This window comes from Mustela erminea, chromosome 15 (genome assembly GCF_009829155.1).
Source record: "Mustela erminea isolate mMusErm1 chromosome 15, mMusErm1.Pri, whole genome shotgun sequence".
In the NCBI taxonomy this organism is placed as follows: domain Eukaryota; kingdom Metazoa; phylum Chordata; class Mammalia; order Carnivora; family Mustelidae; genus Mustela; species Mustela erminea.
The window spans coordinates 74,986,548-75,058,636 of NC_045628.1; the positions used below are offsets into that span (position 1 = coordinate 74,986,548).

The 72,089-nt window shown below is 44.1% G+C and overlaps 1 long non-coding RNA gene across 2 annotated transcripts; it reads right to left on the reverse strand.

Moving 5' to 3' along the window:
- Nucleotides 1-8,412: 8,412 nt before the first annotated feature.
- Nucleotides 8,413-36,312, reverse strand: LOC116574394. 2 transcript variants are annotated; one of them, XR_004279263.1, is made up of 4 exons: nt 35,968-36,312; nt 32,800-32,920; nt 11,023-11,114; nt 8,413-8,856 (listed from the first exon to the last, which is right to left on the reverse strand). It is a non-coding gene; the product is annotated as an uncharacterized LOC116574394 (long non-coding RNA). The 2 variants fall into 2 exon arrangements; XR_004279262.1 differs by having other exon boundaries at nt 32,790-32,920.
- Between the last annotated feature and the right edge of the window lie 35,777 nt (nt 36,313-72,089).

Consider the following 72,089-nt stretch of genomic DNA (forward strand, 5'->3'; position numbering starts at 1 on the left):
GTGAGTGCTTTTTCCAACAGTGAGAGTGGTAAACCTAGCTTCTGTAATCCTCAATCTATTCAATATTTGCCCAATCCTTCTCTATATAACCTATCTCCCGACCACACTGACCACTTTTTAGTCTTGACACTTCCTCAGCCTTGAACCCTAACACTTGTTCTTCAACCCCTGCCTTTTTGTCCTTGGCCATGCCATTCTCCAGGGGAAGAAAAAGGAAGGGAAAAGGAAGGGAGGAGACCAGAAGGGAGGGGAAGAAAGAAAGACCAATGGTAGTCACTAAAATGTCCCAGGTGATGCTATTGAGTAATTAGGACAAAGAAGCAAAGTAGGAGAGAACAGGTAAGATATTAAACTTCAATAGAAACACTTCACATCTGTAGAGAGATTTATAATTTACAAAGTTTTTTTGAATATTTTATCTTACTAAATTTTTGTAATTATCCTCTGAGGTTAGAAGTATACCCACCTGAGGAAACAAAGGAAACAGAGAATTGCTGTAAGTAGAATAATTCTGAAAGTTACCTAAAGAGAGAGTCAAACAACTTTGGGATCAGAAGATCTAGATTTAAGCCCATAATGTTTTCGATTATGCTTTAACGACATTTTCTTTAAATTGGGTGTGTGAAGCCTTTGTGAGTTGAGAAAAGAAAGATCTTTTTCAAAAAAGTAGAATCTTTATCAGATTTCTAAAAATCACATCAAAGAGGAAGTCATCTCTTCTATACAGTGTAAAGACCAAGTTCACTCCAGACACTGGTTAATGATGTAACAGGAGTGAGTGTCTAGGCAACATGCTTACCAGCAGACTGACCAACTTCAAATACAATAATTCATAGGTTACATGGAAGGGAAAACGTCCCACCCTTGATACAGTTGAATAGTAGGGCTTCAAACACACTGTAATATCAAATAGTTAGGACACACCATAGGAAAGCAAGTTCTATATATAGTTCTCACAGGAATGATGTGACTTGATTAATGCCCTCTAAGACTGTTGACTTCTGTTTCTGCCAAACAAATAAACTTCTTTTGGTTTTCTGGGTCACTTACCTCTTGACCATTCCAGGTCATATCCCTTAAGGTTAGAAGGTAAGTTAGAAAGAAAATCATTTTAGAAAATTGATGTTAGAAATAAAAAGGTACAAATATGGCTTATGTGTCACCAGCAAGTATTCTTGCCTTTGGTTCTCCTAATTTATAGACCTCATGAAGCCCTTTGGAAAACTCCAGCAGAAGTGTCCATTCTGAGTGCTGATTCCCTAAGGAGTCTTGCTGCAGCTACACATATTTTAAAATGGCATCTCCTATATTTATCTTTTATTTCATTGGATTAAAGACTCACTAATTAGGCCCCCTTAAAGATGCAAAGAATGAAGCTAAAATATGGACATTTTAGGAAGATAAGTAACTCTGTGAAAATGGAATTACAATTTAATAAAAACAATGTCTATACCCAGCCTATGCTATCCTTATCTTAAGCAATATTACAGAGCAAAACTCTAGCAAAACAAAAAGTATTTGGACAGTCTTATCAATTTTTTAAATTAATTTTTATTTTGAGATAATTATAGATTCACAGAGTTATAAGAAACAAGACAGAGAAATTCCATTTATTCTTCACTCAATTCCCCCAATAGAAACATCTTGCAAAACTATATGACAGTTAGTACGATATTATAAGCAGTATATTGACATTAATACAGTCAAGATATAGAACAGTTCCATTACCACAAGGATCCCTGGTGTTGTTTTTTTATAGCTACACCCACTTCCCATTCCCTCCAACCTTCCAACCCCTAGAAACCACCAATCCATTCTCCATTTCTATAATTTTGTCACTGCAAGAATGTTATATAAATGGAATCATACAATCCATAAACTTTTAGAATTGGCTTTTTCACTCAATGTAATTCTCTGGATATTTATCTAGATACACAGTTGTGTGTATAAATAGTTCTTTTTTTATGTATAACTGAATAGTATTCTAGACACTTTGTCTGATCATCCACTCATTGAATGATATTTGGATTGATTCTAATTTGATGTTGTCATTGTTTTTTATTTTAGCCATTCTGATATGTATCTAGTAATATTTCACTGCAGTTTTAATTTGCACTTCCCTAATTATTGATGAGATAGATAGATTGATCAATCAATCTGTATCTCTTGGTAAGATATTTCCTCAGGTCTTTTGCTCATGTTCTAACTGGATTGTTTACTTCTTTATTATTGAGTTTGGAGTGTTTTTTTAATATATTCTAGATATTAGCCCTTTGACCGATATGTGATTTACAAATATTTTCTCACACTGTGTACTGTATCTTTTCATCCTCTGACAGCCTTTCAAAGAGCAAAAATTTTTAATTTTGGTGAAGTTTATCAATTTTTCCTTTTATGGATTGTGTTTTTGGTGTCAAGTCTAAAAAATCTTTGCCTAGCTTTAGACCACCAAAGAGTTCCTCTTTTTTTTTTTTTTAAGTTTTACAGTTTTACATTTTAGATTGAAGCCTACGATTTATTTTGAGCTAATATTTTGAACAATTTTTAATTGAATTTAAATTTATTTTAATTAAATTTAATTTTTAGATAAGTAATACATTCTTAAGTAGAATAAAATAAAATTTTATAAATTGAGAAGTTTCACATTTAACTATAACCTTGTTCACCGCTTCACTGCCTGTTTCCATAGAGCACTGTTTCTCATGTGTCCTTCCAGGTTTTTTAATGCAAAGATCAGCAATGCAAATGTGTCATCTTATTTGACCAGTTTGAATTAATTTTTGTATAAGGTGTAACATGTACGTTACTCTCTCATTCACTCATTCATTCATTAAGTTAGTTACTTGGTTACCAATGGATTTCCAGTTATTTCATTTGTTGAAAATGCTATCTTTTTACATTGAATTACTTGTGCATCTTTGTGAAAATCTAGTTGGACATATTTTGGTGAGTCTATTTATGAGTCGTCTATTCTGTTTTGTTTGATTTATGTGATTATCTCTTTGCTAAATATGTAGCGTCTTGAATATTATGTTTACAATAAGCCTTGAATTTGGGTAGATGATTCTTGCTCCTGTATTCTTCCTTTTCAAAATGGTCTCAGCTATTCTAATTCCTTTGCATGCCTTTATAAATCTTAGAAAACCCTCATTTATATCCATAAAAACTTTTGCTAGCCTTTTGAAAGGAATTGCATTAGACCTGTATGTCAATTTGAAGATAATTGATGTCTTTACTATGTTGAGTCTTCCAACCCATGAGCGTAATGTGTCTCTTGATTTATTTAGGTCTTCTTTGACTTCTTTCATCAGTGTGTGTAGGTTTCAGCATACAAACTCTAAAGATATTTAGTTCTATTTTTTAACTATTTCATATTTTGAGTGGTTACAAATGGTATTATATTTTGAAGTTTTGTGTGCATATATTCATCGCTAATGTGTAGAAATATAATTGATTCTTGTTAAGTCTGTCTTCAATCTTCCAACCTTACTGTGCTCAGTTATGAGTTCTAGGGAGTTTTTAAATGTATTTCTTGGAATTTTCTATGTAGACATTTATGCCACCTGCAAAAAGGGACAGTTTGCTTCTTCCTTTCTGATCTACATCTTTTTTTTTTCCTTTTTTTGGTGGGTGTTGATCTTATTGTACTGGCTAGAACTTCCAATACTACACTAAATGCATCCTGAATAAGAGAGATGAAAACAGACATCCTTTCCTTGCCTTGTTCCCAATCTTAGGGGGAAAACATTCTGTGTTTCCTTATTAATAAGTCTCTCATTGTCAAGTATAATGTTAGCTGTAGGTTTTCTTCAGATGTTCTTTAGCAAGTTGAGGAAGTTCCTCCTTACTACTATTTTTCTAAGGTCTTTTTAAAAAATGAATGGATACTGAATTTTATCAAATGCTTTATCTATAATGACTGATATTATTATGTGATTTTTATTTCCTAACCTGTTATTATGGTAGATTACACTGATTGATTTTTTTTAAATATTTTATTTATTTATTTGACAGAGAGAGAGATCACAAGTAGGCAAAGAGGCAGGCAGAGAGAGAGGAGGAAGCAGGCTCCCTGCTGAGCAGAGAGCCCGATGCGGGGCTCGATCCCAGGACCCCGGGACCATGACCCGAGCCGAAAGCAGAGGCTTTAACCCACTGAGCCACCCAGGCGCCCCCTGATTGATTTTTTTAATATCGAACCAGACAAGCACACTCTCCCTTGGTCATGGGATATAATTCTTTTAATGTATTACTGAGTTCTTTTGTTGCTGTTGTTTTTCTTTCTTTCTTTTTTTCTTTCTTTTTTGAAAGAGAGAGAGAGAAAGCACACATGTGCGAGTGGTGTAGGTAGAAGGACAGAGGGAAAGAGAGAATCCTGAGTAGACTCCATGTCCAGTGGAGCCCAATGCAGTGCCTGACCTCACAACCTTGAGATCATGACCCAAGCTGAAATCAACAGTAGGATCCTTAGCCACCAGACAACCTTGTATTAGTGAATTCTATTTGAAATATTTCAGCAAGGGTTTTTGCTTCTATATTCACCAAGAATATTGATCTATTGTTTTCTTTTTCAGTACTGTTTTTGTCTGGTTTTGGTATCAGAGTAATATTAGCTTGAAAAAGTTAATTGAGAAATCCTCCACCTTGTTCTATTTCTAGAAGATATTGTGTAGAATTGGGCCTAATTTAAGTGTTCAGTAGAATTCTCCAGTGAAAGCATATGGACCTTTATATTCTTTTGAGAGGAAATTTTAACCTATGAATTCAATTTTCTTAATAGTTATAAGGTTATGCAAATTATTTTATATTGCATGAGTTGTGACAGTTTGTCTTTTTCAAGGAACTGGTCCATTTCACCTAAGTTGTCAAATTTTGGTATCTTTAGAATTGTTTGTAGTATTCCCTTATCTTGATTTATGTAGGTCTTTTTAGGTCTTATCTTTTTGAAATCTGCAAGGTTTGTACCATTATCCCTTGTTTATTCCTGTTATTATTAATTTGCAAATTCTCTTGTTTTTCTTTATTATTCTTGCTACAGTTTCACCAATTTTATTGATCTTTTCAAAGAATTAACTTTTTGTTTTATCAATTTGTTCCATTACTTCTCTTTTTATAACATTGATTTCTACTTTTTATTGTTTTCTTTTTTCTGCCTGCTTTAGGTTTCTTTTACTCTTCTTTACCTAGATTCTTGAAATAGAAGTTTAGATTATTAATTTGAGACTTTCTTCTTTTCTAAAGTATGTATTTAGTGCCAAGTTTCCCTCTCAGTACTGCTTTATCTGTGTCCCACAAACTTTTATAAGTTTTATTTTCATTTCATTTAGTTCAATATATTTTTAAATTTTCTTTGAGGCTTCCTCTTTGACTCATGGATTATTTAAAAGGGTGTGGTTTAGTTTCCAAGTGTTTAGTGGTTTTTCTATCATCTTTCTGTTATTGACTTCTATTTGCATTGATTGAGGTCAAAGAACACACGCTGTATGATTTCACTTCTTTTATATTCGTTGAGATTTGTATTATGACCTAGAATATTGTCTATCTTGGTATATATTTTGTAAGCATTTTCAATAAATTGTATTGTGCTGATGTCGGGTGAAGTGTTTTATAAATGTCATCACCTATTGGCTGATGACGTTGTTAGTTCTTATACATCCCTGCTGATTCTCTGTCAAGTTGCTTTATCAGTTGTTACAAGAAAGGTATTGAAGTCTCTAACTATAATTGTGGATTTGTCTACTATGCGATTCAGGTCCATCAGTTACTACTTTGTATGTTTTGCAGCTCTGTTGTTTAGTGCATACACATTAAAGATTGTTATGTTTTCTTGGTGGATAAATGTTTTTTGTCATCATCTTCTTCTCTGTTTCTGAAATTTTTTTTTTGCTCTTAAGTCTACTTTGTATATTAGTATAGTCATTCCTGCTTTCTTTTGATTGTTTGCATAATATATCTTTTTTCTGTGTTTACTTTAACCTGCCTATATTGTTATATTTCAAGTAACTTAGAATAGATAGCATATGGTTGGGTCATGTGTATTAATCCACTCAGCCAATATCTGTCTTTTAATTGGTGTATTTAAACCCTTTACATTTAATGTAATCATTGATCTGTTGTTAGAGCTTAAATCTGCCAGTTACAATCTTTTCTAGAGCAATATTTTTATTTGCTGTTTTGTAAGTGTAGATATTTTTGTAGTTCTATGAAGGGATACATTCTAACTTGTATCAATCAGAGTTTTAGGAAGATTTCTTATGGTTAGGAAATTTATCTTAAGGAATTGGTTCATGTGATTATGGGGACTGGTAGGTGAGAAGTCTGTAATGCAGACCAGAAGACTGGAAATCAAGCAGGAATTAATGCTTTTGTCTTGAGACGGATTTCTTTTCCTTCAGGAAATGTTAGCTTTTGCTTTCAAGCCTTCAGCTGATTAGATGAGGTGCCACCCACATTATCAAGGGTAATCAACTTTACTTAAAGAGAACTAATTATAGATATTAACCATATCTACAAAGTACCTTTGCAACCAATACCTGGATTAGTGTTTGATTAAATAACTTGATACTATAGCCTAGCCAAATTGATACATAAAGTTAAAGATCACATGCTTTATTCCCCCTACACCTCCCTTTTTTTTCTACTTAGCTAAGTGTGAAAGTTTTTTTTTTTAATTTTATTTATTTATTTGACAGAGATCACAAATAGGCAGAGAGGCAGATAGAGAGGTGGGGGGGGGGGAAGCAGACTTCCTGCTGAGCAGAGAGCCTGATGTAGGATTCGATCCCAGAACCCTGGGATCATGACCTGAGCTGAAGGCAAAGGCTTTAACCCATGAGCCACACAGGTGCCCAGTGTGAAAGCTTTTTAAGAGATGAAATTACATCCTTGTTGGTTGTTTTTCTGTTAAACTAAAACATAACAAGCTATTGAATCATGGCAGTCCTTGACAGTCTTTGATGTGTTGACCTAATATTCCATAAACTGATGGGTTGGGGGCATTTGTTAAAACTTATAAGTGAAGCATAATTGAATGGTAATTTGGAATCTCAATCTTGCATTTGACATGTCTCAAGCATTTGAAATTACTTGTTTTTTTTTTTTCCCCATCCAAGCTTTTTTAATATAATTGCTTTTTTTAAGAAAACTGCTCCCTGATTTTGGCTCTCCTAGTCAAAATCAAATGCTATCTGTGATATCTTTTGTAGAAGTACAGTAATGCTTTTCCAACAACTTTATTAGTTTGCCATAACAAATTGGAGACTTGTAAGTATATGACATGCATCATACTGAAATTGTGAATTAGTGGGACCTTGGAGTAAACCACTTGTGAACATTTGAAAATGCTGGTTATTAGTAGCCTCTTTTTAAGGAAAATTTTCCTCCAAATTTAAGCTGGAAAACAAGGGAGGTAGTTGTTTGGAAAAGTATTACAACTCCATGGCTGGGGGATGCTAGTGCTGGGAGTATGAATGACGTGCATACTGTTCAAAAGATATTTATACTGACAAACAAACAAAAAACCCTCTCGATTATAAAAGAAGAAAATGCTCCTATAAGTTAATCATTTCATTGAGGGAGGGGAGCCCTTCCCATTGGAAGCATTTAAAGAATACAAGAAAAATAAGTGACTAAGTATAAAATGTAGGCTCTGAAAGTAAGGGAAGCTACAAGACTGTGTATAGGTGAGACGAGATTTGGGAAGCCTAAAGGTGAGAGAGAGACACAGGTCCTATTGCCAGAGACTCAGAGGAGGTGGAACCTGAGTGAGCGTTTGAAGAAAGGGTAGCAGGCTTTGTGTGGGCTGACAGTGGAAGTGATGAAGTTCTTGAACCTAGGTGGGGTTCGGTGGGGTGAGGTTCGGAGCCGACGGCTAAAGAAAGAATTCTTAAGACGTCTCTGGTGCAAAAAGGTGGTTTATTAGAGCACGGGGACAGGACCCGTGGGCAGGCAGAGATGCGGCCGCCCCGGGTTGTGAGGGTAGGCATGTTATATACCCTACTGTTGGGGGAAGGTGAGGGGAAGGGAGGTTTCAGTGGAGTTTTCATATGCTAAAGAGGGCCTACAAGGTGCCAGGATGTTCCAGGCCTGCCGGAGGCCTTGCCCTTGCTGCTGGATCAATGTTGTCTTTAGACCAGCCATTAACATTAAGATAGTTGGGAGACTTTTTGGCGGGGTGTCACAATCCTGCTATCAATCATCTTTGTTAGTGAGATTTAGGACATTTGTAAGCCAAGGGAGACTCCTGTCTAGCAGGATTGTGAGCTCTGCAAGTTAACTATTTGCTTATTGTTCATGGCAGTCAGGGCTGCCTGAGGGATGCTACACTTATGGAGGGGAAAGGGTGAAGAGGGGGTGCAAGGCGCCAGCTTTTGCTTTGTCCTCAGCCAGCCTCCTGCTCCCTCATCAGAAGGAAGGCATCTGAGCAGGGTTGACAGCACAGCGAAGGCAAGAAGGAAGAGTGGTGGGTGGGCAGTGAGGGGCTGTGGAGCAGAAGGTATGGATGGACAGAGAAACAGAGGCTGCTGGAAGAGAGGGACACCACCCAGGTGACCTGGTGTGGGACTCTGGGGAGGCCTGATCCCACCCCAGGTTCTTCCACCCACATTCCACCGGGCTGCAGGGTCGCTGTAGAGATGTGCTCCTCACCCAGTGAGAATTCTCCGTTCTTCCCAATATCCCAGTCAGACTGCAATAGTCCGTGCCGAAGAAGCATGGCTGATATCTCACCAGGGTAATTTCTAACAGAACTCTCAAGGCGTTCATGAATGGAGGTGGAGCCAGGACAAGACTGGGAAATTTCTATCTCCTGGAGTCAGCTCTTGCTCCACAGCCTTGGCAAGGCGAAGCACTGAGACCCTAGCATGGAGAGACAGCAACAGGCCAGGTGTGAGGAAGCAGCATGACCTATATGCAGTTAGAGCTAAGACTAGGGGTAGGAACCACTATTCGTGGAGTATTCTACTAGGAGCTAAGCTCCTGAGTGTAGGAGGGCTGCCATGAATACTGGTTGACTGAATGAATAGTGACCAATTCCGGGCAGGTGGACTGGAAGGCAAGCAATTTGCCCTAAACAACATTGTCACTCTACTACCTGGGCATGTGATTTTTTTTTTTTTTTTTTTTTTTAGGTTTAGCCCCTTTTGAGGATCTGATCAAGTTTATCAGTTTCCCAACAGAAAAAAATGTCCATTTGCAAATACAATCAATTTCAGAGGATTCAGAGCTTCCCTTTTCCCCCAGCGAACCACAGACTGTGAAACACTCCCAATCATCTTCAAGGAGCAGAAGGAACATTATGAGGAAGAAGGACTTTTCTCTACCAGTCCCCCAGGGAAATGCTGGGACGAGGAGATGGATCTGGGCTCTATATATATGCTCAGATGTCAATTGCTCCATCACATTTAGGGAAAGATAGATATCTGGCCTCCTTCCCTTCCCAAAGGGATAGAAGATTCCAGGGTGCTTCTGTTGTACCTGAGTTTTCGCATCTGAGAAACCACCAAGAAGCCAAAACCGATGCAATCACACGAGGGTTTCTTTAACAAGCTTAAGCTTGGGCCCAAGTATAGCAGGCACAGCGGAGTAGGGACTTGGACCCCGAGCTTAGTTAAGGCAGGGGTATTTATGGGTTCCTGTTACTAAAGCAGGGTGGGACTTCCTGTTACTAAAGCAGGGTGGGGGTCCTTAGAACTAAAGTAAAGTAGGGGAAAGTTCAACCCTTGGGCACAGGGGTCTGAGATGGCTGCCAGAGCTAAGATGGCTGTACTTATGCTAAGGCTAAACCTGAGGTGAGATGGCCTTAATTTTTCTCGGCCTCCACACTTCATCCTCCCACATCTCTTAGAAGTCTTCTAGGCTGTGCATGGAGCTGGGCCTGCATTGCCTGCCTGGCCCTCTGGCTCTAGTTGGAGCTACACACCTATCTGGCTTCCAGCCAGGCCAGAGTGGTTCATCAAAAGCTCTCTGCTTGCCTGGCAGCTCCATCCATCCTGGGCCAGGCTCAGCCCTAGCCCTCAGCCCCTCAACCTGGACCCATGGACCATGGCACTCTCTGCCAAACTCTCCACAGCCATCCCCACCTGAGGATGTGCTGCCTCAGAGCCCTTGGTTTACTTCTGAGGGGGTCAGTTCCCTGAAGAACCTACAGCTCACTATCCCATCTCTGAATATCCAACTACTGCCGTCCAAATTGGAGATTGCTTCTTTAACTTTCTTCCATTCCTTTCTCTTCTGGAAAAATCCAGTTCACTCCTCTATCAGTCAGGGTTCTCCAGAGAAAGAGAACCAAATATATCATATATATATATTTTAAAGAATTTTACTCATTTTAAAGAATTGGCTCCTGTGTTTATGGAGGCTGACAAGTCCCGAGATCTGCAGTCTGCAAGCTGGAGGCCAGGAGAGCTAATGTTAGTTCTAGTTCAAGTTCAGATCTGAAAGCAGGAGAGGGCTGATGTCCCAACTCAGGATAGTCAGGCAGAGAGTGAATTTTCCCTTACACAGCTTTTTGTTCTACTTAGGCATTCTTTGGGTTAGAGGATTTGGGAAGGCAATCTGCTTTACTCAGTCTACCAATTCAAATGTTAATTTCCGGAAACACCCTCACAGACACACCCTGAATAATTAAATATCTGGGCTCCCTGGGGCCTTGTCAAGTTGACACCACAGAGCCATCATAAAGGGCTAGGGGGTGAATTACAAGGAAGAGGAAATAGTCACTCTGGTTACAAAAGTCTAAAGCAGTCTGAACCAAGCTCAGGGTCATTTCTCAATGGGCTGTTGCACCACGTTGGATTGTTGACAAATCACTTGCTACTTATCAAATGAGCCTGGGTCACAAGAGAGGTCCCTCAGGGGGAAATGGAGCTGTCGGATGGAAGAAAAAAAGAGAGAGGGGGGTCAGAAACATGGCTTTTGAGAGTGACAACACAGACCCAGACTTCCTCTGCTCCTCACTTGTGCATGGGTCCGTTTGCTCTGCCATGTCCCAGTGAGCTGGAAAACCTAATCTGGGTCACCAACCTCCTTTTTGCCTTCTTCTCTGGGAACCAAGATCCTGGGGGTAGTTTTGGTGATGCCATTGCTTCTCACACTCAGCTGCCCGTGGAATTCACCTGGAGTGTGAAAACACAGACCGACTGCAAAAGCATTGTAACAATGTTAAATTTATTAAAGTTAATAATGGTACTGTAATTGTAAGGAAGAATGTCCCCATTCTTAGGAAGTACATATCAAGTTATTTAGGGGCAAAAGTCCACAAAAAAATTTTAAGTGTGTGTGTGCGTGTGTGTGTAGAGAGAGAGAGAAATGATAAAGCAAATAGATTAAAATGTTCACAGTAGATGTAAAGGGCGAATGGGTATTTTTTGTATTAGTCTAACTCTTGCAACTTGTCCATAAGTTTGGAATTATTTCCAAATAAAATGTAAAAACATTTCTTTAATAATCCTAATTCCCCAGTTCCCCCCTACCCCCTCACTCTAGAAGTTCTGATGTAATTGGTCTGTTTTGTTTTGTTTTGTTTTGTTTTTTAAGTCCCGAAGTGACTCCACAGTGTTCTCAGGCCAGGTGGCTGAGAGGTGGTCCCCTCCCTCTGCAGGCACCTGGGCTCACTGCGCCCTGAACCTGTCTTTAGCCTGGCCAGTCAGTGTTTTAGCTCAAGGTAGCTAGGGACCCACTGGAGAAAGAGACCCATTGATAAGTAAGCATGCTCTTTAAAGACCTTGCTGCATTGGGGATGGGCAGGTGTAGCTGCTAAATATTTATTACCCTCTCATTTCCTGCAGGGCTGACAGTGTATGACGGCCCTCACTTTCTAACCCTTCAGCTGTTTGGGCTGCTTTCTGTCAGGGGTGGCCTGTTTGCTGGAAAACCCTACCAGAGGGCCCAGGGATTACTTAAGCCTTTGTGACACCACTGGGTGAGGCCTGCAGGCTGGGGGAGGGGAAGTGGCAAGGGTATGGAGGGATCTGCCTTTCTCCTCTTGGACAGCAGTTGGAAAGAGCTGGGGGACAGGAGACTGAGCTCAGGTGGTGACGTGAGAAGAAGCCCCAGGGGGACCCATGTTCCACGCACACTTTAGCCAAGAGCTGACTTGTCCTTCTTTCTGCTTTCAGTTATCAGAAGTGCAGCCTTGTCTAGTCTATCCATCACTTCCTTTCACGGGTCCCTGGAGACCAGCGACATGCATTTGTGAGGTGAGAAAGGCAGTCTGGGGCTGCATAATGGAGCCTTCCTCTGGGCACCATTAGAAGCCCTTAGAGGTGGCTCACCTGGAGCTCATTAACACCTTTTAAAAGCATGCTACAAGCCATAGCTGACTCATGCTCCATGCGTGGTCCACTAACGGCTGCTGGATCTTTGTCGGCCATATGTCTTCCTCATCTCCTCAATGCCGTATTTGCATCATTTGATTTGTGTGCCTGTGCAGACTGAAAGGCGTTGTCTTTACAGGACAGATTCTCTCTGCTCTGTACCCTAGAGCAGTTTCCAGGAGCCGGATGGTGGCAGATCAGGATCTAAGCGGGGAGGAGGGGCTGTTTCTATTTGTTCTTTGTATATGCCTCCCCTCCATGAAATAGGCATCTAGTAATAAATCATATTGGGACCAGGGCCAACCTGAGGGCAGAGCAATCACGTCAACCAGATATCAGGAGAGAATCGAGAGGTCAGGGGAGACTCAGGAGCAGAGCAACAAGTTGGGGTGGGGTGCGCAAAACGGCTGTAGGAATGCATGGGTCCAAACAGCGTGATGCTGAGCGTTGCATCCTCGCTACTCAAGCGACTGTCAAAGGTACCCAGCACCACCTCCAGCCAAACAGGGTTTGGCACTGTGAGGAACGCAAAGACAAATTGAACATTAAGGCACTCACCCAGGACTGGGCAGCATTAAGCTAGGAATGGGCCCGATTAAATGAGATACAGGGGTGGGGCAGTGGCTCTCCAGCTTCGATGGCATCTCCGAGGTGGTGGCATTGGGGTTGGGCCATAAGAGTAGGGCAGGATTTTGACTGTTGTAGGAGAAAAGTTCTAGACTCTATGAAGGAGACATGGACCAAATATCCTGGACTAGCTGGTTCTACTGGCATAAGGTGCTTCTGCCTCTTTACCTAGAAAGCAACTTCCGAGGATAAGAGCTTTAACAGTTTGGGGGCTCTTGCTGCTACTAAGCATCTACTTTTGACCCCTCTTAAGGCTCCACTGGAATGCAAGCCCTCACGTGCTTGATAGGGGGAAGGCACGAGTTGGCCCAGGTCCCTAACACATTGCAAGGACATACCACAGGCCAGGGAATGGGGGGACTTTTAGGGAGCAGTTTAGCAGCCTGTTATTTTGGAGATTATCTCAGATCTGACTCTCATGAGCAAAGCAGCTTCTGGGTTGCTTTGGCTCTGGACAGGCAGAGGATAAACAAAATCGTCCCAAAGCTCAGGAGGCCACAGTTATCCCAAAGTAAATCTTCGAAGACCTCATTTTTCTTCTCCAAATTCTCCTTTGACATTCTCTTTACGTAAGAGATGCACTGGAAAGCCCTCTTAACTCAAAACACGTTAGCCTTTTTATTCCTGTTTTGGGTCTATAGCTCATACTTTTTGTTGCTTGCATTTCCTAGAGGGTTGAATCTGACCTTAACGTCTCATGTCCATCCTATCATTGTACCAAATGATCTGTTTTGTGAGAATGAAACCATGAGCCATGTTCTTATACCTGGGAGCAGAAGCTGAGACAAGTCAGCCTTCTGAAACTTTACCCTTGAGGGAGAGAAGAGGTCTGCACACACCCCTAATAGAGGACAGGATGGGACAGGACTGGGTGCTGCAGTGGTAGGGGAATGGAGTAAAGGTTTGCAGGCTGGGTACACACTTCCTATCTCCAGCCCAGTTGCTAAGAACAGAGGTGGAAACATCCCGGCAACTGGCGGGGCACGGGACCTAGTGGGATACCTGGGACCATGAAAAAGAAAGGGAGAGGGCAGTTAGGGAGACTTATCAGTGTGAAGAATGTTTTTCAAGACTAGAGAAGCAATAGTCATTCTATGTTTCATGCGTTTGAGCACTGGATTATTATTCCCCTGTGCTATAGTTATAACAACTTTCTCAGTGACAAGTAGGGAAGCTCCTTCAGGACAAGGGCAAAGAGGTTGTTTTTTGTTTGTTTGTTTTGTTTTTGCTTTTTCTTGAACTCCATAGTGCTCAGGGAAGCATTGAGCCTGCTTCAGGCACCCGATCAAATAATTAAAAAATTACTGGATTGGATCGCCTTGAATATGATACACCTCTGACAATTTTTCAAGCTTTGCAGTGAAGTGTCAGAGCAAACGGGCGAGAGGCTGACAGCTGTCCAAAGCTTGCAAAGAGTGAAACGAAGAAAAGAAAGACCAGAAGAGAAAAATGGTTTGTTTTCTCACTCTGGGGTTAGTACTGAGAAGTTACAGTGTCATTTGTTTGTGATTTATTTAAAGACAATATATAGGGGAAAAAATCCCCGTCTTGCATCATTCCTCCAAGTCACAGATGACAGTTCTTCCTTTCTTCTGATGTGTTCCTGTCGTGCTATGAACCATATTCTAGCTTCTTCTCAGTCATGGAAGCAGCACGGTGAGTACTGGGCCTGCCCAGAGGGTGGGAGTTGAGTTAAAGGAACTCCCCTGTCACATGCTTCCTCGGGAAAATCCGTCTCTTGTTACACATCTTATATCCAACTAAATGTCCATTTAGTGCCAGATTAATCTGTCTCCACTCTCCAAAATGGACTGGAATATTTAAAGCAGAGATGCCTCAAAGGAATGGGTAGGGTTGACGGAATGGTCTTAATAGTTTCCTTCTCCTTGTTGTTTCCCCAGGGCACTGAAACCCAGGCATGGTTTGATCTTGTTTCTCCTGCTATTGATTCTGTTGCTCAGCGGTATCTTGCTTAGAGAGAATCCTGACTCAGTGGAGACAAGGGCCATTGTTGGTCTGATTTCCACCTCACTGGCTGGACTGTCGCCTCTGGGCCAGTATCACTGGGGCAATACAGCCGTTCTTATTGAACCTTCTCTGCTCCGTCATTCTCCTCTGATGCGTTAGAGTGGCTGGTCATGAAGGCACTCATTTCTCAGATGTAGGAACCGAAGCTGCCAGTCCCCAACTCAGGAGCGGGGAGGAGCGGAGTGAAATTACAACCCGCAGGCAGTTTGCATCTGACTTCTCCAACGGGAAGCAAATGCCGTGTGATGAATAATAAAATCATATCCTTGTCACGCTCCTTCTCTCGGGAGCATGGAGCGGTTTGCCAGCACGATTATATCACACTTGACAATATTTACGGAAGGCAGGCACAAGGCTCCGGCATCCCTCCTGGACTCCTTCAGGCCCCTGTGGCGAGAACCTGTGGGTCTTCAGCGCTCCTGCGTCAGCAGCACTTGGCCGACCTTGCCCTTGCCCAGTTCATTGTTAATGCTGCCTTTTTGTAAAATAGCCTATGCAGGTAGGGACAATGAGGTAATATTAAAATGTCTTGCTTGCCCAATTGAGAAAGAGGAAACAAAATAATTCCCAGGGACACAACTCAGAGGGATTAAAGAGTTGCAGATGCTGAGTGTGTCTCTGCCATCTGCTCCTGTACTCGGGTCTCCTCCACCCTCAGGCTATGCTGGCATCCACGTCCGCCATGTTCTGGGAAGAATCCAGCTGGTGACATTGAATGCACTGCTGGCCTCCAACGTCAGGGGACACTTCCTGGGAACATAGGCAGCTGACAGCAGTGGCCCCGCAGGTCAACGGCAAGGAAATGCCTATTTTCCATTGAGTTCAAACTAGAGCTTAGTGGTTCTGAAACATTTTAGTTCCTCTTTTTCTTCATTTCTCGCTTCCTCCTTTTCTTGTCCAGTGTCCTTTTGTTCCCAGCCCTTTGTGTTTTAATTGGCCTTCGAGCTCCGCTGGATCTGCTGTCCTTTACCCTCTCTCTCTCTTTTCTTCTTTCCATTTCTCTATCATCATTTTGCCATTCTTGTCTGAGGATAAGAGAGGAGAACCAACTCCTTTAGTAACAAGATGACCCAATTTACATTCAGATTTTCAATAGCGTGGTTGCCGTGGCCCTTTCAGATCTTTCTTTACTTGCTGACCCGTTCGAAATCACCGATGAGCAAGCAGGTGGCAGGTATAGAGAAAGGGATCCTCGAAACATCTGATAGTCAGAACAATTTCTATTTATAACAATGGCTTTGGTCAAGTCGAATGTGAATGGTGTTTGATTGTAATCATTTTACTTTTCTGCCTTAAAAAAGGTGGGCAAAGCTTGGATCAAATCCTCTTAGGATTGTTCGGTCTTCCCGGCCAAGCTGTTTGTTTGCATTTAGACTTGTTACCTGGATATATTTTTGGATCAAAGAAACGCCAAATCACAGAGGTTCTAGAATGGAGTTCTTTTTAAAGTTGCTTTCATTTGCTATGTCAATATATCTCAAGCAGTCATTTAAAAAAGAAACATTTTCCTTCTATTTTATTGTTACTAGGTACTCAACCCCTGATGTTATTACTGCCTCCAACCACTAGCTCAGGAGGAGAGTTTCAGGAAGCAGGTGTCTTTTCGGCCTTGTTTATCTGGAATCCAGCCCTAGCATGGTGCCTGGTACAGTCAGGGCTCAATAAACATTCGTTGAGTGAATGAGTGAGCAAGTCAACTGAGGTGGCCATGGAAGGTGCTAGAAGACCATATGTTGGAATCAAGTGCTTCAGAGCGTAATTCTCTACCTAGAGCAGAGGAAGATTTTGCTAAGACAACAGAAGACCAGAGGAAGCTGGAATCATCGGTCTCTTGGCCAGATACTTCAACCTAGCTACCATCTGAAAAACACATTTCTAATTAGTATACTATATATTTATTGCAACATTTACAATGTGCCAGATACTATGTACAACTACAGGGATATCCAAAAAAAAAAAAAAAAAAAAAAAAAAAAAAAAATTGTCTCAACCCAAAGATTTCTTGGTATAATAAGGAAAGAATACTTTTTTGAACCAAATGTTATATGCCCATGTATTAAATTTTAGACTGAACCAAATAAATGCTTTATTTAAAAAAGAAATCTCATGAAGCAGTGAGTTTGAATTACTATTCTGTGTGTCTGTATTCCCTCAGTCTTTGCACTGAAATAGCACGAGAAAGGCAGACCATTTCTCACAGACAGCACCTGGAAGAAGCACTCTATTCGGATTGAGTCCATATTTCCTTCTTCTCTTTGACTATTTATTCTTTGCCCTTTGCCTATCTCAGCATTCTTTCTCCACAGGCACACCTAGAATTTTTGATGGAAGCTGTCACCAGTGACCAAGTGACTCTTCTCATTTGTATTTGTCACAGAAGGAGCACATCTCATGAGGACCTTGCCAGTCATACTCCCTGGCCTTACTGTTACAGTAGGGAAAGTTCCCTTCTCTAGAATTATCCTTGAAAAACAGGCAGGGGCTTTAATCTGTCTAGAGGAGTCTGTCTACTCTGTGAAAGAGAGGTATATATAAAACGACCTCAAAAGGCCAAAGGTGCCATAAGACCAGAGAAAAAAGACTGACAAGTTCAGCTTGTTGAGAAAGGGTTTATAGAGGGGACTTAGGGACAGAAGCATGCCTTGGGCACCCTGAAGACCATCAGATCTCCCCAACCCCACATTCCTTAAGGTCTGCTTTTGTTGTGCTAGAGGCCGGGAGTATAGCTGAGGGGCCACCCAGAAGGAGAATATTTAAGAATAGGTATGTGTCACAGTCATATCTCCAGGGCAAATCAAAGTCATTATGCCCCGAGGGTGTAGTTAAGGGTGTGGTTAAACAAAAGGAAAGAATGTGGGAGCTGGGGTCACAGAAGGTCATCATGGCGGATTTGTCCAAGATGGCTGTCTGGTTCACATACCATCTCTTTAAAAACATTCTGATCAATGAGTTCATGTACTTGTGCTCTGTTTCCAGCCATGACTACCAGTGGTTCTTAGTGGGACCATTTCAGATTTGGCCCATCACAGAAACCCAGAATCTTGGAGATGAATAAGACCTTAGACAGCTAACATCCTGCCTGATGCCGGAACTCTATTCTCAAAGTTCTGACAGATGGCCACAGAGTTTACGTTCTGGTGAACAACAAAGAGCTCTCTATCCCTGGAGAGTGCTATTTCCACTACTGAGCACTTTGGTTTGTGAGAAAGCTGTTTTTAGAAATTTGATTCCTTGAACTGAGCTAGAAATCACCTCCTTGCCACTTCCTTCCTTATTTACTTCCTCTGCTCTCCCCTCGACAATTACTCTTTGCTTCTAATCTGTCTTTTCTAAAATAAAACCTATTCATTCCTCTTTCTTCACAACAGCTCCTCCTGTATTTGAAGACAATTATGTATCGTAGTTTTCTCCCTCCCAAGCTAAGCACTCAACCTCTCACCATTTTATGTCTGGCCTTGTTTCTAGACTCCTCAGCCCCTATACACCCCTTCTCTAGGTACATTATTGTATGTTAGGATATGTCTTAAACGGTCATGCCTCGAATTGAATATCTTTCAGTTGTCTTTGGATCAACACACTTTGTTACTATTACTTATTACCTGTACACTATATTTCTTTTTTTTTTTTAAGATTTTATTTATTTACTTGAGAGAAAGAAAGAGAGAGAAAGCATGAGCAGGGGGAGGAGCAAAAGGAGAGGGAGGCAGAGAATCTCAAGCAGACTCCACTCTGGGTGCAGAACCCAATATGGGGACTCGATCTCACCACCCTGCGATTATCACCTGAGCCAAAATCAAGAGTCCAACACTTAACCGACTGAGTCACTCAGGTGCCCGTCTGGACACTGTATTTCTTTTTCTTTTTTTTAAGATTTTATTTATTTATTTATTTGTCAGAGAGAGAGAGAGAGAGAGACAGAGAACACAAGCAGGCAGAATGGCAGGCAGAGGCAGAGAGAGAAGCAAGCCCCCCACTGAGCAAGGAGCCCAACGTGGGACTCGATCCCATGACTCTGGGATCACAATCCGAGCCGAAGGCAGTGGCTCAACCAACTGAGCCACCCAGGTGTCCCACTATATTTCTATTTAATGGAGCTATTATATTAACTGTTTAAAGCAACCATATCATTGTATTTTATCACATTAAGCTTTTGGCCAAAGAAAAACTCCAGGTATTTTGAAAAGTGGGAATGCAATTAAGCCAATTCCCACCATTATGCTGCTGTGCAGTCGGTTTCTGACCAATTGTGCTGGTATAACACCACTATATTAATACAAGAGTATTGTTTCTTCAAATGTGCCCCAAGCTTGTTTCTGGCTTGTTTCTTGATCCCAGCCCCTCCTTTCCACCCTATCTACTGACTGGAATGCAAGGTTTCCAGCCTCAGTGGTCCCCCTTGGACTAAGACAACATCTCTGTCCTTTTAAAATTCTACCAAGTACAAGCACAGTCTGTGGGAAAAGCCAATTCCCAGGTAATATTTATTGGGTGGCTAAATGAATGCATTTTATGAAGCATTCCTATCAACAGTTTCTTCCCAGAATAATTCAAGGGTATCACTTAAAGCATAAACTCCTTGCCTGTTTTATGTTCTATTTCTTTAGGTGAATTCAGCCCAGTCATGGAAAGTCTTCCTAGTTTCCAGAGGATTTGAAGAATTTTCTCTTTATAAAGAAAGGGGCTGGGTGACAATGCTTATCATTGTAATTTAGTTTTTAAAACTACTCTCTAGCATGAAGGTAGAACATTATCGCTCTAATATTTGGACATAAAAAAAGGATGTAGAAAAAAACCCATTGAGCATAATGATAGCCCATGGCACCAGCAATTTATATCAGTATGGTGAAAGCCATTTCTTTGAGTGCTTTTGTCCTGCTTGAGACCAAACGGGCCTTGGGAAAATACTTGCACATCACCTAAATCAGCAAATATTTGCTCCTAAAGAGGGGAGGAGGGGCAGTTTTTACTGTCCATTCTGTATCTGTAATTATCAAACCATTTCTGTTTTAAAGGCCATGTAGCCTCTAACATCACCACCCCATGCCAGAACCAGAGAGTGAGCTGCTGTTACTGAATTTTTAGTGAGTCTTGGATTCTTCCCCAGCCATGGGTGATTCTGAACCCAAATAGTTTTCAAGGAAATCATGGTCATTGCTGGGCGGAATAATGTTTGGGCTAACACGATCCTTGCCAGGATTGTTTACCAAACATGTGTGCTTTCTATTTTTCCTGGGAATTGCCTTCCTTCCTTCTGTAGCCCCAGACACCTACCCCCTTATCCTTAGTCCAGAATGACATATATACTTTATTTTGCTTGGTTGTCTTTGGAATGTCTCATATTTGTGTGGCTTCCTCATCTGTACATAATTAAATCTGATTCCCTCCTGTTCATCTGTTTCATGTCAATTTCACTTAGACCAGCCAGAAGAATCTTGAAGGATAGAGAAAAAGTTTTCCTCCCCAACAAAATGAAAAGGCATGTGGGTATTCTCTTAAATAAATAGAAGAGAGGAAACCTTCAGAGAGCAAGAAAATGGATATGTCTAACTCTCAGAAGAAATGAAAATGGTAAACAGGAAATGAGTTTTCATTTTACTTTCCTTTAGCTATCCGGGCTATTTTAAACCATGGAATGGGAATTTTCAACATCTTGCCCACTTGGGATGGACAAAGTGAGCTTAATTTCCTCATCTATGAAATTTTCCTAAACCTTAGAGCCAAGAAGACATTTATAACACCAAGAGATATTGAATCACTAATGTAGAGGAAGGCTTACACTGGGTGTGGCTTACCATCATTTATTAAGAAGAAAGCAATGACTTTAGTAAAAATGTAACTCAGCCTCCTGGCTTTCAGTGCCCCTTAGATACTATAGAAATGATTGGGATATAGAAGGGGAAGCTGAGGGAGGGTGTTTGGACCCCTGTGCTTTGAAATAACTATCCAGACCTCCATGCATTGGATTGCCACTCTGTCAACTCTAGGTATCCAATGTTCTGGCAAGACAATGCTCATAGAAGTTAAAAGTACACACACACTTGGAATCAGTGAGACATGGGGTCAGATCTCAGCTGTGCCACTTACTAGCTATAAAATAGTGAGCAAGACACTTAAGGCTTCCCAGCCTTGTTTTTTCTTATTGTAAAAATAGTAATAATGATATTCTCCAAGTCTGCTGTGTGGAGTATATCAACTGATGGCTGTTAAGTGCTTATCTTAGAGCCTGGCACATGATAAAATGCTTTTTTAAAAAGCGTTAGCTATCATTTTCAAAGTAGGACCTGAGATAAAATACACTTTTGACAGTGTGAAGGTATTCCCCAAAGACTTGAATGCATTTAGTGAGATGCTACTGTGTGCCTAACCCTGCACCATGCATCACACAATATACAAAGGAAAGAAGCTTTTCAGCCTCAACCCCTTTGCTCTGGATTTTCTGTGCTTACAGGGTTCTGCTCACTAGGAAATTGAAGGTATAAACAGATGCTCCTTTTCTGGACCATGATGATACATTCTTAGAAAGGGTAATTGGAATCTATAAATGAACTTACAATGGCATATTTGTGTTATTAATTTCAAAACCCTCTAATATGTACATATTACATTTTGATGTAAGAGAACACTTACATATATATATGTAAATGTTCTCTTCTTTCCCTGATCTTGTCCACTTTCTGGAGACATACTAAGCTGACTAATAAAATGGCATGCAGTGGGGCAGCAGTGAGTAAAAGGAGAAGAAAGGCCCTAAATATTTCACATGCCAAGTGTTCCCCTCTGGGAGGATGGAGAGTCTGAGGCTATAAGAACCAACAGGACTGTGACGCAGATTCCCAAAGGCTCTTGTATCTGTTTGAGAGCTAAAGAAGTCTGGAAGCTTGTAGCGAATTGTGGGTGTTATTTTCAGTTGCTGAGTAAATTATTAAGAGGAACTGAGAAGAGAATTACACATGAGACTGGAAGGGAGTGGGTGTGCATCCATGCAGGGATGAGAGAGAGAGAGAGACAGAGACAGAGACAGAAAGAAATGGAGAGACCCCTTCCAGGTACTTGGGCCCATTAGGATATCAGGCCAAAGTAGTTAATAGGAGGGACAAGAGAACAAAGGGAGGCAATCCAAGATCTCACTTCCTTTAATACTTCAAGTCTTTTTCTCTATATCTGGGATACCCTGAAATAGGTTCGTGTGGAGCTCTAGACACCCCTGTTTTCTGTGGTCATAAACCACTAACCATGAAGATTGCAGAGCGAGGTGGGGTGGACACACGCCCTTACCATCGTGGGTCTGTCAGGCTGGTGGACAACTCAGTGGCTTATTGCTCTAAGGGAATGTTTGGAACCCTCAGTGACCACAGGACCCTCCTCGCCTGTGCCTGGTCAGCTGGGCAGGGACACAGATCTTTGTGAGACCAAGGCTATAACTTCTGTGCTCAGGATAACAGCTAAGCAGAGAACACTAATAATTTAACCCAGCAACTGAAAATAACACCCATAATTTACTCCCAGCTCTCAGAATTCACTCAGTTCTCAAAACAGTTTCTAGAGCCTCGGGGAATTTCTGAACGCCACAGTCTTGGTGTTTACCCCTTCCTGCCTGTGAGTTTCCCTCTGAGCTCTCCTCCTGAGGGGACCAGGAAAGCTAAGGACATAGAAGCCCTGCTTTCCCCCAACAGCTGCCTCCAGCTGCTGCATGAGATTTGGGAGACAGTCTCTTTGTGGGTAATGCCTGTTTCTTTTCAAGGCAAGCTTCATTTGGAATGAACATCGAGTCCAGATTTAGTGTCAGGTCTCCCTCCTCAAGACCATGGAAGTTGGGAAAATGTAGTGGAAGCCATGGGCCCAGGAGAGAGAGCGTGGCTTCCCGCTCTGCTCTCCAAATGGCAGTTGACCCCAGTTTTTGGCTGGGAGGATGGAGAGGAGAAGTACTCTGAGTCTATTCGTGTTGCTTCCTAGGCTGACCGATCCTCACGGGGTACTTGAGTACTCGGTTTACAAGCTGGAGTAAGGAGTCTGCAGAGAGTAAACGCAGCTCTCCTGAATTCAGAGAGGTAGAGGAGCCCCTTCCTCACTGCTCCCCAGACTGAAACAGAGGACTTGGAGGAATAAGATATGGGTAGAATGACAAAGGTGGTGGCCAGAGCACATGCAGGGGTCCTGACCACAGCAAAAAATAATAATAATAATAAAAAAGAAAGAAAGAAAGAAAGAAAGAAAGAAAGAAAGAAAGAAAGAAAGAAAGAAAGAAAGCCAAACCAACCTTAAGGGGACAGAGATAACCCCCCCCCACCAAATTTTGGTGAAATCCCTTGCCTCTCCTTAGTCCTATGACAGGCTCCAGGCTAGACTCACAGCAGCTACTGCCCACTACAGGGACCCAGTTCCTCCTCCTCGTGTCCTTGGTCCCCACACCAGAGTGACCTATATAGAACATACCCAAGTCTCCACCATTAATACAATGGGCCATTTAATATAGAAACAAACTCTTGATTGGTCTCTGATCTGGCTGACCTGTCCTGGTTCCCTGGGGGTGGGAAAAACATGTCTCAGCCCCAAGCACATGCTCTGTCAAATCCAGCGGGGGCCACCAACACTGCTTGTTCTCTGGATCCTGGGCCCTTTCTCACTGGGATGAGGATGGGTTGTCACAAATGTCTCTTTAAAATGAGCTCACTGGGGGCACCTGGGTGGCTCAGTGGGTTAAGCCTCTGCCTTCGGCTCAGGTCGTGATCTCAGGGTCCTGGGATCGAGCTCCACATCGGGCTCCCTGCTCAGCAGGGAGCCTGCTTCCCCTTCTCTCTCTGTCTGCCTCTCTGCCTACTTGTGATCTCTGTCAAATAAATACATAAAATGAGCTCACTGACTTCCTGTGCAAGAACATGATTTTAATAGAAGGCAAACAGTCTGTTGTTCAGCAGGTATTTTCAGAGAAAGCATGAGCTCTGCTGAACACCAAATACGAAGAGAACGTGCCCCTAGACTTGACACCACTCGGGAACCGCTGAGAAGATGGTTGTGGAAAAATGTTAACCTAGACACACTAGGAGATGTGGCCAGGGTGTTCCTTTCCTGAGCACCAGACTTTCCAAGGACAGGGAGAAGGGCACGGATAATTCTGGAGCTTGAGTGGCAGGGCTCCAGCCCAGTCCACTCCCCTGACTCCTTGCACAGATGTCTCCTGGGCCAGTGTGTCACTGACCATAAAGATACCCATAGTTTCCCCCAGATAAGACATCCCTTCAAGCCTGTCAGAATGTCAGAAGACAAGAGATAACAAGTGTCAGTGAGGATATGGAGAAAAGTGAAACCTTGTGCTCTGTTGATGTCGCCTTCTGAGAAAGGAAATCAATATCCCAAATACATAGCTGCACCCCTTTGTTCACCACAACATTATTCACTATAACCAAGACATGGAAACAACTTAAGCGTCCATCACCAGATGAATGGATAAAGAAAATGTGGTATGTCTGGACAGATAGATTGACAGAATATATATAAATGGATAAAGAAAATGTGGTACGTATATTGACACTATGGAATATTATTCGTCCATAAAAAGGAAGGAAGTCCTGACATTTGCAACAACATGGATGGGCCTTGAGGGCATTATGTGAAGCAAAATAAGTCAGAGAGAGACAAGTGCTGTATGATCTCACTTGTATGGGGAATCTAAAGAAAATAAATTCATAGAAACAGAATAATTGGTGGACTGCCACAGGTAAGGTGTTTGGGGTGGGGGACGTATTGGAAGTGGATCAGAAGTACAAATTTCCAGTTATTAAAATAAATAAGTCCAGGGCATGTAATGTACAGCAGGGTGACTATAACTAATGATACCATAGTACCTATTTGAAAGTTGCTAAGAAAGAACTTAAAAGTTCTCATTACAAGCAAAAATTGCAACCATGTGTGGGAACAGATGTTAACTAAGCTTGTTGTGGCCATCATTTTACAATATATCATATATCAAATCATTATGTTGTATACCTTAAACTTATACAATGTTATATGTCCATTATGTCTCAATAAAACTGGGGGGGGGGTGACATTAGTAGTGTTCCTAAACTCAGTCCCTCAAAACATCTTAACACATGGGCTAGCTTAAGGGCTTTTCAAAGGTAATTCTGTCTGTGACACCTTTGCCCCCTTCTCTTATTCTAAAACCTAGCCATCACGGTAGAAAACACTCCCGCATGATCGAGATAACGTATAAAGTGCTCTGGGCGCATCCCTAGAACTGACTTGATCCTGAAATGTACATGTGTCTGCTCAGACCTATTTGTGGGCAGAAGAGCTGAGGTTGGAAGGGTCTCTAAGAGACGGTATTGGAGCTGGGCCTTGCAGCAAAGATCGGGCTTTCCCAGTCAGGAGAGAGAGGAGTTGGAAGCATGCTCTAAAGCTGAGGGCCCCTGGCAGGGTTGTCAGGAGGAATGGGGTGGCTTTGCTGTGACTCCACAGAAGTCCTGCTCGGGGACACATCTTCAGTGTGGGAGCTTAGTTAGACTGGGAGGCTCTCGGGAACACACTTGGTTCAGCTATCTTTTCACAGACAAGCCAGCTGAAGCCCGGAGAAGGTCAATGAATTTTTTAAGGACAGATGGACTCTCATTGATGGAGAGAGGTAGGAAAGCATACAAAGCCCTCATAAGAACGTGATGGGCGCAAACTAAAACTTCTTGCTTAACACCAGTAGTGTTTTGCCTGCCTAAAATATCACACTTGCTATTGTATTTGTATGAAATAAAAGAAACCGTTAGGGCAAAATGATTTCAGGAGAACTTTCAGAGACCTGGAGGTGGTCATTTTCAGGGTAACTTAATCTGGAACCGACAATATAGAAAGTAGAAAGAAGACATTTCTGGTGGTTAGAGAAAGCTGTTTCCTGAATTTTTATGCTAAGCACCTTTGATTAGAGACATAAGTTATGTCAGAAAAAAAAAATGGGAAAACATCTGGATCTATAACTAACTTAAAAAAACATCTGACCGGGGTGCCTGAGTGGCTCAGTGGGTTAAGCCTCTGCCTTTGGCTCAGGTCATGATCTCAGGCTCCTGGGATCGAGCCCCGCATCTGGCTCTCTGCTCAGCAGGGAGCCTGCTATCTCCCCCTATCCTCTCTGCCTGCCTCTCTGCCTACTTGCGATCTCTCTGTCGAACAAATAAATAAAATCTTTAAAAAAAAAAAAAAGTCTGACCAACAAACACCTCTTTTCCGACAACCAAGGGACAGCTCATTACTTTTGTTAAAAGGCATCCCAAAGGGGTCTCTTGATGGCTCAGTCAGTTGAGTGGTGGACTCAGGTCATGATCTCAAGGTTGTGAGCCACGTGTCTGGCTCTGCACTCAGTAGGGAGTCAGCATGACTCCCTACTCTGCTCCTCCCCCTACGGTGCCTGAATCTTTCTTTAAAATAAATAAATCTTGGGGCACCTGGGTGGCTCAGTGAGTTAAGCTGCTGCCTTCGGCTCAGGTCATGATCTCAGGGTCCTGGGATAGAGTCCCGCATCGGGCTCTCTGCTCAGCAGGGAGCCTGCTTCCCTCTCTCTCTCTCTGCCTGCCTCTCCATCTACTTGTGATTTCTCTCTGTCAAATAAATAAATAAAATCTTTAAAAAAATAAATAAATAAAATAAAATAAATCTTTTTTTTTTTTTTTTTTTTTTTTGAGGTATCCTGGAAAACTTTCCTCTGGGATGTGCACTGAGCATTGATTGTCTGCACCCACATGGCACGTGATTTGCGTTGTTGGGAGATTTTCCTTTCCTCATTTTAGACCCAACTTCTAGAGTAGAAAGTGAGGTCCTAGTCTCAATCCAACTAATGGGACTTCAGTGGTCTTCCAACGTTTCTGCCACCTTTTCTATACGTTGGTAAAATTAAATGGCATCGGCCTTCCTGTAGTTTGCCTAAGACCAGAGCCTCGACATCGGAAGCTGAGACATCAGCATGCTATGCCTTGAAAATGGCTTCCTTTGGTCCAGATTATTACATTATTTTCTAAGAGGTTGCTGCTTCCATTGATGGCACTTGTAACTTACTGGCTAGACTTTTTTTTTTTTTTAAGATTTTTTTGTTTATTTATTTGAGATAGAGAATGAGCAGGGGAGGGAGAGAAAAAAAGGGAGAAGCAGATTCCCCGCTGAGCAGGGAGCCCAGTGCAGGACTTGATCCCAGGACCTGGAGATCATAACCTAAGCCCAAGGCAGATGCTTAACTAACTGAGCCACCCTGCTGCACCTCGCTGGAATCTTTGACCTCCGTGGCATATAGGTGATCCAACTGCTGACAATAATGATGTATGACTTCCTGGTGAAGGTAAGGGAAAGAATTAGCTAAAGAAATCCTTAACATCTCTGAGAGGACATTAAAGGGTTTTAAGAGTGTGAGAGAGAAAGGTGACCAGGAAAGGACAGCTCATCATTCACCACAGGAGTTCAGAGCTTCCCACTGGTGGCATCACATGTGGGAAGGATTTGATGTTGGCAGGGGCTAGAACATGGCCAGAGGCAGCCCCAAACAAAGGGCCCAGTGAGAGGCACTATGCTTTATTACCACCTTATTTCCTTCTGAAGACTTGCCTTGCGAAGTCACAGCCCTTCTTCAGCACTCCTCCAAAGCAACCAGTCTGTCATGCACCCATCCCCAACAGCCTCATCTCCGTCCCCCATGGCTACACTCAGTCAGCTCAGGGCACCAGAGCATCCTGCTGTATAACGAGACCCTGGGCAGAGACTCCCCTCAGCAAGTTCATGACCAGAGGTTCTTTCGGAAAGCCTTCTGCTCCTTCGACAGGGAAAGGGTGTTTTAGTCATCTCTATTTATCTTCTCCTTCCCCCACAGACAGGAGGAGAGTATCCTCTCTATACTGACGTACACACATGTATGCACTTTGCCGAGGGTAATCAGTATGTATCCATAGAAGACATTTTGTTGAACGAAGGAATGAAGAAACACAAACTGGGTAGGTCGTTCACAGTTTCCGAGTGGTGACTCACATTTACCTCTTCCACTGGGCTTGAAGACGTTTCTGTCTTCTCTCAGACCCGAGGCCCTGAGGCCCGTGGTGGAACCACTGTTCCCTCAACCACCTAATTGCTGACACTGCAGCTCCCCTGGACCCCAGCCTCAGAACTTCCCTGCACCCACTCTTCTCCGGAGGTGCTCTGGGAACCTGCTTCTACCTCCCTCTCATCTGCTTCTGTGTTCCCCATCATCCTTCGGTCCCACGGTTCACTTTATTTTTTCTGCTCCTCAGAGTAACACATAGTCACCACTGAAGTTTGGAAAATAGAATGAAACAAACGAAAACCCTCACTGTTTCCAAAAGGCCCATTTCCTCCCCGACTTCTCAGCCCCTGGGGCTCCCCTCCTCTCTGCTCCCCCCTCAACCTAGTCCTCCTTCCTGGAGGGGCCTCTCCCACTAGCATTTTCAGGTCTCTAGCTCTTCAGGGACAAATATTAGCATACGGATTACCATCGTACAACCCAATTGCTTCTCAATCACGAGCAACCCCAACCAGATTGGGGTTATTCTTAATTTGCATAATTTTGGCAAAGGGGTAAGAGGCACAGTGGGAAACTGGTGTTCTCATGTGTCTTAAAGTAAACACAGCAGGGGCTTGTTCTGGAGAGGAATGGGGTTTGGAAACAAATAAAAAGATAAAATGCAATAGGGGCATGTGGAGGTTTAATAGAGAAAGAAAACCGGCCAGGTTTCCGCAGTGGGTGAGCTCTGTTCTGCCCAGACAGACAGGCACTATACCTCAATGAATTCTTGCCATCCCTTCCGGCCTCATATAATGCAGGAATGGTCTCGTAGAAGGGCTTCAGGAAAATAGCAGAGTTTGACACAAGAGTTCTCTGAGGGGCCACTTGCTGCTACTATATTTCCTGTACTTCTTCGTGAAGTTTACCAGGCAGCTTGCCTAGGTCCAGTGGAAATGCCGAGTCACTCCAGAAGAATCTCCATCCACATCCTTCCGGGACACTGTGTGGCTCCCAGGACAATGTGTTCTAAATGGCAATTCTGCACAGAATGGCCTATGTGGTCTGACACAAGGAGGGTCAATGTAACAGAATAATTGAATTGCTACCTCCCCAGAATGGGCATGGTGTTGAATCACCATACAATCCCAAGAATTTGTTCTAGACCTACCATATCAAAAGAGCTACACAGCGAGGTACATGAACTCTTTTTAGGATCAGTGAGAAAACGAGACCAAGAAAAGTCCTACTGAGGGATTAGAATCTAGAGGATCAGCCAAATTTCTCAGAGACTAAATAAATTTTCCAGTATCACACAGGTGTTGGGTATCCACAGATTTTGACCTCCTAATGACCCTGACGCAGAATTATACACTGAACTATACGCCCAAAGAGAAACCTACTACAGAAAGGATTAGTGAGCAGTGTAGACTTCACTGAAGACTGGGTTAGCAGGGTGAAGAGGGGTTCATAGAGCACAGCACACAGCATTTCATGCCCCAATTCCTCATTAGACATCTTTCTCCTAGTCTTTGTTCTTGGCACTAAGTATTTCCTCCTGAAATTGTTCATTGATTTGACAACCTTCCATGGGGTTCAAACTTAGATCTAGTGCTGTCCTGGGAGCTCCTGCCATTGGGGAAACCAGAAACATGAGTGGATATAGCCCAGAGGAGATGCAAAGTTGTCGGTCAGGCTAGTAGAGACAAGAGGGCGTGTGGGTGTGGAGGGCACGAGGGAGCAGAGGGAGAGGCATAGCAGAGGGCATGGCTTTGCAGCCAAGAGGTGGCAGTGATAAGAAAGGGGCAGGGGCCACAGAGGAGCTTTGCCTTGGCTTGGAGGAAATAGAGAGCCACGAGAGGGCTTATTTATTGTTCTTATTTCCATCTGTATTATTTGTCCTGTCCTCTATATGCTCAGGAACTATACGATCAGCCTCCTTCTGCCAAAAACCTGTCATATGTTTGAAAACAATTATATTTCACCACTTGATTTTTCCTTTTTTAGGTTAAATAGTCCTGATGCTTTAACCTTTCCTCGTGGGACCTCTTATCCATCACGCATGCTCTCCTTTCATTTGTGTCGCTCTTTCTGGATTGTCTCAAGTTTTTCATATCTTTTGAAAAGTGCCATAATCAAGATGGCATGTGGTTTTCTTAAAGTCTACTGGGAAGCATAATAAAATGACTATTTTTCTTTCCTTTGCATGCAATTTTCTATCTAATGCATTCTAGAATCATGGTGGGTTGTTATCCCTCCTCAACAATAATGCAATAAACTTGGCCTGTTTCCCAGCTTGGGATCAGTGATGAATTCCAGGCCTCTTTCCCCTTATCCTACCTACTAGTCTGCAGCCAACCTTCACTTGAATCAGCACATTTGGTTCACAACGTACCCATTTGCACTGACCTGCAATCATTACAAACAAAATGATCCATTTTGTTCTATTCATCTTCACTTACATTTTGCCTCAACTCTCTCATAAGTTTGGGATCCCTTCCCTACCACTCCCCCAAAATCTGGTTCTAGAAAATAAGGTGCTGGGTGTCTTCTTCTCATGACTTGAAAAAAACACTGACCAATAAAAGTCTTTGAAATAGCTAAAAGACAAGTTCCAGGTATTCTTGATTTAATTCACATGAATTCCCTGGTTTCTGATTATGATAGAATTCTCTCTCTTCAGGCTCCCATTCCACACTTTCTTCATGTCTTAAGGAATGTCTTGCCTCTTGGGTCTTTTCTGATTTCTTGCCGTTGGGATTTCTGGAGTTATTTTGAAACCTGTCAAGGACATGTGACCTCCCAATCTCTTGGTGGAGGAGTTTCCATGATCCCTACTCCCATAACTGTTAAAAGCTGCTTTTGCAACGTTTTCTTGTTTTGTCAATTGAGAAAAATTAATTTCCTTCCTTCCTGGGGTATATTTAGTTTATCTCATTTATCCATGTTGGGAAACTGTAATGGCGTGATTAAATTAAGGGTTTCACACTGATTTGGAGGTGCTTACTGTGGGGTGGAGTTGTCGAGAGATTTTCCCAGAGACTGATAAGCAAGCTCAGGCGAAATGGAGAGTTGACAGTGATGCGAAGACAGAAATCTGAAGCTTTTTCTTCTTTTTTTTTTTATGTATAAGCCATCATTAAGTTAAGAAAATTGGTTTACATGCAAATTTTCAGTCCGAATTGAGAATTTCCTATCTTATAAAGTTTAGTTGCTGAGAAACTCAGAAAATAATGTTGCACTTTTTTTAATCCTAAGGAGAGAAAGGTGGAAGAGGAAATAGCACACAGGATTTTTCCTCTCTTATTTGTGGGGGGAAAGGCTCAAGGAGTGAGAGAGCATTATAAGAAAAGCTCAAAGATGCGCCCCTAAAAAAATTTCATTCTCTGGAGAACATATCTAAATAGAACATTAAATTTTCCAAAGAGTTTCTCCATCTGTCTCTCTCCTGAGAAACCCGGCATAGCTGCCCCATCCTATCATGAAGGGACTAGAGCAGAGAGGGCCAGGGAAGGCTTGTCTAAGGGCCCAGAGTGAGGTATTGTCCCTACCACCTTCACTTGGTGCCATTACTCAACCTGCCCCACCCTCTCCAAGGCCCCCCAACCCAGAAGTTACCTCAAGTGGGATCCAAGCTGGAGACCCAAAGATCTATGATGGTGCAGGGAAGACACTCTACAATGCCCTCAAGTGGGGAAACCACTCTTTAGAGGCTCCTTCTCCTCTAGAGCCTCGACAGCTGATGACGCACGGACGAATGCAGTGAGCGAGGCCAGAGGTACGCCACCATTAGTGATGCCAGGAGTGAGGCCACGCCATGGCCTCTGGGCCATATCATGAAGGACGAGGGAGAAATTGGTAAGACCAGTGTGGGGAAGTAAATGACAGATAGGAAGTGGCTGTTCAGGTTTCATACACCTGACTGACTCATCATCATGTTCATTCATTCATATTTTCCCCCCATTAAGGGTAGACTGAGCACCAGCTATATGCCAGGTGCTGTAGCTAGAGGTTAGGGCACCAAGGGGGATGGGCATGATCCTGCTCTCCAATGATGCCCACAGCATCTTGGAAGGAGAGTTGAGACAACGACGGTGTGGGTTTGGGCTGTCTGTCTTGGTGACACCCTAGCTCTCCCCTTCTGAGTCCTCTCTCAAAGCCACCATGTCATTCTATTGCCCTCATCCCTCATAGATTTGGTTGGTGCCCCTCAAAACTCCCATGGCACTGTGCCTTGTAGTACGTGCTCCTTTGTGATTCAGCTCTTAAAGATTTCTTTTGTGATAGAACATCCTTCCGAGATATTGTAAGGGTAGGAAGGATGCTTCCTCCGTTGTGGGGAGTCTGCAGATATTTTAATTTTTTGCGCCAAGCTAACTCACAGTCACAGATCTATCTCGCTTTTAATCCTTTCCCCTAAATTTTAGTTGACCCTCAAATCCCTAAAGATGGATCCTTTCTTTTTGGAGACTTGGCATATAGCATTTCCGTAATGATTATAAAAACATTAAATGATTCCAGGGGTTTGGTCTTCCTTAAACAAGGTCAGAAACCAGACGTAAGTCTGCCCGCCTATCTGAGGTTAGTAGGACACAGCAAAGCAACCTAATGAAAAGCATCTCCCCCACGAGAGGAGATTTCTACGTCATCCACATCTCCACTATCAGGTTCACTTTCTACAGTTACTGTGTGAGCGAGCCTATAATCAGAACAAAAATTTTATAATGGAAAAGAGAAAATAAAAGGAAAGGAAAGGAAAACACCATAATTAAAATTCCACCACCCAAGCCTTATACAATTATTTCCATGTAGTATGTAATTTTACATAGTTTCGGGTTTACTTTTAAGGACCTGCATGTTCTTGAGTCAGATTCTGAGTCAGCATCACAGGTTCAAATTTCTTCTCTGCTAATTACTTGCTGTGTGACTTGGGACCCATGACCGAACCTCCCTGTGCATTCTGTTGCTTCATCTGTAAAACAAGGGTAACAGTTAATACCTGCCTCATAGGGTGGTTGTGAGGATTAAATGAATTAATATGGACAATGAGTTACTCTGTAGTGAGCACTGGCATGTGGTGAGGTCTCAAAAAAATGTCAGCTGTTATGACAAGGAAAGGCAGGAAACCTGGGCCTCGTTGAAAAATGAATGTAGCAGCTCAACATGCAGATTTCTGTCATTTATCTACACAGTAACCGCTGCTTACAAGCAGCCCCCTGGCTGAGAGCATTGTCCTGAGGACCTGGAGTATTCGTGAGAAAGGCCAGTTGAAGGGAGGGTGCGGGAAGGAGAGCCAGGGGGCCTGGTGGGGTGTCTCTCCCCCAGAAGCCTCTAGGCAGTGGGTGGGAGGGGAGACGATGGGGAAAGAGGAATGAAAAGGAAGTGGGGATCATGAAAAAGGACAAGGGTCGAGGGGGCTGGCTGGCTCAGCCCGCTAGGCACCTCTCTGTCCCTTGGCCCTAACTGGCTCCCATTCCTATTATTGTTCCCATTTAGGGGGTTGGGGAGGGTGAGGAAGGTCTGAGCACAGGCAGGATGAGATAGGGAAATAGTCCCTGGCTGAGCTGGGCTGAGTAATTAAGGAGGAAAGGAACTCTGGAACCCACTGGACAGATGTGCTTATTGTGCTGAGAGAAAATCACAGAACATTCGGTGCCATCTGCGTGGAGAGCTGGCTGTTTGCATGATGCAGTGCTCACCTAAGGAGGTGAAGTATCAGGCTCCCGGGGGCCCCACGCATCTGCCCCCATGTCTGGTTAGCTCTAGGGAAGGGCCCAGGGGGAACCCCCAAATAGAGCCACGGGCACTTTCAGGAGGCTAGTGAGGAAGCAATCGACCTTCTTTATTCTCTGCCTAAGAAAAAAGGGTCAAAACAAAGAGTGTCTGGACTGAGTGTGTAGACAATGTTGGAAATAAAAATAGAAATAAAAAAGAAATCTATATGGAAAAATTTTAAATTTCTGGCACAAGGAATAATTGTCAATCTCATATACATAAGGAAGGTCTAGTAGGCAGACCTACCAGATGCCCCTGGGAGAGTTCCCCATCCCAAAATGTGCCCCTCCATCTGTCTCTGTCCCTCCAGACATAAGGGAGTTGGAGAACTTCCCTGACAGCCTAGAAGGTCTGTCTTAGCACAGGATGCTCTTACAGAAGTAACCTGGATCTAGGCGATGTCATCACTATAGTCCATTTTCAGAATGTCTCCTGAGCTGGTGCCCTATGTTTAGATCACAAGGGGTTGTTTGGGGAAAAGCTTCAGGACATGGTTGGGAAAGAGAAAGGGAGAAAAAGAAACACTCTGGGATAGGGTGAGGGGAGGTGGGGGAGTTTGGGCAGCTCTGATTTTTTAGCCTCGGAAGAAAAAAGGGAAGGGGAAAAAAAATACAGACTCTACAGCTTATCTGAAGCAAGCCAAATTGGATTCTAAATCACGGCACTTAAAGCATTAAGGACTGTATAATTCAAACAGTTCTCGACACAGAAGTAAAACTATGACATTCAAAGCAGAACGTAATTGGGCTAGAATGTGCCACTGTCCATACGGGGTTAACAAGCTTATGTGGGAGTGAAGGTAAGGAAGGCTTTTCACTGCACCCAGAAAGCTAGAGGATTAAAATACTCTGTCCCCCTCCCCAAAGGAAAAAAGTCAGAGGAGAAATGAAACAAGATTGGGAAAATTCTAATAACTGTTGGAAACTGGGTGAGGAGTTTATGGTGGGGGAGAGAGTCTTATCCTAGTCTTTCCAGTTTCTTGTATGTGTGGAAATACCCATGATAAAAGTATTTAAATGATAGGGAAAATAGAGGAAGGAGAAGAAAAGCTTCATTTTATCTGAGAAATTTTGACCCTGTTAGTAGTGTTATCTTAAGCAGATTAGGGAAGGGCTAACTCTATTGGTTAGAGACCAATAATTAATTAGAAATGGGACAGAAGGAAAGCAAAAATGTTAAGCAGGGGAGATTCTGGAGTAGATAGTTGAGGGGCCTTCAGGGCCCACTAGCACGCATGAGAGAAACCACTAGAAGGATGCCAGAATCACTCATGCTTTGAGCAAATATTTGCTAAGCACTTCTGTGCAGGGGATACAGCAAGAGCCAAACAGACATTCCCTTGAGCCTCTGGGCTGGGTCTGGGGGATCCCAGCTCCTTAATTCAGCCCCCATTGCTGCTTCTGGTCCCTTCTGGAACTTTCTTTCCAGATGCCATTAGTGGACCAGGTAGTTACCAGAGGACGGAGGAGCACAGTACCAACCACCAACATCATCCAGCTTCTCCTGAGAATCTGAGCTCTTCCCCCGCCCCTGGTCCCTTCCTCTTTAAAGGTTCATTACAGCCAACCCACTCAGCCTGCCCTAAAAGAACTAACCCAGTTCCTGGCCCAGAACATCTGATGTCACAAGCACAGCATGGGAGGGAGCAACGTCAGCAGGCAAGACATACTGAGTTTAGCACCAATCAGAGCTACGCACTTTCTGGTAACATTTCGCAGGGGCCAAGAAGCTGCCAAAGCAGCAGGCAAGCCCCACCCCGCCGCCCCCAACTCCACATGTTGACCTTTACTTGGCAAGGGCTCTCTGCTGGGCTGGGGAGGCTGCCTGTACCTCCCCAGCCCCCCGCCCCAACCTTTCTATGTTTGCTGCCCACCCAGCATAGTAGCTCTCCTGACTTGGCCGTGCTTCTGTCAATCCTACCTGTGGCTTCCCTATTCAGGAAGGCTGTGCTAGAACTGAAACGTGATCAGCTCCCCAAACAGGCAGTTGCAAGAAGGCATCTGCTCCCTGTCTGCTCCCGCTGTGCAAAGGTCCAGCCGAAACGCTCAAATTAGAGCTTGTTAGCCAATTGTTGAAAAACTGCGGCAGCACTCATTTGTAAGCACGATAATGAGAAATCCCAGTATGGAAAGTGTGGGTTTATTTTTAACCCTTCCACGGCGACACTTCCAAACACCTATACAATCAGCTGTGGGTCGGGAGAGGGAACGAGCCAAACGCAGGGCGCAGGGCGCATGCACTCACATGAAGCAGGAGGACATGACCCAGAGGGACAGTGGTCTGGGGACAAATGGCACAGGATGGGAAGAAGTCTCAGTTCCCACTGCTCTGTCTCTGACCTCAAGAAGAGCTGCGGCACAGTGAGCATGTCAGAACACCACGACCTGTTCCGAGGTTTTGTGAAAGACGCCAAGGGACGTTCCCTCCCTCGCACCTTGAGCGGCATCACTGAGTGATGGGAAACACCCTCCCCCCTGCAGCATCCCGTTGTGCCTCTGAACTCTTGTCCGTGACGCTGAGCTCAGCAGGTGCAATGTGCTCTGTGATATTTGATTTCCTGGCTCCGTTTGTGGCCGGGCCGGCTGTGACCGTGTGTATGTGGGCTTCACAGCTCCACCCCAGCCTGGCTGGCTCGCGCCTTGTGCCTCACGCGTCACCCAGGCTCACAGAGCTGCTCCACCTCCGCACACCAGCAACTTCCCGTCCTCTCCTGCCTCTGGGTCCCTTGCTCCTCCCAGGCCTACACTGAAGAGACATCCTGCTCTCCAGCAGGACGGGCACACTCCTCTAGAGAGCCACAGGATGTAACATGGGACAAGAATGCTTTGCACTCAGGGAACATCTTCTATCAGAGGAACTCCATGTGCTCCACAAACATTCCCCAGCAAAGCACGGCGGGGGGGAGGGGGGGCGGGGATAGGGGTGGTGGGGGACAGAGGGAGGGATGTACCAAGTATGACGATCTCCAGTTTTTAGCTGGAGAGACTGAGGCCCAGGGAGGTGGAATGTGACCACGGTCTCTTAATGAGTGAGGAGCCAGAAAGGGACAGTGGACTGCTCCCCTGAGGTTTTCATCAGACTCACCCCTTTCTGAGCTGTGAGAGCCTGTAGCTTCCCAGACCTGGTCCTTCCTCCCTTGTACAGGAACGTTCCTGTGCTTGCACAGACATCCCTGTGCCTGGGCATGCTGGAAACCACACATCCAGCTCAGTAGAAACCCAGAAATGTAGGCTGCGCTATGGCCAGCATTTGCGTCATGAGGGTACTTCAGTGCTCAGGACAGATTTATACCCAAATCTACACGTCGGGCTGCTTGGGTTGTATGGGTAGGAAAGTGCTACAGAACTCTCTGGAAAGAGTTTAGCCTGCAGTCCCTCTCTCCGATGACACTGAGGAGCTAATCAGACAGCCTGGGTCAGGAAAGTGGCTAGACACAGCCAGTCCTGAGGTGGGGGACAGAAGACTGTGGGGACCAGGGCACCTCCAGGGTGCTCAGGGGTTTGTCAGGCAAAAGCAGGATCTATCTCTTCAGAAAGAGCAAACCATATCATATGTTAGAACCTCAATACCAATTGCTTTCTTTTCGTTCTACCGTCACTGATCACCAACGCTACATTGCAGAAGACACAGTGATGGGCCCCAGTTTTCACGGCTCAGTGAAGGCAGCATTGGTAGGAAGCAATGCTAACCAGAAGTGACTTTGGGTGTGGAATGTTCCATAGGCTTGGGGGGAGAGGGGTAAGTGGGATGTAGGATAGTTCTATGACTAGAGACACACGCTTTGTGTTTCCCAAAGATGACCACAACAATAGGTCCCCCCTATTGTTGACACTATTTCATAGAGAGGTGGGGTCTGAGGTCCCTCCCCTCAAACCTGGACAGATACTTGCAACTTCCTCAACCACTAGAATAGAGTGGACATGATGGGATGTGACTTCCAAGGCTAGGAATGAGGAGCAATGCAGCTTCCATCTTGGTGCCTTGGACTGCTCCGTCTGGGGGATACCAGCCTCCATCTCCAGAGGCCACACAACAGCCATGCAGAGAAGGCCCCCTGTCTATAACTACAGCCAGCTTTTCTGGCATGTGAGTGGGCCATCTTAGGAGCAGACTGAATGGCCTGATCCATTCAGCCTACAGCCTCAGCCAACTCCGGACAGCAACCACACAAGGGACCCCAAGGGAGAACTGCCAGGTTGAGTCCTTCCCAAATGCCTGATCAACAGAAGCAGAAACCTTTTTTTTTTTTTTTTTTAAGCACAATATTTTGGGTGATTTGTTATGTAGCATTAGATAACTAAAACACCATGCGGAGATTCTAAACAGAAGGGTGCTACAATAAGATTTATGTGGGAAGAATCAAGGAGGCCACTATTTATACAGTGGGTTGGAGTGCAGTAAGATTTGGGATAGGATGACCCAGTTATGGAAAATGGCCGTAATGGTACCAATCATTCCTCCTTCACAGAAGCATCGTAGGCATTCTCTGGAATACCAGATGTCAAGTGCCTACCAGTACCTAACTCAGGTAGAGGCTCAGTAAGGAGCAATTCTGAACTGTCTTCACAAGGCAGCCCTAGGCAAAAATGAGAAGGTGGGATAGGCAAGTGAAAGCCGTTTTTTCAAGTGGATATAGGTGCTTCTCTTCCATTTATATCCTCCCTCCTTTGGACGCCATATTGTTTAGAATTAATCCTGGCCAAAAGAACAGAAAACCCAAAATAACAGTGGCTTACATAAGACATAATATTTTGGTCTCTCTATCACCAGAAGCCTAGAGGTAAGCAGTCCAGGGATTATGTGGTGGGTGACCCTATGGTGACAGAAACCCAGGCTTCTTATGATCTTTGCTTTGACACATGCAGCTTCCATTCCTAAGGTCTTCTCTTGGTCCAAAATGGCTACTGAAGTACCAAGCATTACATCTGAATTCCAGCCCATAGGAATGCTCCCTCCGTGGTATGTGTGGAAGTTGCACATACCAGTTCCACTTGAATCCCACTGAGCAGAACTAAGGCACAGGGTCACTATCTGCAAGGGAGCCAGGAAATGTACGTAATCTTTATCCTGTGTGGCCCTGGGCACAGTTAAAAACTGGAGGTTCTGTTGCTAAGAAGAGGAAGATGGATATTGGGGAAAGAATAAGCAGTTGGCCAAGGATGTCAAATCCCCTCCATATATCTATGTATCATTGTAGATACATCTATTTCAATGACTGAAATGCCAGGTTTCCAAAGGGAATCTAGGTAGAGATTTGTATTCATCAGATTCTCTCTTTCTCGTGTCTCTCAGATCTCTGGCCACTTTTTCCATTCCAGCCACTGCTGTTCTGACCAATTCTGCACAAGCCATGACCAGCTTCTCAGGAGCTTGAGCACACATCCCTTCCTTGGACATGCATGAGCAATTTCATAGTGCCTCACCTCCAGCCTGGGGCTTCTTTACTGGGTTCTGTCCTGAGATGCCTCAGGACCACATAACATCTACCAGATGCATGCCACTGGAAGCCAAGGAGTGGTTACTGCCTGCGGTGCAACCGTTGGACCAGTGGGAGAGAGGAGTCAATGGGTAAACCCTCCATCTCTCCTCCCTATGGAAGCACTATCCTGAGATGCTGTGGTTCAAAGGGCATATCAGAAGGCGGTCCCTTGGGGCACCTGGGTGGCTCAGTGGGTTAAAGCCTCTGCCTTCGGCTCAAGTCATGATCCCGGGGTCCTGGGATCGAGCCCCGCGTCGGGCTCTTTGTTCAGCAGGGAGCCTGCTTCCCTTCCTCTCTCTGCCTGCCTCTTTGCCTACTTGTGATCTATCTGCCAAATAAATAAATAAAATCTTAAAAAAAAAAAAAAAAAGGCGGTCCCTTAGGATCCAGTAACCAGTTGAGCTGAACCACAAGCACAGGCCAGCTCGGTTAGGTGTCCTCTTATTGGCTCTTCCTCTTTCCTGCCTCTTCTCCTTGTTCCCTCTCTCTTGTCTCTTGGGGATGGCACTCCCTAGCAGAACAATAGCACCCAGGCTCTGCCCTCCAGGGAAGCCAGGTTAAGGAAAATCTAGCAGGCCAGTGGGTCTCTCCCCTCCATCCAGACTCCCTCCCTTTTTCTTACCTGTTTCCACATGGCCAGCCAGGCCTGAGTGCATCTCTTAGGGATATATAAGATACTATTACAGAACAGAAATCAGTCTTCTGGCAGGTTCAAGTGAAGCCCTGTTTTGTCTACTTTTCCCCAATCTTTTCATCCCAAACAAACTCAGCATCCCCAGTTTGATAAGGTGTCTGGTTCTATCAGGTTCAAAGAAAAAATATACACCTTGAGAATTAAAAAATTGATTGTCTCTGATCAGCTTTTTTATAAAGAAAATTTATTTGCAGAGCTCCTTTTTAATAGACTGCATTGAAAACGTGAAGAATTATAGGCAAAGAATCCAGTTTTCCCAAGAACTTCATTCCAGTTTCCCTGCCCCATGCACTTGAGGTCTGTCCTTTGCTGGGCTCCTCATGGGCACCCCAGTTGCATTTGGGTTTCCTCACCTCTGAAACACGGCTTAGGGTAACAACTTAGCACTTTTTATTGTGCGCTAATTCTCAAGACAACTTCAATTCCCAGGAAGGTAGGTAATGTTCTTCTTTCTTGAAGGGGAAAAACCCTAAGCATTGAGAATAATCAGGCACTGCTTCCTTCCCCCATTTTCATTCATCAAACTACTTGGATTTTAAAGTATTTGGGGGACATCGGCCTAAAAGAAAATGAGTTTAATAACCAAATGGTGTTATTTTACAGGAATTACAGTAAATGAGATCTTTCTTCTCAAGAGTAGTCCAACTTAGTGGGACTTGAGGAGCCAACTATCTCTAATCTCTATGACCATAATTCCTCACCCCAGAGTAGTCCCCACCCTCAGAGCAGCTGAAGTGGGACAGCAAATCCAGATCCGCTGGAAGGTCAAAATCCAACCAGCAGTGACCATACTTCTGGGACTTAAAACACCCACCATCAGTTTGATGTTGTAATCCCTCCCTCTCTCTTGTCTACAAGGGTACCACGGCATCTTACCAAAAAAGCTTAAAGGATTTAATGTCATTTTAACTCACCAGTAAAATTGAAGCAACTTTAGGGGCTTGTAAATACGGATCCGGGGTCATAGAACTCTGTTTTCAAAAGTACCACCTTCTCCTCCAGCTTTCATTATGAGGCTGACGTGCCACCTACTGCGCTAACGAGGCACCTTCCATCTTTCGTTATGTATCTGATTGACACAACTCCAATTTCACAATGAACTGAAGCAAATACAACTTTTTCTCTCAATCGTGTTTTCGTTCAGGTCTGAGGCCATCTGCAGCTTGGGGTTCCTTCTGTCGTTCAACTTCAACTGGCCAACTGATCAGGAATTTAACAAGCCATTATCTTTGGCAATACCCTTGGTTACACTTTCTTGGATTAAAGCTGCAGTAAAATCTAAGGAAATCTTGAAACCTTTGAAGGAAGCATTAATTTGAGGCACCTGGATGGCTCAGTGGATTAAGCATCTGACTTTGGCTCAGGTCGTGATCTCGGGATTCTGGGATGGAGCTCTTTGCTAAGCAGGGAGTCTGCTTCTCCCTCCTTCTCCCCCTCTGTTCCTCTCCCCACCTCACACCCCTGCCCCAACTCTCTCTCTCTTACTCTCTCTCAAATAAAGAAAGAAATAAAATCTTAAAAAAAAAAAAAAAGCATTAACTTTACTTCTTCCTTCTTCTAGATCTAGGGACCCCTGGATAGTTCCTGAATTATTCTGATTAGTTGGAGCTTGCCATCTATTGATTATGTATTTTTTTTTTAAGATTTTATTTATTTATTTGACAGAGAGACACAGCGAGAGAGGGAACACAAGCAGGGGGAGTGGGAGAGGAAGAAGCAGGTTTCCTGCTGAGCAGGGAGCCCGATGCAGGGCTCAATCTCGGGACCCTAAGATCATGACCTGAGCCAAAGGCAGATGCTTAATGACTGAGCCACCCAGCTTCCCCTGATTACATCATTTAAGGCAAGCTCAATTATTCCCAAAAGTTATGAACCAGCCCTAAGATAACTTTATCATGACTTTCCTAAATATTCCCGATATTATGATGACAGTCAGGTGAGAGATTTTTGCTCTCTACCCAGTCGTGCTTGGTCAGTCATGGCATATGCAGAACGTGTGTTGTAAACAGAAAGTTCTCTCACAACTGTCCGCTGAAGGTGTGCCTCCCAGGGTTCACTTCAGGCATAGGGCATTGAGAAAGAGCAGGGCCAAGCAACATCGGCAAGGTTAATAGGTGACATTCAGCTCCGACTTTCAAAAATTATTATTAGAAAAAAATATTTTCTCTCATCCTCCCTTGGCTCCCCTCTGCTGGTGTTTTCCTGAACCTGAAAAATGTATTTGCTCTTTGTAGCGCCCACCCTCAAAGCAGTCTCGCAACTCAGCCAAATTTTCTGCTGAGCCAGCCAGTGGGAACAGACACCGGGGTCCATGGCAACGGCAGGCGTGTATGTGTGCATATGTGCATGTGTGAGTGTGTGTGTGCGTGCCTGCGTTTTCTCTCAGTCTCCTCCTCAGCCAACGCAATGCACACTTCCTAAAACAGAACCCACACCTCCGCCCCAGCACAAGGAAGTAGAGCATAAACAAATCCTCACGCCAAGTTCTCTCTCCCCAGTCAGAACCCAAGAAGAGCCATTAGTTCTAGATGGAAATCTGCCTTCCCAGGTCTTCAATCCTTGAGAAAGAGGGAAGGTCACCTTTGTTTTGAGTATCATGCCACAGCCTTCTGTTTGTGATGCCTCTATTATTCCAGTTGTCCTACTCTGTGGGGAGAAAATGCTTCTCTATGTTTACTTAATGCCAGAGATTTCGGAATTCCGGAGAGACAGGTCCTAATTAGTCTACCAGGGTCTCAGCTACACAGATCTCTTGAAAGGGAGTGTTTTGGCTATTCTCATATCAGAAGCCAGAAGCCTGAGAAAACGCAGAATGTGGAGGCGGAGATATGTTGCTGGCCAGAGAAAGAACCAGAGAAAGAAATGCAAAATGTGAGCCAAATCCCCAAGCAGAAACCACTGTGGTCTCTGCTCTGCCAGTCTCTCACTCAGACCGGCAGCACCACTTCCTGCACTGTAAAATCAGGGTGTCAGACCTGGGTTCTAGATCTTCACAGACTCAAGGAGGGAGGGTGGGGGCTGAACTTCACCCATTCCTGGTAGGTATCAGGAAGTCCCCCTGGAAATGTGGGTCAATAGCCAATGTGGAGGTTTGGTATTGAGAAGGCCTTGTGGCACCTGGCTAAGGAAGATAATAAAAAGTCCAGATAGGAGAGGAAAAAAAAACATCTACCCATGTCAATGGAGTACAAAGATTTTTTTTAATACAAGAAGGCAAAGCCTCAGACAAAATTATGAAGTAACCAGAGTTTACATCCAGCTCCTGCATAGTCCTTTTTCTCTATCAGACTGACTAAAGGATTTAAAATCAGTGATTTCTAATTGAGATGGGTTTGAGAGTCATTGGTTCTTTTGAATCAGAGGGTTAAGGGCACTTTAGTTTATTTTCAGTTGTGGAGCCAAAGCCCCCTCCCACTGCCCAGCCCCCAGCAGGAATCTCAGGCTTGAGCGAGTGGCCTAGGGAAGTTGTGTGTGTGTGTGTGTGTGTGTGTGTGTGTGTACAACAGAAACTTCAAGCTTCTCAAACCTGATTTCCTTATTTCTGGCGCTGAGGCTTTGTAGGTCCTAGAGGCCTATTCCCATCCCCCACCCCCTCTTTCTCCCTCCCCCTTCCCTCCCTCACCTTCCCTCCTTCTTTGTTCCCTATGTTCTAGGCTGACAGCCTACACTGTTCCTCAAGAAGCACATTCACACTTCCTGAAGCCCATCTTGTGAGTAGAACTAGTCACCGGGAAGACCCAAGCCCCTCAGTGAGAAGACCCCTTCCGAGGAAGGCTCTTCTTCCCTGAAAACAAGTGTCAGAGAGCTCTGCCGGGTAGAGGGGGCTTCCTTCCTTCCCTGAAACTCTCCTCAGGAGCCCTGGAGCCTGAGGGTCTGGAAGAGCCCAGAACATTCTGAGCAAACCAAGCTCTCCGTCTCTGTTTGCATTCCATCTGATGAAACAACTGGCAAACCTCTCCAACGTCTCGGTGGCATGGTGAGCATGCTGGCCACAGGCTCAGAAGTGCTCCGAGATGACGGCTGCATGGAGCTTAAGGGAGCATCACCTGCCTCCAGCCAGAGATTCCTCTGTCTCACGAGCACCCAGGATATGAGAGAAGGATTTCAGAATCCACCTCCAGCCACTCCCAAATGAATTGCCGATGGGAGAGGGGAGCAAAAAAGACATGACATCACCAGGCAATGGGCATTTTAAGCAGACAGAGTTCTCTTGTGCAAGCCGGAATTCTTTGAATCACTGTTGGACGCGACCGCCCATCAGGATCTTCATGAACCAGCAGAGGAGGAAGGAGCCGTGGTCACCAGCAGGGGGCGCTGGACCACTCCCAGCCCCAGAGATCGGGAGTAAATGGGAAGGCTGGGTTCCTAGCCCGGGAAGGACATCAGCCCAGTTCCCACTCAGGAGCATCCTTGTTGAAAAGTGGCTAGGACGGGAGAAACCCTGAATCACGCCGGGTCACTTAGCTGGGACATCAGCTGGTCACGTGCGGTCATAATCATGCACTTAGTGAGATCGCGCCTGTGCCCTGAGCCATTTCCTGATACAAAACAAATATTTGTGTGCGAAGAGCTGAGTACAGCTGCAGAAGGTTTTGTCGACTGCACATTTTCTCTGCTGCAACTGCAAGCCTTGGAAAGCCTTCTTCGTGGCAGGCCGCGCAAGAACCTTGTTTCCGTGGGTAGTTCGCCCCGAGTACCAGTGACGTCACACATTAAGAATGTCCTCCCCGGCTGTCTCACTCACTCCGTTTCCACTTGCTCCTCTGTGTCGTTTGTACAATTAGCGCCTAGACAAAATTTTCAAAAGTATCCCTCCCCTAAATCAAAGGGCCAAGGGGTTTGGGCTCAGGGGCCACCTCCTTCTCCAGCCCCAGGCCATTCCGATGCTAACCTGGTGTTCTCAACCTCAGAATGGGGAGCAAGCCAAGGCCAGGCCATCGGAGGTTTCAGCTGTTCATTCTGTCTCTGCCACAGACAGGCATGCTGTGTGACCTGGGTAACTTACTCAACCTCTCTGGACATGAGTTTCCTGAACAGTAAAACTTGGACCAAGATCCCATCCATCTAAACCTGTAGGCTTGAATGTGCCTGGACTAGGACCTGGGGTATTTGGGGTTGTGGGAACCGCTCCGAGTCTGACCTGGAGTGTGAGTTCCCTGGGGAGTGGGTGGGCTAGGTCCTCTACCTAAGCCAGAACTCAGGCTGATAAATGGAGCCGGTCCTCAGGATCACCTGAACATTTCTTGGGCCTTTCATGCAGGCTTTAAGTCACATTCCAGGGTCTATTAGAAAAAAAACAGCCACCACCAGAGACCATCCAGACCTAGCACCCAAGGGACAGGGAGAGAGTGGGAATTCCTCAGGGCAATTGCTCCATAGCCCTTATCTTACTCTGGGGCCTCTATGTTTCCAATACCCGTATCTCCAAACACACGCATTCTCTCTCCCGCTTCAGAGATCACATTTCCTCTGCCTTTTGGCATTATCTGCCATGTCTCGAATTTAATCAGCTTTTTTTTTTCCCCCTCCTTCTTGGCAATACAACTACTGGGCTTGACTCTTATACTAAAGTTACATAAGCCCTATAGTTCAAAGAGAGAATTGAGTCAGCAGGACAGGACTGACTAAGCATTCCCAGGTTGGCCACAGTGGGGCCGAATTCTCCAGTCCTTCTTTTGGCCTCATTCCCATGGAAATTCAATGCCCTGTAAGAGCTGCAAGCTTTATACATATAATTATGAACAAAGTATTTGAAAAGGCTAGAGGGCAAGAAATAGAAATCTGCATCTCTATATCAGCAATTACCCTCTGCTTATTACTATAATAGCCCATTGTCCTTGTGTCCTCTGCACACACTGGTACAGGCAGGCAGGCCATTCCCACTCGACCTTCTCCCCGGCCCGGCCCACCTACTGCTGATGGGACCAAGCCTACCTCTCCCAATGGGCCTGGGAAGACAAGTGAGAGATTGGAGACAAGTGAGAGGGTTGGAAGGATTTTGTGGGCTCATCATCCCCTGCCACTTGTCACTGCCTTGTGTTTTATCACTTAGCATTCTATGCTGTAACTTCTCTTGAGTAAGCACTTGACTATTAGGGGAATAAAAAGAAGCACCAAGAGGAATTAAAATGCTGAGTCATTACAGGAGCTTAGAGGGAAGGACAGATGGTGAATTTGGAGAACAAGCAGAAATGAATGTCTCTGGGTGTTAACAGTGGGATATTCTGGAGACTGGTTCCCCCAAGATCACAGTTCTTTGCTCAGGAAATAAGGGCTGAAAGGACATGTGGTAGAAATGGTGAACTCTCGGGGTGCCTGGGTGGGTCAGTGGATTAAGCTGCTGCCTTCGGCTCAGGTCATGATCTCAGGGTCCTGGGATAGAGCCCCGCATCGGGCTCTCCGCTCAGCAGGGAGCCTGCTTCCCCCTCTGTCTCTGCCTGCCTCTCTGCCTACTTGTGATCTCTCTCTCTGTCAAATAAAATAAATAAAAATCTTTATTAAAAAAAAAAAAAGAAATGGTGAACTCTCTAATGATTTTCCAGGGTTCTCAACTCTGGCTTTCCATAAGAAACACCTGGGGAATATAAATTAGTGATAACTGGGCCCCACCAACTGAAGTAGAATTTCTGGAAGGTAGGCCGAGTCCAGGCATCAGTATTTTTGAAAGGCTTTTGGGGTAATTTTGATACACAGGGAGGTCAAGGACACCAAAATGTAGTCAGCACTGTTATCTTTACTCTATAAGGAAGTTGGGAGAGGTGCCAAATCCTGAAAAGTGACCATTTTTATATTAAATGAATAAGGTTCATTTTATATTAAATGAATAAGGTACAACTGATATAATAGTGACCATTTTTATATTAAATGAATAAGGTACAACTGATACAATATTGACAGTAGTAACATCTCACACTTACAGTATGCCAAGCTAGGCACTAAGCTCTTTCCTTGCATAGGCACACTTCATGCCAATACTAATCGCTGTGAAGGACACACTATTATTAGTCTCATTTTGTAGATAAAGCACCAAGGCTTGGGGACATGTTATAACTTGCCCAGGGCCATAGCATAGTGAGATCTAGTCTGTGAAAGGCACGTGGTGAAAGGTAGCATGGCAAATGGAACCTGGGTCTGATCCTGAAGTTGCTACCATCGAGTGGAGCCAATGACTAAAAGTCTGGAGCAGAAGGTGCGTGCGGTCCCGGCGCCATGATGTGTGATGGAACCATGTGATGAAATGGTGGGAGCAAGGGGATTTGTAAAGGCTTCATAGAGGAGTAACGCTGAGCTCTGAAGAAGCAGCCCCGGATGCTGATTTACAGGCCTGGCTGGGGAGTCACAGCAGGAAGAAGGGATCCCAGGGAGGAAGCCCAGTGTACAGAAATCCAGGAAAGCAGATCAGGACTGTCAGGTAGCTAGGGCTGGTTACGATTTGAGAAAGAAGCAATGTAAGGCTAAGAAGGTGAGTGGCTCTACACTGTGCGATCTTTAATGGGATCTAGGAGGCAACTGCTCCCCCCCCAACCAAAAGGTAGGGCTGATCAGGGTATGTGATGGCATGGTATGCCAGAAGGAGCCAGACAAACTGGGAGCTCTCAGGAGCCTTGGAGGGACCCCATACAGGGCTAGGAAGCAGGCTGAGACACTGCGCTCTCAGTGGACAGAAGAAAGAATGCCAAAGGCACCTGGGAAGATAGTTAGCATAAAACCCCATGAGCTTTTTGTTTGTTTGTTTAAGTTCAGGACAAGAGGGCATGAAGTTACAGAAGTCAACTATCTCCTCGGGAAGTCCCTGGATGCCTTGGCTGGAGCCCTGTTTTATCTTACCAGCATTGAGCGACTCTGTACTCTTCCACAAACCCCAACTTATTGTCAAGAACCACATCCTTGGCCAGGTCAGACCCTATCGGTGGGACCGAGGTGTCACTTACTCTTTGTTAGTTCCGGTTGTTGTTACAGGTATTTCATGGGAAAGACAGGGACAGCGGAATCTACACAGTTTGGGTTGTTGTTCATTTATCTATTTAGATACTGTAGGTTTTCCCAGTGCACCAGTATGTAATATTTGATTTTTCCTACCAAAGAAGAAGTGAGGAAAATGAGAACATAGGATGCTGGGCTAGGTATAACTTTCTTATATTTCCAGAAAACAGAGTTTTTCAAACTTTCCACTGGAGAACTTCTGTTGAGACTTGGGATTTGGGGGTATGGTCAGTTGTAGCCAAATAAAAGCATACATTTCTTTGCAGTTTTGCGTTTTATCTTAAAATGTCATGTAAATATTATATTCCCATAACACATCCATCCTTCCCCATTATGATGTACTGGGGTTATCACATGATTTTGCAGACCTCTGGCTCAACACACAGGCCTCCTTTGTACACGAGGCCATCATGATTCTGGGACCTAGGAATGGATTATTGATTTACACACGAGACACTTGAAAGATAGCTTTAAGCTTATCTATTTTACCATGATCAAAGAAAACAGCTTGTAAATCTTCCTTGCTTTAAAAAAAATTTCTTTTTTCCTGCATAGGTTAGCAGTTGGAAGATTTTAACATATGTCATAGTAACCACTTTGTGGGAAAATGCTCTTTAATGAAAGATTCTTTTGTTTACAGCAAGTTCCATAGAGAAAAATCATACTAAAGTATAATCGCCAACTTCTCCGTAGGGCAAAACCTACACAGGGGACTCTGAGGAAGGAAGGGAAGTAGAAGAGAGGGCCTGGTTATTTGACTGGTACAGGTTGACAGCGGGAAACTACCATTGGCTGAATATCTTTGTGGAAAATGGGGTTTTGTTTTTAGAGCTACTTCCTTACGCACAATAGTACCTCTTGCTCCCAAGGCTGCGACCTCCAGCAATGCTCTCAATTGCTCCCCTTCTTCCCAGGGTTCTGGTTTCTTCTCCATCTTCAGCTTCTGGTCTCTAGCACATTCTTTTTAGCTCATCCCAATGAAGGAGTTCAGAGATTCTGTCTTCCCATCCCTTCTGTCACTTCCTGGTTTTCTCCAGAGATGTTGCATCTTTAATGGAGTATCGATGTCAGGCTTTCCCTGAAGTCCTGACTCTTTGCTCACTTGGACTGAATGAGGGCCTTTCTCCTCACCCATTCTTGGCAGCCGGCACACTCCTCCGTAACAAGGTTATGTTTGGCATTACCTTACCTGGGCAACAGTGAGGTTCCTCTCCCCCCGCAGCCCTCTGGCGGGAGAGCAACCCCCAGGCTCTTCCTGCCTCAGAGCCTGCTCTGATCCCAGCACTGCTCTTCCCAGGACCAAATGGCATGGAACCACCATGGCTGGTATTGGTTTAGGATTTAGAATGGTTTCAGTGCTGGTAATGGTTCATTCTTCATGTTCTAATGGCCAGCCCTTCCATTTTCTTTCCTGGTCAGCCCAAGTTACAGCAGATAAAATACGTTAGTCACTTGTTAAATATTTGTTGATTTTGCTATGCCTCTGTTGGAGCACTGTAGTCGCAGAAATACTCAAACATGAGCCAAGAGGAAAAAATTGTGTGGCAAGCACCCAACTTTAATATCCTGTCATCTACTTCCTGTTTACTACCTAAGACTTGATGAACCTGTATGTGCTGCTGCCCGGGGCACATTGCAGTTACCAAAACCCCTGCCAGATGGCTACTTGGTTATAGAGGAGCAGGACTGCTCCTCTCAGACCTTGGGGACAAATTTCAGACCCTCACCTGCCAGAGTTATGTCCTGCCTGAGGGAGTTGGGAATTGGCTACGAGGAAGGCAAACAGAAGCAGTCTCTTCACACAAAAGTTTACAGCAAAGGAAGTATGGCTGATGAGAAGAGCCATCGACTGTAATTTCCTGAGCATAATAAACTGTCCTGAAGGGGATACCTTCAGGGGCCACTTTGAAGACAGTGGAAGCCATAGCTGGATCTGTTGCCTAACATCGGGAGTCAGGGATGGGAGAATGGTTGGGGGAGGAGACAGAAGCAAGAGGGGAAAACACTGGTGTTCCATGAGAGGAGCTCAGGTTATGGGGAGAATGGAAGGAGAAACAAACTAGGTCAACTCAAAGTCCCAAGTCTTGGGGCGTATGGGTTACTCAGTGGGTTAGAGCCTCTGCCTTCGGCTCAGGTCATGATCCCAGGGTCCTTGGATCCAGCCCCACATTGGGCTCCCTGCTCAGCAGGGAGCCTGCTTCCCCCTTTCTCTCTGCCTGCCTCTCTGCCTACTTGTGATCTTTGTCAAATAAATAAAATCTTAAAAAAAAAAAGTCCCAAGCCTTGGGTGGGTTGAGGTCCCATGCTGTACTCTGGCCAAGCCCTTCGATTCCCTGTGTAAAGTAGGGGTTGGGGGAGCCATTCAGGCAGGAGCATCTCACCCACCAGCCCAGCTTCAAACTCAAACAACAGCAGGGAGTTTGCAGAGCACGCACGATGACAGTGGCAGACCATCAGTGCAGCCTCATTGAGGAGAGAAGTAACAGGAGAGAGAAGGTGGTCCTGGCTAGTAGAACGTTCCCTAGACTCCTTTTCCCACCAGCTCTGAGCTTCTGCTAACAACAGTTGAAAACAGTTACCAAAGATATGATGGGGAGGAGGCTGTGTTATTTATATTGTAACTGCCCACGGTCAGCTTTTCTAGAAAGCAACTTCAAAGCTTTCTACCCAACCATGAAAAATTGTGAATGGTCGTTTCTTTCCAAAAATAAATGTAATTTCACGAGGAGCGTATCCAAACTAACGAAGCTTTGTATCTGAGTCTCATGCCTTCACTGGATGGACCAGTTAAATGAATCGCATAGGGAGAGCCATTTAGAACTGGCCCCGTTGACAAATGCTCTTCATGAAAGGGGGCCTGGAGTGACATTGTACAAAGATGGTCTTGGGAAGCCAGGCCTTCACTGACGCTCGTCTGAATGACTCACCATTCTCTACATGTGAATGGGATTTGTTGTCTTGGTTACAGCTAACAGTAATTCATTTCAATGTAATGACATATATATATACATCAATAGTGACATCAGACTTGACCCCTTTATGTCTGAAAGGCACTGATGCCTCCCGTTGGAGGTCCCATTAGGGCATTATGAAGCACTAGCCTGCTTCGGGCTTTCATACAACCATCTGATTCATAGTTTTTGAAATCTGCTATGTGGCAGATACTAGGCTGTCACTAAAGACGCTGAAATGAAAAACTCAGTCCCTGCCCTTAAGGCGTTTAAAATCTGGTGGGAAAGTGAGACCATCCAGTCTACCGTACAGTAGGTCAGGGCATCTGGAATTGGAAGTCACTACAAAGGCCAACCTTGAAGGGCTACACTGTTTAAAGAAGCAGGTCTGGCTTGACTCATAGGAAATGGAGTGCCTTGGTTTCCTATGGCCATTATAACAAATGACCCCCACATCAGTGGTTTAAAACAATACAAATGTGTTATCTTACAGTTTTACATATTAGAATTCCAACTATGGGTCTCAATGGGCAAAAACCAGGGTGTTGGCAGGACTTTTCTGGAGGCTCAAGAGAGAATCCATTTCCTTACCTTACCAGCTTCTAGAGGCTGCCCACATTCCTTGGCTTGTGGCCCCTTTCTGCCATCTTCAAGGCCAACATCGAAAAGATAACAATGCATGTCTCTGACCATTCTTTCATAGTCGTATCTCTCTCTGACAATTGCTGGGACAGAACCCATGGGATTAGATTAAGCACACCTGGATAATCCAGCCTAATCTCAAGGCCAGGAAGGTAATCAGCTCTGCCCTCTACAGTAATATATTCACAAGTTCTAAGGATTAGGACTTACATGTCTTTGGAGGACCATTATTCTACCTACTACCCTGAGGAAAAACTTGTCACCATACATCTCCTACGTGTTTATTCTGTTTTAAGTTGCTTTTTGTTTCTGGTTTTCTTTTTGTTTTTGTTTTTGTTTTTTTTCCAAGCATTATCCCTTGGAGATGCTGTTTGTTATCAAAAGAACATTTTCTGTGGTGGTAGTTCAGGGATAGGCTGGGTGGAGCCAAGGCAAGGGTTCTTTCAAAATTTCCTGGTAGAATGCACAGTTTGGAAAAGATAACTCAGTTTTAGAATTGATATTTGAAAAGACATTTTTAAACGTCATACTCCCCTTATGCAAAGTATATATACAAAGTGCTAAAACGGAGGACAGAAGGTAACGCTCAGCCCCATTTTATTGGCCAATGGCGCTATGCAGAGGGAATGCATTGCCTCTGTTATCTAGGATCGGGAGCAGGGCCAGGAGGGGTGGGGTAGACACTTCCCTGGGGGGTTTTATTAGACTGTTTCAAAAGAAGATTGAAAAGCACTGAATTAGGCCAGGATAAAAGGCTTCTTACTAATCTCTCCACCTCCATGCTTTCTTCAGTCTAGCCCATTTTCCATTTTGTCCCCGCCCAAATGGGCCCTCCTATGAAGAGCTCTTTGCTGAGGCCTCTAATTCATAGGGCAGCTCCCAGGGGGTTCCTGGCAATGCCTGGGATGAGGCAGATCCTCAGGAAATGTTTGCTGAATGAATCAAATAAAGGGAATTACTGCTGTTCAGGTCATTCCTCCTCACAGACCTGCCATGTCTCCCCATTATCTGCTGACTGAAACCTGGTTGTTTGAAATAGTCCCTCCCCTGCCCCCAAAGCCTGTTCTTCAGTCTTTCTCTCCCCATGTCTAGTTCCTTTCTTTTTAAAGAATGGTTTGCATTCATTTGGTAAGGGGGCCGAAGCAAAGTGCCACAGACCGGGTAGCTTCAGCAATAAGAGATTTATTTTCTCAACAGTTCTGGAAGCTGGAAACTAGATATCAAGGAGTCAGCAGACGTGGTTTCTGCTGAGTCCCCTCCTTGGCTTACAGATGGGCGTCTTCTGCCTGAGTCTTCAGTGGTGGTCTCTCTGTGTTTCTGTCCAGATTTTGTTCTTAGAAGTTCGCCAGCCATATTGGATCAGGGCCCACCTGAGTAGCCTCATAGGAACTTGATTACCTCTCTTGAGGTCCTGTCTCCAAACATAGCACGTCATAAGGTGCTGGAATGTGGGACTACAACATGTGAATTTTTCGGAGACAGAATTCAGTCCATGTCAAAGGCCAGTTTCCTCACTTTCTTCATAAAACTTCCCATCTCTCTCCTTCCCATCTTCTCTCTACCAACTTCTTCCGCCTTGTATAACACACCCACACAGACTTTCTAAACTCATTTCTCATCTGAACAGCCATAGCAACAAATTTATTTCTCGTGATGGCACTTACTACTTTTGACCTTGAATCAGATCACCTTATATTATATTTTCTCTTGTCTTATACTACAGGTATTCTGGGTTTTAACAGGCATTTAACAGGTATTCTGGGTTACTTTCTCACCTGGAATGGAAACTCCTCCTGGACAGACTCAGTTTCTAACTAATGTGTGTCTCCCCTCACATGGCTTGATAGAGTGCCTTGAACATAGTGGATGCTCAAGAAATATCTGACGAGCGAATGAAGACAGTAGAAGATAACCATGAGGTAGTCACTTGAATATGAGATAAGTTCCATATATTATAGATGAATTTATTTCTTGCTTGAAAAATAGTTCTTAGAGGGCAAAGAACCAGAATCATGTTTAAGTTTGTGGTGAACAAACGCTTTCCGACAAGACTAACGAAGCATACCAGAAAAGCTGAGTGGTCCCAATGGCAGCGTAACTCAGAATGGCCAAGAGACAAGACATGTGAGTACAGCTGTTGAGAGTACCAGTTCAAGAGCTAGCCTTCCTGGCTTTGACCTTGATTGACTCTGTGACCCTGAAAAGCTTGTGGAAACTCTCTGTGCCTCAGTTTCTTCACTCACTAATTGAGGATTATATAACAATATGTATATATATATATATATATATATATATTTGTTTAATAGATATTAACAGATACATTTATTATATAAAATATATTATTATTATTATATACATACATCTTCATCTCATAGGCTCCTCTGGTACTTGGACTAACATCTGGCATGTAGTAAACACTTGTAAATGTTAGCTATTATTGTCAGTGATTTCAGATGTTTTTAAAGTGTCAACCCCCTCCCAACCCCTGCCACTCACATCCACCCCTTAAATGAGGATCATTATATTTTGGTGCATGAATAAAGAGTTCTTCAAAACCATCACACTTCTATCCAAGGACCTGCAATTAGCCCTGGGTATCATTCTCCTTTACATGTGTCTGGACATTGGGGAAAGCAGGTAGATCTTGTTCACATCACGGATGGGCCTTTGTGAAATGTGACAGCCAAGTTCTTAATTATTCTTAGAAATGTCAGAACTCACTGGAAGCAATTGGGCTTGACAGTTCAAGGGCTAATTAACTCCAAATGCTGCTTCTTGGGTTGCCTCATTTGCAATTCTTGGTCACTTATTTTCTTATGTCTTTTTAGAAATTCCTTTCGCAGTTTTGTAGAAGGTGAGGATGCCGTGTGCAACAGATTTGTTGGTGGGGGGGGTGTCTGCAACACTGGCTCTGTGAAGCTGCCGGGGAGCTGCTGGTATGTGGGGGTGTCCCTGTTCAAGTCTGACCCCAGAAATGAAAAGGGGGGCCATAGTACATGCAGGACCCCCACAGAAAATCACCCTGGCCCAGAACTGACTTCTTCTGGTTCAAGAGCAGGCTTCCTTAACCCCTCTCCCCTGACTCTCAAATGAGAGCATTTTCTTGGGGCCCGATTCTTAACCCGAAGCCCTCATTCAATACAAAGCAAAAATATGCTAAGTGAAGTAAGTCAGACACAAAAGGACAACTCTTACATGATTTCACTTACATGAAATATCTAGAATAAATAATCTCATAAAGACAGAAAATAGGTTAGAGTTTACCAGGGACAGGGGTGGGGTGGGGGAAGGGTGGTAGGCAGCGGGGCGTAGAGAATTAGTGCTTCATGGACAGGGGTTTTCTGCTTGGGGTGATATGATGGAAGGGTTTTGAAAATAGACACTGGTGCCCGTAGCTTAACGCCATGAATGAAATTAATGTCACTGACTTATACACTGGAAAATCGTTAAAATGGCAAATTCTGTGTTCTATGTATTTTAACACGATAAGAATATGTTGAAAGGCAAAAGAAGAAGTCGCACTGTCCCCACTCCTGAGCCCGGCCTATAGAGTTGCTCGGACTCCCCCTGATGCACCAAATGACAAGCAGCCCACAGGACACAAGGTACTTGTGCCCCAGCCTCCATACCTTTGCACATGCTGTTCTCGCTCCCCGATATACCCCCACCATTCTGTATCTCTGGCAAACTGGCTCCATTTCTCGAAACAAGTCAGCTACTCTCATCTCTGTCTAGGGTACTTGACCCCCTCCCTGCTCCCCTTCCAGAAAGAGCTGGTTTCCTTCCTCCTTTGTGTCATTTCGCACATCAGACTGTTGCTGGACATGATCGCATTCTATCGTGCTTTATTTTCTCTTTCTGAATATCAAGTTATAATGCATACAGGGAAATTCACCCTTTTTAGTGGACATTTAGGGAAGTTTTAGCCAATGCAGTTAGTAGCATAACCAGTACCAGCATGGTTTTACCACCCCACCGCCAAAAGCCCCCCATCACACCCTTCTCCCAGCCCCTGATGACAACTATGTCTTGGGTCTCTCTAGCTCGGCCTTTCCCAGAATATCATATAAATGAAATCATGCAGTACATATCATGGTCTGTTGTGATTGTTTTTTTAATATCTGTCCCTTGTTTTAGACTTGAGCTCCTACCATCAGGAACCTTGCCTGGTTTGCCAAGCACAGTGTGGTGTCTGTGGTAGGGCCTTGTGCCGGTTGGTGAAATGAATGAGAGCATGATGTTATCAATTGTTTTTGGTAGAAACAACCTCAGTATAGTATCCTTTGTTTGGGGAAGAAGTGGGAGGTTCCAGGCAGGAGTAGGAGCAGCTGGTAGCAAGACAGTCCCAAGCAGAAACCTCGGGGAGAGGTGAAGTTTGCGGGGCCCTTCCTTCCAGATGGCTGATTGGGAGAAGAATGCTTGAGGTGAGGCGATCAGCAACTAGCCGACTGGTCAGTACTGGTCACCTCTGAGCCAGCCCCAGGAAGCCATACCCATCAGCAGAGGCTCTACACTGGGCTGTCCGGGTCCCCACCCAGGACACTTCCTGTTGCAGGCCCCTCTGGGACTCCAGGTGAGCCAGCCTAGGGGTAGCCTAGAAGGTCATCCAGGCAGTACTGAACAGCATCTTGGTGAGGGAAGAGAAACCAGGATGCTGGGGGTAGTGGGGTCCTGAGAAGCAGCTAAGCTTTGCCCTCGCCTACACCAGCTCCAACACTCCCCTTCGCCAAACACATACACAGTCACACTCATTCAGAAGATCCTTTTCCTGCTCTAATACTAGGCTGAAGTGGAGGGAATAAGGCATGACAAGTGGCCATGGGAGTTGCTATTTTCACGATGGTTCTCTGTTTTACCCTTCCTAGAAGACCCTGGGGAAATTCTCAACCCCACACTCTGATCTTGTAACTGTGACCTAGAAGCAAGAGCTGGCGTTCTTGTATTTCTCTTTCCTTCCACGCTTTATTAAATCTTTTATTAGTCCCTCAATGGGAGCTCCTCGAAGGCCAGGGGCATAACCAGTTCCCTGGGTCATTTTGCAAGCACATCCATTATTAAAGACAGGCCGTAACAGAGTCAGGCCCACGTGGCAAACACTAAATAAATATCTATTAAATAAGAGGATTCACTAATTCATGATCGACTAGTATAGATTATTGAAGCTTCCTACCTACATCTTTCTCAGACCTCAGTTTGGAGTGGCCACTGCCCCTAGAACATATCCCAGGACAGAGAAGGAAACAATTCACTCCTTACGGTATTCGTATTATGGTCCTGGAGAAAATGGCATGGGGCTAAGTCTATTACTTCTTATTGCAACAATTGAGAATCAGCCTTAAGAATCACTTCAGAATTTTGTTTTCCTGGGAAAATGAAATTTCAAAAAAATTCCTATCAGGGACCAGAAGCTTAAGAATATTAAAAAAGAAAAAGAAAAGAAAAGAAAGAAAAAGACTATTTTCCAGATTTTTCATATTGGAAGTGATGTTTCTTTTTAAATTTGTAGCCCTTGCATCACCAAGCTCACAGATGTGTTTTCACTTTCTCTTTTTAACACTCAAGGCTGTCTAGCCGACAGAAATGAGGAAGCGAATTGGCCCTCAAGTCAAGCCGGTATTCCAGGTCTAGCCGTGCTGTTCAGACAGATCCCAGTCACATGTCCAGTGCTGTGATGGAATGGAGCCCAGTCTTCTTCCGGTGACGAGGCCACTGATCCAGGTCCTCTGCCCCAAATCACCCCCACGTGCCAGGGCATTTCAGAGCAATGCATCATACCCATTAGATTTGATTGATTGATTGATTCCTCAAGCATGTGCCAGGCACTAGGGGCAGACGTGCCACACTCATGATAAGTGAAGGCTGCCTAGAGGGAGAAAAGGCAGCTACCAGTCATCACTTGAAGGAACCAGAGGAAGATTCTGGGCCAGGGGCTTCACGGCCTTCCCAGGGGCCTGGGACTGTGCTACTATGTCATTAGGCACCCCAGGGTGTCAAACGGAGCTGCAAAGGACCCTCTGCGCCAGCTATGATCCCTCCAGCCTGAGGCTCTCCCCACCAGAGGCAACAGGAAGTTGGAAAAGAGCACAGATTTCTTCGGAGCCAAATGAGCTAGCATCCCCATTCCACTCTGGACTGACTGTGAGATTTTCAGCAGGTTTCTTGAACTCTGTGAGTCTTTTCTGGAGTAAGGGGCTAATATCCTCTGCCACCCAGGAGGCTCAAAACTTCTCAGTGATGTATTATATTTAAAGAGCTCACAAAGCACACAGGAGGCAGAATGCCCTTCTCACCCCATGCCCACCTCCCAAGAACCAAGAACCGTACAAAGCATGCCTACGTTACAGGGTGGGGACAACCCAAAACCTTACTATCAGACAGCAGAGGAAGCACATTTTAATAGGGACAGGAAATCAGGCAAAATCTCAAATGTGAAACCCTGCAGGGATTTAGGCTGAGGTTTGGAGATAACCAAACTGGGGGTAGCCCAAGGGCAATGGTTGTAGTGAAGGGTTCACTCAGACAGAGGAGGGGGGACAGGAAGAAATGAGGGTGTTACAAATAAATATGGTTCCCACACCTTGGCCTACAGCTAGCCCTACATCTGACAACGGTCCCTAAAGCTACAGCATGTGTGATGCTCCACTTGGGGACAAAGCTTATCTTCCTTGTCAGTCCTGCACCAGCAGGACACAGGGGCTTGACTTCTTCCCTTGCTCCTCGCTCCTCTCCGAGACCGCTGATGTCCCCAGGGGTTCACCGAGAGCAAATCTGTGGCAAGCATTAAAGAAGTTACAGGGATATACTTGTAGGCAGTCTAAGGAAGTAGTCATTCATCAAGCCACAGAATCTAATTTGAAAAGCCATCTGCCTCTTCCCTCCATCAGGATGCTGTCCTGGAAGACAGAGCTGCCCCCACAACCACATCTCCTCGGCATGGGCCTAGAGAAGCCAGCCATATGGTGACCTGGGGTAGGCAGGCATGCGCAGTGGGAAGGGACAGCTCCCCCTCCCCCACCGCCGGCTCCCGTGTCACGTGGTGAGGGGCGTGGCTCTGACTCCGAAACCACTACAACCCCTGTCTCCTGGTGGGGATTCACTTCTCCACGCTGGGCCAACTGAACATTTTCACTCTGCTCCTCCCTATCCATTCTTTGCTTTGTGCTCTTGGCTGTTCAACTTTTAAAGGCCAGGCCAACCATCTAAATGTCTGTATATTCCCGGCATTCTTCTAGGAGAGCATGTGTTCCTCTGATTGTATACAGGATACCTCCCCAACCCAGTTTCACGGAGGAGACACAAAAATCACCCAAAGTCTGGGGGGCATGATGTCACTTTGATTTAACCCAAACTCTAGACTTGATCATGGTAAGCCAAATAAATAAATGATTGATAGTCTTGCTACATAATTCAATCACACTAATCCCCATAGCAGGGAGCATTTGGACAAGGTTGGCAATTTTTGCTAATTTAACAATTCTGACCCGCTCAGAGGTAGTACCAATAAGATATTGATTTCCCAGGGGAAATTTTCTTCTGATCATGCATACTGAGCTTGAAGCCTTTAGGCATATGCAGATTATGAGAATTTTTTTTCACCTGAAGCCATTTTTTGTTTGTTTGTTTTACTCTGACATTTCAGAGTGTTTATTATATTAGCCTGAGGAGATCTCTCCCCACTCTTTACTCTTAGGTCCTCAGTCATTTTGTCCTAACAGTGCGTGTGTGTTTTCCACTACCTTTGACCATATCTCTAGAAGCAAAAGATGGCAGCTGCCGGGGCTCTTCTTGCTCATAGTTCAGATTCAAAAAGACAGGAAGGTATCTTTACCAGCAGAAAAGCAGGTGATTCCGTTTCATGCCACAAGCTAATGGAAAGGACATCTTTAAAGGATCACAACTATTATTTTCCCAATAAATCTCAATCAGAAGCTAATTACTAAGCATCTACCCACCATCTCCAAGGCACACATAGTTATATTAGATAGCCTGTAGCTAGTTAGATAAGACTCAGACCAAGATAGACTCTTCACTCTACACACCAAGAATAAATCAGTGAAGTATCATAAGAGATTCGCAAAACTTTAAGAAATCCAAATGTAAAGTGGATTCAGTCAATATGAGCTTCTTGAGTCTTTTAGCTATTGGCCTATAGGAGAAAGTCAAAGTGTAGGACTAATGTAAATCAGTCCCATTTGGACTGCTAGGGGAATGTTGCCTCATCTTTGTCACAAGGTTTGATTTGTGTTGTGCCACTCCCAAGGAAGCTGGAATATGTGTGGAATCTGTTTGGGAACAGTAACCAGTGTTTGGAAACAGTTGCCAGTCCAATGGGGGTGAAGGTCTAAGTTTGGAGGAGGAGTTAAAGAGAGGTCAAAATAAAGACAGATAGGTGAGTATGGTGAAGTTGTTTGCTTACAGTTTTGGACAGGTACATTGTTGGTTTTCTTCTTCTACTTTCTCATAGCGCTAATAGCACTGCTTCAGCCTTGGCTTAAAGAATGGGGAAGGCGGCAGAACGCACTGGGAATGTTCTGGGTAAAGGGTGAGCACTGTGTGTGCTTGTCCTGGTCTCCCCCCGCCATTCCAGGCTGCCCCCCCACGCCCGGCAAGTGTCTGTTAGCTTATGATTCTAAGTGATCATCCATCACATACCTAAAAATCAGCTTTGCAGGGGCACCTAGGTGGTTCAGTTTGTTAAGCATCTGAATCTTGATTTTAGCTCAGCTCATGATCTCAGGGTTACGGGATCAAACCCTGCACTGGGCCCCACACTGGGCAGAAGTCATCTTGAGACTCTCTCTAGGTCTCCCTCTGCCCCTCCTTTTGCTCACACTCTCTCTATCTGTCCCTAAAATAAATAAAATAAAAACTTTTTTAAAAAACTTAGCTTTGGGGCACCTGGGTGGCTCAGTGGGTTGGGGTCTCTGTTTTTGGCTCAGGTCAGGATTGAGTCCTGCATTAGGCTTTCTGCTTCCGTGGGGAGCCTGCTTCCCTCTCTCTCTCTCTCTCTCTCTCTGCCTGCCTCTTTGCCTACTTGTGATCTCTGTCTGTCAAATAAATAGATAAAATCTTAAAAAAAAAACAAAAAAAAAAAACCTTAGCTTTGCAGATGAACTTGCTCCAAGGCATTTGTGATAGCCTTTGATGGTGGAGTATAGTAAGCTGTCCTTTGAGGTTGAATTGTATCCACCAAAATGATATGCTCAAGTTCTAACCCCAGTTATCTGAGATGCATTTTAGAATGAGGGTCTTTGCGAGTATAATAAACTTAAGATGAGGTCATACTGCATTAGAGTGGGCCTTTAGCTGATAGCTGGCATCCTTCTAAGACAAGGGAAATCTAGTCACAGACACAGGCAGAGGAGAGGCCATTGTAAAGGTGAAGGCAGATGAGGCAGAGATCAGAGTGACACATCTCCAAGCTGAGGAAGACAAAGATTGTTGGCAACTGTCAGAAGCTAGAAGACAGGCAAGGAATGAATTCCTTCTCAGAGCTTCCAGAAGGATCCAAACCTGCCATTCCTGTTGAAGGGAACCGTGTGTCATCCCAGAAGCAACACCTTGATTTCAGACTTCTGGCCTCCAGAACTGTGAGAGAACAGATTTCTGTTGTGTAAGCTACGCAATTTGTGGTACCGTGTGACATTATCCCCAGCAGACTAATATGGCGGTCATCTGGCACAAAGGCCAGCATAACTGGAACAAGCTTTATTAGAGCCTTTCCATGTCAAGGGAACACATTTTGGTCTCGATGGGAACTTTATTTTGAAAGGATTGCTCTCCTTGACATTCTTTCCTAGGTGTTTTGGGGAGGTACATGCCTCTGTGCTCTTAAAAATATTAAGCGTGCATGTCCATACCCACATAAATTCACTACTCAGTTGTATTTCATCTAAAAAATACATATACCGGGGCACCTGGATGGCTCAGTGTGTTAAAGCCTCTGCCTTCAGCTCAGGTCATGATCTCAGGGTCCTGGGATCGAGCCCCGCATCAGGCTCTCTGCTCGGCAGGGAGCCTGCTTCCTCCTCCTCTCTCTCTCTGCCTGCCTCTCTGCCTACTTGTGATCTGTGTCTGAAATAAATAATTTTTTTAAAAAAAATCTTAAAAAAAATACATATAGCTAGGGGGTTTCTTGTTATGAGGAAATTAATTAATTAATACATTTTCTCAGAAGAAGGTGACCCATGTTACATTTCTTTTAAAGATTTTTATTTATTTATTTGTCATAGAGAGAGAGAGCAGAAGCACAGAGAGCGGCAGGCAGAACAGGCAGAGCAGGCAGAGGGAGAAGCAGGCTCCCTGCTATGGCCCTGCCCGATACAGGACTCAGATCCCCAGACCCTGGGATCATGACCTGAGCCAGAGGAAGACATCCAACCTACTGAGCCACCCAGGTGTCCCCCATGTTACATTTTTAACATCATATTTAATAGCTCTGGTTCAGTGTTATTGCATTCTCTAAGAGCACCAGCCAGCCCCATACAGCGGGGACCCACACTCTTTAAGGCAGTTTGAGGAAGAGTGGTCATCCATTGTTTCTAGACTTAAGACTTAGATTCAGATCCACTGGAAATTGCACATGTCCACCCAAACCAGAGGCCACATTCACCCATCTTGGTTTCTGCTACCCAAAAACATATAGGCATCTGATGACGATTCAGTGATTTGCATAAATGAAAACTCACCCAACGACCACCTGGACCTCAAAGTTAATTTTGTTAAACTTAATGATCAGGCTTAAGGATTAATTTTTTTACTGTTCGGTCTGATTTTCTATCACGATGTCATTTTTCACGGGCTCACTGAAAGAGCCACAGACTTGTGTACTCAATAGAATTCAATCCTGCTTTCCATACATTCTGTCCTATCATTGCTTTATTTTTGGCATTTTGGGTTTTTTTGTTTGTTTTTCTGGCTATAACTGATCTAAATAAGAAGAGTAATAGGGAGCTTTTAAAAGTAATTCTATGACGGTTCATATTATCACTGGGAAATACATACAATATTCCTGTAAATGAAACAAGAAGAATAAAAATCAGTTTATGATTCTAAATAAACACATTTTAAAACCAGCTTTTTAAAATGGGGAAATTTCATATAAACTCTTTAAAATCTTTTTGAACTAGACAGAGAGAACTTCTGGCATTTTCACAGTTGAGAACTTTATGTGCCCTGGAATTAGCAAGAGAGACTATCCATTGCTGGTCAGCTGGCCTGGCAGAATGAAAAAGGTAGCCTTTAAAAACAAAACGGCTTCCTTTTTTTGTAGAAAGTGTGTTTTGCAGAAGATGGAATACATATTCATCATACATCTATATGAAATAATCCTGAGCATACAAACTGACATATATTCAATGTCAATGTCATAATGTCAATGTCAACAGGGTTATTTTAGGATGCTGGGAATAGGAATGACTTCTCCCTTTTAGCTACTCTTCTGTATTTTCTACAGAAATATGTCATTGTATTATAATCGCAAAATATAATATAATTAATTGTTAAAATGATCTAAGAGCAAACCTGATGCTATGAAACATGTCCACAGACAGCCGGGAAACAACCACAGTTGACAGAACCTGCTGTTCCACTGTTTTCAAGGATGAGGAGTGGCCCAATTTGGGTGAAAAATGCTCACACCAAGGCCAACAGACAGGCCAGCAACAGCAGGCTCTCCAGGTGAAGCCCCAGCTGGCCAATGGCCTAAGACCAGCCTTTCCCAGGCTGGAGTGTTGTGGTGTCCAGTTGGCACCATTTTTGCGGCGTCAAGCTCATTTCGTCTTTAATCCCAGCCTGCTTTGATGTGTTCAGATGAAATGCTGAGAATTTTTAGAGCAGAGAAAGCAATGAAGAGTCTGGCTCCCCAATCTGTCCATCTGGATAGACACACTTTGAATCCAGAGAACTTCTGGCACCTTCACAGTTGAGAACTTCATGTGCCCTGGTATTAGCAAGAGAGACTAAACTATTTATCATAGGGTATTTGGCCTGGCAGGATGAAAAAGATGGTCTTCAAATAGAAAAAAAAAAAAAAAAAAAAAAAAAGCCTTCCTTTACTGTAGGAAGTATGTTTTGCAGAGAATATACCTATGGGCAGAAACATTAATCCTAAGGATATTAAAGGTGCTGCTGAGATGCTGAGGTGGCTCATTTGGTTAAGCATCTGACTCTTGACTTTGGCAAGGATTGTGATTTCAGAGTCCCAGGATTGAGCCCCATGTTGGGCTCCCTGCTCAACGGGGAGTCTGCTTATCTTCCTCTCCCTCAGGTCTCCTGTCCCCAGCCCCCACCTCTCTCTGAAACAAATAAGACTTTTTTAAAAATTGAAAAACAAATAAAGATGCTGCTAAGGGGGACTTTCATTCATTCATTCATCACTCACGCACGCATTCATTCATGCCACCAAGCATTAACGCGAGCTCTGTGCACTCGTCCTTAAAGCAGAGGTTCTCCAAGTGTGGACCCGGCAGCATCAGCCTCACCTGAGAACGTGTTAGAAATGCAAATTCTCAGACTCAACCCCAGAACTACTGGAGTACAGTCATGGGGGTGGGGCCCAGCAATCAGTGCTGTGACAAGCCCTCCCCACGACCCACGATCCCCATGGACACTCAGGGTTGAGGGCCACTAGTCTTGCTCACAGGTGTGTTACACTAGGGTGGGAGGAATCAAGTATTTCAAGTAAAAGGGACATTAATAGGACATGGAGGGAGCTCACTGTTCTAGAGAAGTACAGTGTGTGGGGGCTGTCCTTTGCCCGATGGACAGGGCTTCCCAAAAGTCATTTTGTTGCCCTGAATGCCTGGTTCGGTGGCAGCTGCAGTGTGAGATTCAGTAATATCACTCTCTTAAAATGTCAGACAATATGCGATCTTCTCAATCCAATATGATATTGATTTGAAGTATTTTTTTCAATTTACTTCTAGAATGAAGTCAAAGGACCCAAATTAAAAATATCTCTACTCTTTCTTGCTGATGTTCTCCGATCAGAATGTCTTTGTGCTTTTATGGAATGGCTGCAGTCCAGCCTCCATGGCCCAGTGGAAGTCTGCCAAAAGGTATTCTGGGAACTCGAAGTGGCTCTTAAAGATGTCACCTGATAGGTGGCTAGAGCCACACAGCTCCCTTGGAACAAACACTTTCCACTTACAATGACATCCACTTATTTTCTCTTTTCGTCTTGTCTTCTTTCTTCCTTATGGCACCATCCTTAGTTGGGAAAGCAGTAATTCTACCAACTAGCCCTCCTATCCAATTTAACAGGCCTGGGCCCAGCTGTGTGGGAAGCAAAGCTGCCTATGATGTGAGCCATGTTGGTCTCCTGGGTCAAAAGGACTTGCTCTGCGGGACAATATGTTGTGTCTCCCATGTTCTCTCTCTCTTGGCCGGAAGGGGCGTGGCTGTGAGGTTAACACAGCCATGCAGTGGCAGCTGGCCACTTCCTTTCTCACCTCCTAAGGGCTTCATTTTGGATCCTGTCCAAATAGCCATGTTTTGGATAGAATGTGTAAAACAATCCAACTGAAAGTCGCTTTCGTTGCATATATGGTAGACACCGTCCTCGTAGGTTTCGACAGGAGGGCTGAGGTTATGACTCCCTTTCCTATTGTGTGTCTTTATTTAAATTTCATTGCAGAACTTCATACCTACAGCTAGTCACAGCCATTGAAAAAATCTAATCACAACCACTTATTGAGTGCTTGCAACATGCAAGTCATGATATTAGTGTTTTCTGATCTAACCCCAGGACAACTCTCTGAGGTGGGTTTTTTTTTAGCCCATTTTGCAGTTATGGAAACTGAAGTTCACAGAGGTTAAATGATCTGTGGAAGGTTACACAACAGGGAAGATGCGGGACTGGGATTGGAATTCATGTCTGACTCCCTCGTGCTATGGTGCGTCTCTGATACGCCTACAGCGAAGGGGTAGAACATGACAAGTCATTTGGCTGAACACTTGATTCTGTGTTCTCTAAATGTGCTCCGGCCAGGGCTCAGACAAAGCAGTCTAAACTAATGACTACATCTCTGAGGTTTCTTATCAGCCTGAGTTTAATCAAAGAGGAATTTGCCAATGAACGATAGATTCCAGAGCTGGCAAATAAGTTCATCTCACTGATTATGATTATTTGTTAGTTGGTACCTGGCCTGCTGTGTTGAGAAGGAGTTGGAAGTCATATGTGAGCCCAGGGGGTAAGGAATGCTGTAACACATGAGGCATATCTGTCCTGGCCTCAAGAGAAGCAATTACAATGAATCAGCTACCATATACATCCTATCTTTGATGTATCCTGCTGGGTGCCAGGATCTAAAAACGTAGGCACAGCCCCTGAATTTAGATGATACACTGAGACAATAATATTTAATTCATAATGAGGTATGATGAGGATAAGCTCAATAAAATGTGGTGTTCACCAATTCTGTGGGACTTGGGGACAATGAAACACCACAGTAGGTCAGATTGGAATTAATGATACAGGCATGCCTCATTTCAAGGAAACCTAATTTTGAAGGCCTGAACTCAACATGATAAACGATAAGGTTCTCAATTTTACAAAAGGATGGCTAAGATGTTTTAAATAATAGTATCCCACCACCATCCCAACACTTGCAAGAGGTTATTTACAATCCCCAGGACAGGGAGTCGGGCTGAGAAGCTTAGCTGTTGGAAGACATTCCTTATTGGAGAGAGGTCGAGACTAGGCACTTATAAAGCTGAGACCGGAGTGTTAGAGAAGGGGAACCAGGATTCGGTGCATCAAAATTTAATGTACATGACTTTTCAAGAACAGATCTATCAAAGAAAGTCTTGGGTATCAATATTCTTGAAGAGAAGGAAAATGTCAGGGGATGAGGAAAGATCTTGATACCAAATCCTCATAGTCCGATCAGTTAGGCTGATCTTCACAACAGGAGCTCAGAAAGGATGATGCTGTCTTTGGTGTAATCCAGCATCTCCAGGAAACTTTGGCACATGTGCAGCTAACTTGCCTCTGGAAACAAATCAGAGCCCCAGGGGCTTTGGGACTGCAGGTAACTCAGGGTGGAAGGCTTGCCCAACACCACCAGGGCCTCCCCAACCCATCTGTGGCCATCACCTGAGACAGGCTCTCAGAGACCAGACTCGAATGGGATGCTATCTACGTAAACATGCTGGAATTTACAAGAATTTTATATAACTTTGCTCAGAATACTGTGAAAAGTAGCTTCATTTTCTATCTGTTTCTGTATCTATTGGATACTTTCGACTGTTACAACTATGCAAGAGTTACTGTTCACTGATTAAAGAAATAATTTCATATTGAGAACATCTTGTACATTCAAAATAATTGGGGGTCTGTTTATATTTAGTGAACTTTCAAAGTACATCTGCAATGTACTTTTTACTACCAGAAGAAGAGGTTGACCAAATGGCATACAATTGGAGTTTGAAAGCCTGCAAAGCTAATTTGACATTTCGTTGATCATTAATATTGACTTTCCAGAGGCAGTTCTCTTCTGGGTAACGGGTCTTACAGAACATCCCAGATGTACCCAATGGATCATGGAAGTAACCCTCCGAACTGGCTCCATGCAGGGCCAGGAAGCTCTCACTGATTGAGTAGATAACATTTTCCACATGGATGTGGAAAACTGGGAACATCAACAACTGTACAGGCTGGTTTCTCCTACTCATTGAGAGGAATAAACCTGCAGGACAGCTGTATGCACCTATAGAAACTAATTTGTGCTCTCTGCAGTCTTGCATAAAATACTAAGAAGAATTAGGTTTACAAAAATCCCATTTAGTCCACGAAAGGACTTACCTATCCTTCCTCTAACAGTCTCTGCTTCTCTCTTCTGCTCTCCACATCTCTAGCCAAAGAAAAGAACCCGTCTTTTTCAGAGGCCTTTTCATAATATATGGTGAGAAATACATTTCACACTATGACCACGTACACATATTCATATATGTATTATGGAAACAAAAGACCCGTGAAAAAGTGGTTATCCTTACGTTATAGAATGTACTCTGACACTTTCTATTTGATTTCATTTTTTTTTTTTAATCCTGGCAGTTTGGAACATCTGAGTAAGAACATGATGGAAACGTTCTAGATCTGCGCTGTCCGTATGGTGGCCACTAACCACACAGGGCTATCGAGCCCTTGGAATGGCTGGTGTGACTGAAGGGCTGGATTTTACATTTTATTTCAAGTAAAATTTAGATAGCCACATTTAAATTTAAATCACCCCTGAGGGTGGTCTCTGCCTAGGGAAAGCATTCTCCCTGTTTGGGAGCATTTTTTCAAGCTAAACATTTACTAAAGTAATTCCAGTCCTAGGAACATACCCAAGGAAAGTAAGTGCTTATGTCCACTAAAGGACATATAATAAACACGTAAAATAACGGCACAAAACCCAGAATAAGCCCAAGGTTCATCACCGATAAAATTAAAAATTTTAAGTATAGTATACTCATACAATAAAATACTATAAAATACTATAAAGCTGCCTCCAAAGGAAAAAAAACAATAAAAAACTGCTATCATATGGGTATAATGTCTGGGTGAAAGAAGCCAGACAGAAGAGCAAAGCTGTATGTATGATTCTGCTTACATGATGATTGAGAATAGTCAAGATTATTAATCTCTGGTTATCAAAGTCAAACAGTGGCTGTCTCTGGAGGGGGTGAGTATTTTTTTTTTAATTGAAGGGTATTTTATTTTTTAATTTAATTTTTGTTTTCAGTGTTCCAAGATTCATTGTTTATGCATCACACCCAGTGCTCCATGCAATCTGTGCCCTCCTTAATACTCACTACCAGACTCACCCAACCTCCCACCACCCGCCCCTCCAAAACCCTCAGTTTGTTTCTCAGAGTCCAGAGTCTCTCATGGTTTGTCTCCCGTTCTGATTTCCCCCAACTCCCTTCTCCTCTCCAACTCCCAGTGTTGGAGGGGGTGAATATTGACCGGGAAGTCACCTGGAGGAAATTCCTGGGGGGCTGGAAATGTTTTCTATCTTGATTCAGGTACTGGTTTTATGGATATATACCTATGTAAATGACTTACTATGCCATACGTGTAAGATCTGTGTACTTTAGCGTATATATTATACTTTGATAAAAAAAAGTTGTAAAGAACGTTGGTTCCCAACCACTGAACTGATTGCATGATCCTCTCATGGGTTGGGAGCTGCGGTTTGAAGAACAGAGCTAAACAGACAGATCTCAACATTCCTCCCAAGAGCACCGTTCCTGCTGGAAAGGAAGTTCGCAGAGTTTTAAACAGTGTTTTCTTATTCCAGCCTGGATTTCTTTAAATTTGCTGCATGGCTCTCCTTGCTGTTCTGCCTTTGCTTAGAAGAGCTGATTTAAATGTATATAAAATCAAATCAACTCACTCATTATCCCCGGTTTGTTTTTCTTTATTTTATATGGTTCCCTCTGTTCTGCTTCTGCCTTTACCTGCTTTGCGTGGTCACAGTATGAAGGCACTCTGTAAGCATGAGCTGGCACTTTAGTTCACCTTCTCTTCCTGCTGCTGCCTCTAGACCACTTACACAGAGACAGTGGACTCATCTAGAGGCCCACCGGCACAGACAACTGAGTGACAGGAAGTGCTGTCCTCCCTGCCTGGCCAGAAGGGCTTTGGGTCGGCACCACACTTCCTTAATGGCTGACGTTCCACCTAGCACTGCCTACTTGCTTACAGAGGATCCACAAGGCTAGACATGCCAGTGCCACAAGAGGCTGACTGGCCATCTGAAGGAAAGAGCAGAAACATCACAGAATGTTTGCCCGTAAAAACACTGTGGTGGGAAGTGCCCAGGAAGAGAGAGAAACTAGCAAAGAGCACCTCAAGACCCAAGGGACAAAGAAGCAGGAGAGAGTGACAAGGTGGGAAATGCAAGCCTTGCCAGCATGGAGCCCAGGAAAAATGGAAGTGAACAGTGAATGAGAAGGCAGTTTGGGCAGATGCACACAGTGTGAGACCACCGAGGGAAAAAGTGGGGGAGCTCCTTAGGGCAATAATGAAGAGAACTGAATATTATGTGTAGATTCTTTAATTATTGTGATCCCATTTAATTTTCATAATAACCCTGTGGGAAAAGTGACATTCTACCCATTATACAGATGATGAAGTTGAGACATATTTATGTTGAAGACCTTGGTCAAGGTGCATAACAATTCCTTGAGTGACCCTCTGCCAAGACAGTAATAATCTTCACCTGGACCATCCTCTTCCAGCCTCACCTTCCCAGATCTTGCCTTTGAATTAAGGAAGCAGCAACTTAGTAAGGAGTAAGAAGCATGCTCCCTGATGTTTGGCAAGCAAGAGGTGATCTTGTGTGATTATATCCATGCTACTCCAGCAATTTGAGGCCAAAGAAGATTTCTGGGCTATTGGATGTTCATTCTGGTCTGAAAACGTTCCAAGAGATTCTAGTTCTCTGTAAAGAGTCCTTAAAGTCCTGCCCAATCCAAAAGGATCTCTGGAAGGGCAGTACGAGGTGTTTCCCGTCCACTCTGAAGGGTATTCTAGAAGGCAGAGCAAATTCCTCTTCTAAGTTTTCCCAGGGACTTCCAAACCAAACTGTGTTGCCCTAAATCTTGATGTCTCAGGGCTTTCCACTGGAATTTCCAAAGTAAACCAGGAATCAAGAGAGTCCCTGCATTTTCCAGGATATGGGCATATTCTTATGAGTGGGGACTGGTCACCAAGTCCAGGTCCTCCAGGCACATGATCTGAGGCCATCCCATTGTGTTGCTCATCTTCACATGGTGGGTCTCCAGTTGAGGGACCTTTACTGTATCATCTTGATCCTTTCTTACCAGGCACTAAAAAGCTCATGATAGTCTGTTAGAGAGGAGATAAAGAAGGAGATAGAGAAGGAGATACACCCACCTCACTAAGAGTTCTACCCTTCAGATGGCTCATAACCAGCACCAGAGTGTGACCAATGAGTGCCTGTCCTGCACCAGGTCCTCAGCCATGACAGTCAATCTCTGATGTCATTTAGCTTTATGATAAGAATACAAATGGTGGTGTGCCTGGGTGGCCAGGTCAGCTGAGCGTCTGCCCCCAGCTCAGGTCATGATTTCAGGGTCCTGGGATCGAGTTCCGCCTCAGGCTCCCTGCTCAGCCGGGGGTCAGCTTCTCCCTCTCCTTCTGCTCCTACCCTCCTCCTGCGCACACACTCACTCTTGCTCTCTCTCAAATAAATAAATGAAATCTTAAAAAAAAAAAATACAAAATGTTATATACCTAGAGTTCATCCCAGTTACTCCTCAATCTTTTGCTACTTAAGATACCTTTGCAATCAGCCCAATAGAATCTTTAAAATTAAAGTGGTATGCTAAGAATCACTTCATTCCTGGTGATCATCATAGGGCTGCAAGAGATGGCATCTTGAGTAGTATTCTGGTCCCTTAAAGTAAAAGAAGTTGTATTTTTGAAGAGGGAGTCAGAATATATATATATATATACCTGATCCCTATCTGAGAAAGCTTCATAAAGTAATAGAACTAAAAATAGTCAAGTATTAACCAAACCTCAGTGGTTTCACCTCAATTTTCTCTAGAACATCTGGCAACCAGATGACAAGATTTTCCAGTTTTGTTCAAGTATGTATGAGGTAGATTATTAGCCACATAACAAATTAAATCCACCCTGCCAACATGGTTTTCCAGGTTTTGGGTCAAGCCTAACCATCCCTGAACTGTGTTCAAAGTTGGTGAATACCTCTTTTGTAAAATAGCATTGACTCCAATAGACCCTAAATGATCAGGCCTTAGCTCATTGGTGATCATGAGATAGATGACTGACAAAGTTTGGAGTAGGATGCAAATATTATTCCCTTCTACTCAATAAGTAATTTTTCTGTAGGGCTTGGTGATAAACATTTCATTTACCACACTGGAAAGGGAAACTTAGGGGCGCCTGGGTGGCTCAGTGGGTTAAGCCTCTGCCTTCGGCTCAGGTCATGATCCCAGAGTCCTGGGATTGAGCCCCACATCAGGCTCTCTGCTCCACAGGGAGCCTGCTTCCTCCTGTCTCTCTGCCCACTGCTCTGCCTGCTTGTGATCTCTGTCTGTCAAATAAAAATAAAATCTTTAAAAAAAAAAAAAAAAAGAAAGAAAGGGAAACTTAAGTGGTGTTTCTATTTAAGTACATATAAAATATATATTTTATATAAAATTGGTATAATTTGATTATAATATATTTTTAATTACAAGAATTGGAGTGGGAAAAGGCTGGACATATACTTATAAATATTTAAAAATATAATTCTCGGGGCGCCTGGGTGGCTCAGTGGGTTAAAGCCTCTGCCTTCGGCTCAGGTCATGATCCCAGGGTCCTGGGATCGAGCCCCACATCGGGCTCTCTGCTCAGCAGGGAGCCTGCTTCTTCCTCTCTCTCTGCCTGCCTCTCTGCCTACTTGTGATCTCTGCCTGTCAAATAAATAAATAAAATCTTAAAAAAAAAAAGACTGTTTAAAAATATAATTCTCTTATATATGTAATATATATCATATGTAATTTATTACATAATTATATAAAATACCAGCCCATTAATATGCAGAAGTTTCATGAAGATAAAACAATGGTCTATTTACAGTAATGGCGGCTAATC